The following is a 72,089-nucleotide window of genomic DNA, read 5'->3' as shown; positions in this document are numbered from 1 at the left end:
CGGCCAAGGAGACATGTGGCGGGACTACCTGCAAATGCCCAGGCTGCGGGCTCCTGCCTCTCCTCCGGCTCCCCCATACGTTAAGATTTCCTGACCAAGAGTTGGCGGCGGGGCTCGCCTTATATGGGTTGCCGTTGGTTGGGCGTAGCCGTAACCCTGCCCTACTTTGGAAGGTTCCAGAATGGGGGGGGGGGCGAATGTTCTGTTTGACTTTCATTTTCTACAGTTTATCGTTATTATTCCTTGTTTGTTGTGTTAAATTAAAAGTTCAAGTTTATTAATGGTCTACGGATTTTGTTTTACCATTTCTTTCTTTCCAGGTTGCTTTTATGCTAAGTTTCTGCTAACAGAGGTCGAGTAACACGGAAACACGTGTAGAGGGATGACGCAGATTTGTACATTACATACACACAAACTCAGACGGGGGACAGTACAAGTACGACATACAAAGACCCAAGACAAATATAAAAACAGTTATTGGTCATAATTATCTCTTTCCGTCTGTGAATTTTAAACGAGGCTGGGTTCCCGTCTTGACATTGCCCGACCTAGGAGAACTTGAGCATGCCGCTGAGATTTTCCTGGCGAAATCTGTGCCATCGGGCATAATCAAACGTGGTGGTTCTGTCTGGTCTGTCTATGTAAGTCGGGTTCTTCTCTGTCTCGCGCCTTTTCTCGTACTGTCGGTCTGTCGTTCTTGTCGGCCCTTTGCCTTTACTCACGCTCAGTAGAGTCGGGCATTGGGCTTTCCAGTGTCCGACATACCTACAAAAAGCGCATTGGTCTGACCCTAAGTCTGGTCGTCCTTTGCATAGTGTCGGGGGATAAGTTGTGGGTAGCGGTGTCCTGGGGTTGTCCTGTCGGTATATTTCCCTACTTGGTTTATCCTCGTCTTTTCTCTGTCGTTTCGTAGCCTCTCTGCGCCACATACCGAGACTGTCGAGCATAATTGGCGTCGTCTTATTATTTCGAAGGGCTATTTCTAACGTTTCTATTTTATCAAGGTCAAAGGATCCTGCCAGTGGCCACTGTTTGTCTTGGCTATCTTCGGTATACCTGTGCCATAATTTATTATAAGCTATGGTGACTAACCCATAGTTTATGAACATGTCCTTATTAGGGGTGCCTTCTAGTGGAGCTATATGGTCCACCTCTAACACCCGGTCCGGGCTAAACAGGCTATTTATCAGTGGGGAGAAGACAGACATGACGGCTCGTAACGAGGGACTAAAAAGTCAGCACTGCCTATCTTATCACTAGGTGCAAAGACTAGACAGAATATTTCTATTCTACGTTGTTTGCAGGTAGTGAATACCTCATGGATCAAAAAAAAATATAAAACCAAACGACCAATAAATAACAATGGGGAGAATGAGTAGGTCCGCAAAGATCTGCGTTACCTACCCTTTTCACTATCTGCAAAAAGGGTGGTCTCTTCCCTGCTTGCAGACAGGGAATCTCCAGGAAACAATAGTTTTGTGAACAACAGTTCAGTTTCAAGCAATTATTGAGTGGGGGAGAAAAAGAACAAGCACGGCTGCTACCCTACCTATCCTCCACTGCTTGCAAAGGGAGAGAGAGCCTGTTGTTTCTCCGTTTGCAGACAGTGAATCTCCAAATAAAAATAAACAGAGCAATACTAGTATTTTGAACAATCAAGCAATCAAAACAAATTTTTTTCGCAACTTGTCGTGGCAACACGACCTTACCCGGACCATGTGGACAGTTTCTTGTCTTCCGAATCCAGCGCCCGATCGTCCTCTTTTTCTCGTATTTCTCACGGCACTCCTGATGGTTCCCAGTCAGGACCGTAGATCACTCGAGCGAGGTCTGTTCGGAACTAGTGAAGTTCGGATGATCGGCTGCCAGACGAGGGTCTATTGGGCAAGAGCTCTCCCGATCGTTGCAGTCGTTCACTCTGTCGTCGGGACCTCTCCCACTGGATCCACGAGTCGCTGATGGGCCCCACGCTTGGGACGCCAATTGTAAAAAGTTCAATCGGGTCGGGGACAATCGATATTTGCCCGGCGGTATTGCCTCTGTGACCCTCTAGTTATTTAAATCAATGAAGAGGCAGGCGCTGGAGACTGGAAAGCAGGAAACAAGGTTTTTTTATTCTCTCCGGAGGAGAACACAACGAAACGGACAGAAGGTATCGTTCTGAGGTGCTCTAACTGTATTTCTGAGGCCTGGCCTCTTATACCCACATTTATGACTTTATTGTAGATTACACATACATGTTTAAAGCTTTGATGTACGGAAAAGACATTCTCGGAACTCCCCTTTGGGCCCGTTCCCACACACATTTACAGTTGAAGTCCCCACCCTAGTCACAACAGGTGATGAGCATCGCGCAGCTGGATAATCCGCCGATTCACGGAATGTGGGGAGTTTGATCGGATCTCATGGGGTGGGGGCTTTGATCAACCCGGGGATTCTTTGATGGGGGAAGCTTTCTATTGTACGGGGAGGGGCAAGGATGGTATCGGCAGAGCTGGGTGTCGGCTTGGGAACGGGGAGGACAAAACGGGCACACGGGGAAAAGGGGGTTTGCATCTAAGGGCCGGAGATCATGAAAGGAAAGCAGGGAGGTGTCGCGCTGGGAACAGGATGAGGGCCTGGGGCAGAGCAGCGCCGAAGAGGGGTTTATGACTCAAGGCAGGTGCAAGCAGGGGGTGGTCAGCGTGCAGGCTTAGTGAAGGCAAAGGGCTATGTCAGGGGCCAGCGGCATGCAAAAGGGTTTGTTCTGATCGGGGCATCTTAAAATGGCGGGCGCGCACGACAAAAGTGTGGCATCAGGGGAAGAGGCAAGATGGCGCAGATAATGTTCACCAAAACGCACTAATTTTTACAGCAAAGTCTTTAGACACAGGATTAGTTAGTGCCATCCATGCCAAGAAATAAAATAACCAAAGTGTTGTACCATTCCAGGCACTGTATCACAGCTTTGAATTGAATAAAAGTAACCCTTGACACAAGTCAATCAATCAATCATGTGACTTGTGCACCGCGACTACTCACCCGTAAGGGTCTCAAGGCGCTGGTAGGGGGGACTGCTGATCCGTAGAAGGCACTGTGGTTCAGTCAAAGACCCACGTCTTGAGGTCCTTTCTGAATTGAGGCAGTGATGATGATTACCTGAGGTGGAAATGCAGGGTGTTCCAGGTCTTTGCTGCAAGGTAGTAGAAGGATCGTCCTCCGGCCGTGGTCCAGTGCCAGTTGGGCAGAGCGGAGGAGTCTGGTGGGTGAGTTTAATGCGAGGCGATGGTTGAGGTTCGCAGGTCCCATGTCGTGCAGGGCTTTGTAGGAGGAGCTTGAAGCAGATTCTTTCGTTGACTGGGAGCCAGTGGAGGTCTCAGGTAGCCAGTGATGTGGCTGTGGCGGGGGATATTGAGGGCGAGTCTGGCGGAGCCATTCTGAATGTTCTGCAGAGGAGTTTCTGATTGATGCCGGCGTAGAGTGTGTTGCCGTAGTTGAGTCTGCTGCTGATGAGTGTGTGAGTGACGATCTTTCTGGACTCGGTGGGGATCCGCTTGAAGATCTTTCGGAGCAAATGTAGCATGTGGAAGCAGGATGATGAGACTACGTTGATCTGGAGTCCAGAATGATGCAGAGGTTTCATGCGTGGTCTGTGGGTGTGGGGGGATCCAAGGTTTGTGGGTGTGGGGGGACCCAAGGTCTGTAGGCATGGGGGATCCAAGGTCTGTGGGCCCCCAGGAGTTGTCCCAGGCAGAGTGTTTTTGTTGGTGAGGGAGAGGATCAGCTGGGTGTCATTGGCATAGGCGAAGATGTTGAACCTGTTTCCTGATGGAGGCTGTGAGTGGGTCCGTGTAGATGTTGAAGAGAGTGGGGCTCATGGAGAGTGGGGCTCAGGGAGGAACTCTATGGTCTCTGTGGGTTTAGAGTGCAACTGTGGTAGTCTGATTCTCTGTGTTTGGCCAATGAGGAAGGAGCAGATCCATTCCAGGGCTTTGTCGCTGATGTCAGGTTTGTGGAGTCTTGTGGATAGGGTGTGGTGGGAGATGGTGTTGAAGGAAGCACAGAGGTCCAGGAAGATGAGGGCTGCAGTTTCACCTCGGTCGAGGAGGGTTCAGGCGTCATCTGTGGCTGCAAGTAGGGCGGCCTCGTGCTGTGGTTGCTTCAGAAGCAGTTTTGGGAGAGGTCCAGGATGTGGTTCGCTTCAATGAATTCAGAAAGTTGGACGTTGATTGCCTTCTCGATGACATTGGCTGAGAAACGGAGCAGAGAGATGGGTCTGAAGTTCTTGAGGTTCTTCGGGTCGGCAGAGGGTTTCCTCAACAAGGGGTTGATCTCTTCGTGTTTCCAGTCTTTCAGGAAGGTGGTGTAGTTGATGGAGCAGTTGATGGTGCAGCAGAGTTTGGAGCAATGGAGGTGGTGGCTCTGTTGAAGATGTGGTCCGGGCAGGGGCCCGAGGGGGCTCCAGAAAGAATGCTCTTCATGGTCTTGAGGGTGTTGTCAGCAATGAGGGGAGTCCAACTGAGCCGGGTCTGCTGGGGTCCGGTGTCATTGGGTGCGGTGGTTGCGGGTGGGGGGAGAGGGTCTTGGGTATTAAAGCTGTCATATATCTCCTTAATCTTGTAGTTGAAGAAGGTGCTGCGGTTGTTGCAGAGGTCTTGGGAGGGTGGGGTGTCTCCTGTCTCTGTGCTGGGTTTGGCAAAAAGTTCTTTGCTATTGAGTACGTTGGTATTGATCCTTTCTTGTAGGGACGGTTTCTTTGTTCTAAAGAGGTGGTGGTGTGCGATGACAGCGTTTTTTGAAGGCTGAGTGGTCCTCTGGGGTCTTGCTGCTCCTCCATCTCTTCTCGAGCGATCTACAGTGGCGTCTGGACTCATGAAGGACGGGAGAAAACCAGCTGGCTTTTCTGGAATGTCGCTTGCCTTGTTTTTTTTTTTTAGGGAAGCCAGTGTGTTGGCGCAGTTAGAGATCCATCAATGGTGGTTGCATGCTGAGGTATTAGTGTCTGCAGATGTCGGAGGTGGGGTTTTGCTGAGGGAGGTGGTGAGCTGTTCTTCAGTGACCTTGTTCCAACTTCTGCAAGGGTAGCGTTGGCCGCAGTGGTGTATGGTGGGTTTGGACGCAGGGGTGGTCGATCCAAAGGAGCTCGGAAGTGTGGCTGAAGGTGATGTTGCCGCTTGTGGAGAAGATGGGGTTGAGTGTGTGTCCTGCTCAGTGGGTTGGGGGAAGAGACCCATTGTTTGAGTCCGACGGTGGGGAAGTTCTCCAGCAGGGATGATGTGTTCTTGTTATTGATGTTGCCCAGGTGAAAGTTGAAGTCGCCGAGGAGGATGTATTCTGTGGAGGCCAGAGCGTGTGGTGCAATGAAGTCGATGATGGAGTCGCCGAACCGTGGACGGGCCCGGGGGGGTCTGTAGATGAGGGAGCTACCAGGGGGTGGTATTCGGGTTGGTCTGGACCTGGAAGTGGAGGTGCTCCATTTTGTTTGAGTGGTCGTCCGAGTGGGTATTGAGGCGGAGGGTACTTTTGTGTACAATAGGGATGCCTCCACTCAGTTTGTTAATGCATTCCATGTGAATGATCTTATAGCCATCCAGGATGGTGATGTCCGGGGCAGAGGTGGAGTTCATCCAGGTTTCCATGTGGAAGGTGATGCCGGGGTTGATGGATTAGAGTATGTCCCAGATCTCCACTGCATTTTGGTGGAGGGAGCGTGTGCTGAGCAGAATACAGCTGAGGCATGGGGTCCGGTATTTGTCGGTTGTGCGGTGGGTGGGGCTGTTGGGCGGTGGTAGGTGAAGGTACAGCTGCAGTTTCAGCAGGAAAAAGGGCCCAAGGTGTCATTTGGTGATGGCCGGCGGCACACACATATGTATAGATGTTATATATATATGTGTTGTACAGCAAAGGCCCAGGAGCTCTATATATATATATATATATATACACACACACACATATCACACCATCTTGATGGATACCAGGAAGCACCTGATCAAGGGCATGTCGGTTTTGCCGCTTTCCAGCAACCGCGGCTTAAACATAAACTCCAACTCCAGTCTCCATCAGACATGGACACAGGGGCACAAACACATTTTTCAAAATCTCCATTTATTTCATCTAGTTGTTATGCGTTTCGGCATTTCCTGCTTTGCTCACACAGTCACAAAGGCAGGAAATGCCAAAACGCGTAACAACTAGATGAAATATATAGAGATTTAGAAAAATTGGTTTGTGCCCCTGTGTCGGTGTCGGTGTCGGTATGTGTGTGTGTGTGTAAACTCCAACTCCAGTCTCCATCAGACACAGACACCGACACCGACACAGGGGCACAAACCAATTTTTCTAAATCTCTATATATTTCATCTAGTTGTTACGCGTTTTGGCATTTCCTGCCTTTGTGACTGTGTGAGCAAAGCAGGAAATGCCGAAACGCATAACAACTAGATGAAATAAATGGAGATTTTGAAAAATGTGTTTGTGCCCCTGTGTCCATGTCTGATGGAGACTGGAGTTGGAGTTTATGTTTAAGCCGCGGTTGCTGGAAAGCGGCAAAACCGACATGCCCTTGATCAGGTGCTTCCTGGTATCCATCAAGATGGTGTGATATGTGTGTGTGTGTATATATATATATATATATATAGAGCTCCTGGGCCTTTGCTGTACAACACATATATATATAACATCTATACATATGTGTGTGCCGCCGGCCATCACCAAATGACACCTTGGGCCCTTTTTCCTGCTGAAACTGCAGCTGTACCTTCACCTACCACCGCTCAACAGCCCCACCCACCGCACAACCGACAAATACCGGACCCCATGCCTCAGCTGTATTCTGCTCAGCACACGCTCCCTCCACCAAAATGCAGTGGAGATCTGGGACATACTCTAATCCATCAACCCCGGCATCACCTTCCACATGGAAACCTGGATGAACTCCACCTCTGCCCCGGACATCACCATCCTGGATGGCTATAAGATCATTCACATGGAATGCATTAACAAACTGAGTGGAGGCATCCCTATTGTACACAAAAGTACCCTCCGCCTCAATACCCACTCGGACGACCACTCAAACAAAATGGAGCACCTCCACTTCCAGGTCCAGACCAACCCGAATACCACCCCCTGGTAGCTCCCTCATCTACAGACCCCCCCGGGCCCGTCCACGGTTCGGCGACTCCATCATCGACTTCATTGCACCACACGCTCTGGCCTCCACAGAATACATCCTCCTCGGCGACTTCAACTTTCACCTGGGCAACATCAATAACAAGAACACATCATCCCTGCTGGAGAACTTCCCCACCGTCGGACTCAAACAATGGGTCTCTTCCCCCAACCCACTGAGCAGGACACACACTCAACCCCATCTTCTCCACAAGCGGCAACATCACCTTCAGCCACACTTCCGAGCTCCTTTGGATCGACCACCCCTGCGTCCAAACCCACCATACACCACTGCGGCCAACGCTACCCTTGCAGAAGTTGGAACAAGGTCACTGAAGAACAGCTCACCACCTCCCTCAGCAAAACCCCACCTCCGACATCTGCAGACACTAATACCTCAGCATGCAACCACCATTGATGGATCTCTAACTGCGCCAACACACTGGCTTCCCTAAAAAAAAAAAACAAGGCAAGCGACATTCCAGAAAAGCCAGCTGGTTTTCTCCCGTCCTTCATGAGTCCAGACGCCACTGTAGATCGCTCGAGAAGAGATGGAGGAGCAGCAAGACCCCAGAGGACCACTCAGCCTTCAAAAAACGCTGTCATCGCACACCACCACCTCTTTAGAACAAAGAAACCGTCCCTACAAGAAAGGATCAATACCAACGTACTCAATAGCAAAGAACTTTTTGCCAAACCCAGCACAGAGACAGGAGACACCCCACCCTCCCAAGACCTCTGCAACAACCGCAGCACCTTCTTCAACTACAAGATTAAGGAGATATATGACAGCTTTAATACCCAAGACCCTCTCCCCCCACCCGCAACCACCGCACCCAATGACACCGGACCCCAGCAGACCCGGCTCAGTTGGACTCCCCTCATTGCTGACAACACCCTCAAGACCATGAAGAGCATTCTTTCTGGAGCCCCCTCGGGCCCCTGCCCGGACCACATCTTCAACAGAGCCACCACCTCCATTGCTCCAAACTCTGCTGCACCATCAACTGCTCCATCAACTACACCACCTTCCTGAAAGACTGGAAACACGAAGAGATCAACCCCTTGTTGAGGAAACCCTCTGCCGACCCGAAGAACCTCAAGAACTTCAGACCCATCTCTCTGCTCCGTTTCTCAGCCAATGTCATCGAGAAGGCAATCAACGTCCAACTTTCTGAATTCATTGAAGCGAACCACATCCTGGACCTCTCCCAAAACTGCTTCTGAAGCAACCACAGCACGAGGCCGCCCTACTTGCAGCCACAGATGACGCCTGAACCCTCCTCGACCGAGGTGAAACTGCAGCCCTCATCTTCCTGGACCTCTGTGCTTCCTTCAACACCATCTCCCACCACACCCTATCCACAAGACTCCACAAACCTGACATCAGCGACAAAGCCCTGGAATGGATCTGCTCCTTCCTCATTGGCCAAACACAGAGAATCAGACTACCACAGTTGCACTCTAAACCCACAGAGACCATAGAGTTCCTCCCTGAGCCCCACTCTCCATGAGCCCCACTCTCTTCAACATCTACACGGACCCACTCACAGCCTCCATCAGGAAACAGGTTCAACATCTTCGCCTATGCCAATGACACCCAGCTGATCCTCTCCCTCACCAACAAAAACACTCTGCCTGGGACAACTCCTGGGGGCCCACAGACCTTGGATCCCCCATGCCTACAGACCTTGGGTCCCCCCACACCCACAAACCTTGGATCCCCCCACACCCACAGACCACGCATGAAACCTCTGCATCATTCTGGACTCCAGATCAACGTAGTCTCATCATCCTGCTTCCACATGCTACATTTGCTCCGAAAGATCTTCAAGCGGATCCCCACCGAGTCCAGAAAGATCGTCACTCACACACTCATCAGCAGCAGACTCAACTACGGCAACACACTCTACGCCGGCATCAATCAGAAACTCCTCTGCAGAACATTCAGAATGGCTCCGCCAGACTCGCCCTCAATATCCCCCGCCACAGCCACATCACTGGCTACCTGAGACCTCCACTGGCTCCCAGTCAACGAAAGAATCTGCTTCAAGCTCCTCCTACAAAGCCCTGCACGACATGGGACCTGCGAACCTCAACCATCGCCTCGCATTAAACTCACCCACCAGACTCCTCCGCTCTGCCCAACTGGCACTGGACCACGGCCGGAGGACGATCCTTCTACTACCTTGCAGCAAAGACCTGGAACACCCTGCATTTCCACCTCAGGTAATCATCATCACTGCCTCAATTCAGAAAGGACCTCAAGACGTGGGTCTTTGACTGAACCACAGTGCCTTCTACGGATCAGCAGTCCCCCCTACCAGCGCCTTGAGACCCTTACGGGTGAGTAGTCGCGGTGCACAAGTCACATGATTGATTGATTGACTTGTGTCAAGGGTTACTTTTATTCAATTCAAAGCTGTGATACAGTGCCTGGAATGGTACAACACTTTGGTTATTTTATTTCTTGGCATGGATGGCACTAACTAATCCTGTGTCTAAAGACTTTGCTGTAAAAATGACAAAAGACGTAGGGCCTGATTACAAATTTGGCTGTCCAGTGGACTGCCAAACCCATGTGGCAGTGCGGCTATCGGCAGTCCTACTGCCATATTATGAGTTTGATGGTCGCACCGCCATAGGACCGCTGTTACCACAGGGTTACAAGATCCCTGTCAGTCTTGCAGCGTCTGAGGCCCGCAATATGCTGGTGGTGCCGCTGCGGCACTGCCAAGCATATTACGAGATTCCTGACCGCTACAGATTTCATGGCAGTAAGCCCACTATGAAAAGTGTGGTGGTGAGGAAACTAAGGGGGCCCTACATGGCCCTCTGTTGCCTCTGGGTCAGGAGACACATGCAGGGGGGCACTAGATTTGCACCCCTGTCTGTATGCACTCAGTGTTCCAGCACAGCATGGGCTTCACAGTCCATGCCATGCTGGAAAGTGCTGTGGTGGTTGCATGCTGCCTCCTTTCTAAGGCTCACATATGACGCTTTTATAGGCACCCAGATGGGCCGGCTAGCTACCGCAGGACTGCCTGACATGTATTTCAATCAGAATATGGTGGGCAGCTAGACTGCGGGTTTGGTGGTCTGGGAGTATGGCGCTGGCGTGGCAGCCCACTCCAAGACCGCCAAACTTGTAATGAGGCCCTTAGTCACTTTATAGCTTGGAGTGGATGGAACTGTACAAATCCTATACTTAAAAACTTTGCTAGAAAAATTGACATTTGAGGTGAGCAGGTTTGGGGGTGTTGTAGAGTGCTCCATAGAAAGGAACTGCACTCCATGTAAACTTGGGAACTACCCTGAGTTCCCTAGTTCCTCTTTTGTATAATTTAGACATCCTGAAAAGATAAAGATATATACATATGTGTGCACGCCAATGTATATGGATTTATATGTGTGTGTGTTTTCTTTTTATTTTGTACATGAGAACCCATTTTTATTCCTTCCCTCCCTTTACATCTACCCCTTTCCTAAACCTGAAATCACCATTACCTCCCTTTATCTCTACCCATCTCTAAAACCAACAATTATTCTTACCTTCCTTTACCTCTAACCACCTTTACACCCTAAAATCATCCTTACCTCCCTTTATCTCTACGCACACATAAAAAATCATGTTATTTACAAAAATACTTACCTATGTGATAAGTACGGCGTGACAAATGTAGAAATACTTACCTGCATTGCAAATAGATGCATGTAAAGGATGCATGATAAAGACTGGTTCCTTGTTTTATATTCTGTTAAATGTCTGTTATTAATTGTAGTTGATTCAATGTAGTCCTCATCATATCATTTCAGGCTATGTAATATTCATTTCAATATGTAATATTAATTTTAAAGCAAATCACATAAGTTAATTGCAAGCCATATTCATTTGGACAGGGGTCATATTCATTTAAACATGGCTTGTGTTCATTTCGATATGTGGTTATTAATTTCAAAGCATGTTACCTTTATCTCAAATAGTTTCATATTCAGTTAAAAAATGCCATATTCATTTTAATAAATGTCTTATTCCTTTTGATGTGGACATATTCATTTTAACAGGTGCCATATTTATTTCAAAGTGGTTCATATTCATCTTAACATGTGTCATATTCCTTTCAATTAATGTCATATTCATTTCAATGGATGTCAGATTCACCTTAACACTTGTCATAATCTTTTTAACATGGCCCACATCCATTTCAACATATGTCATATTCATTTCAATACATGAAATATCCTTTTTGATGTATATCATATTCATTTCAAAGCATAACAGATTCAGTTTGACAAGTTTAATTTTATTTTCGCTGTTGGTCATATTCATTTTAAGACATTTAAAATCAATTTCAGTGGGGATCATAGTCATTTCAATGCATGTACTATTCATCTTAGCATATATCATATTGCTTTCAATGGATGTCTCATTCATAATAACAAATCTTATATTAATTTTAACATGAAGTATATCCATTTCAACACGTATCATAATCATGTCAATGTGTATCAAATCACTTTTAAAGCAAGCTGTATTCATTTTGATTTTACTCTTATTCATTTAAAATCATGGCAAATTCATTTCAATAGACCTCATATTTATTTCAACTTATTTCATATTCATTTTAACATGTATCATATTCATTTAAATATATGTAGCATATTAATTTCAATGCATGTCATATTAATTTTGACAAAGGTCATGAGAATTTCAGCTTTGTTCATACTCATTTTAAGGCATGTTCAATTCAGTTCAATGGGGCTTATATTCATTTCAACACAAGCCATATTCATTTGAAATCATCTCCTATTCATTTCTGTATATCTCATATTCATTGCAATGTAGGTAATATCCATTTCAACTTAATTTATATTCATTGCAACATGTGTAACATCCATTTCAGTGTATATTATAATTTCAATATGCATTATATTCTTTTCAGAATATAATATATTCATTTCAGTAACTTATATTCATTTCAATCTGTCATTTTCATTTCATTGTATGTCATATTCCTCTTGGCATATGTTAGTCATTTCAAGGAATGTTCCATTCTTGTTGATGCATATTGTATTTGTTTCACTGATTGCTGTATTGTTTATAGTGAGGGCCATATTCATTAAAGTATCATTGATGTATATTTCAATATGTCTCTTATTCAATTCAGAGTGTGTGTTATCCATATTAATCGCTAAGTAGTATATTCACTCTGCCAGGTTTCATATTTGTTTGGGTTCAAGTCAGATTCACTCTGCCAGGTGTCATATTTACCTTGACACATATTATATTTATTCTGGTGTGTGTCATAATCATTTTGCATCACGATATGCATTTCAGATGGTGTCGTATATGGGGATCTGTAATTTTGACGTGAACGGCTTCCCATAGTAGTGTGTTTGGTCTGGTGAGTTCCGTTATTTCCTGTGTAGGTCCTGCTCCCGTTCACATATGTAAGATTTGTTGCTAGCTTTCTTTATCTGTGCTAGAAAGAGATTGGAACATTCCTGTGTGAAACAACAAAGTGGCTCTTTCAAAGTTTATCATCTCAAGACACTGCTAAATTGTTACTAATTCACTCCCACGCAGTGTTACTTCCATATTAACACATGAGGAATTTGGGCTTAGGTACTGGGAGATGCCATAAGGCTAGCACTCATTATGTTGTGGCTTTCAGTTCGGTCCAGGCCTGAAGCAGTGTTGACACAAACAGTTATTACCGTTTGTATGAACCTTGCAGGGGCACATACATTCTAATGGCTGACGTATATCAAAAATGTGCTACGAGCTATTAACCCCTTGGCTGCTGCCGTCGGCCAACGGTCGTCGCGTGCACTACCTTGGTAGTGCTGCGAACGTCCGTTGGCCGACGGTGCCCCACCCCTTTTTCAAACATTCAGCACTGGAGCTGAACGTTCGACGCAGCCAAGGTGTTAATAGAATTAAATTGTTTGAAATCTACTCCACATTACCCATTCTGCCAAATCACTGTTGAAAAATGAATTCTTAAAATCGATAGTGGCAGTGAGACAGGAGGGTATACTGAGGAAGAGGTTGGTGATATCATTTCTCCCACTATGTACAACACCTGGCATTGAGCCATATTTACTGAAGATGTCACTCCATCAAAGATTTTATTTATTAACATTCAGACTTGGTGTGGCTCATTTTCTGGTTATCTATCCCTCTAATGTACATACAGAAAAAGGCCTGTTATCATGCCCATGCAATTCAATAGCCCTCCAATCTCAATTAGCTGTACAATTAGCTGTACAATTAGCTGTCTCAACCCGGATACTCAAACCTCTTCTGAGGTATTTAAACATTAGGATATTCCGCTGTGTCTCCTGTTGTATGCCGGTGATAGACTTTGGTTTATTGTGCACTCACATGCTGTCCCTGTATGTCTTGGTTTTTTCAAATGCAAATAAATTTGATTATCATGAAAAATAAACATTAGGAAATGTAAAGAGGCTATTTGCAGTAACTCCAAAAAGATGAAGTATGCATAAATATGTATAGATTTATTGTATCTGTTGTGAAACAGGATGTAACCGTTAAATAGAAAAAACGTATTGACCGGCTCCTCTCTTTTTGCAATCCTTTTTTGATACGGCCTAGATGAATTGTATTTAAAAATGATATGCACTAAGTCACTTTATTCATTGATTGCACGGTAATTAGTTTCCATGACTGATTCTATTTTAAACACAATTTCAACTGTTTGTATTTTATGATGTGCTTTTATGGGTTGTCTTAAACCGAATAAGGTCGTTATGAAGATTGTTACTAATCTACAGGTAGATTTTAGAGTTATTCTACATTTCTTAGCCTATTTTGACTACTGCTTGGATGGATCTTTTGTTCCTCTCTTCATATTGATGTGCTATTGTATTAACAGTTAGTAATTTGTATACTGTGACATCTATTTATTTTGTCTTATCAATGATGTATAGAGGTTTAATTTATTTTTGGGACACCTTGTTGTGTGTCGATTTAGATAACCGTACATAGGTTTACTGAATCATGTCCTTATATATGCACAATTCGCATTGCCCTTATTTAGGAATAGAATCACAGCCCTTATTTAGGCATTGGTCATGCAATCCAAATACAGGCATGGTCACCTACATCCGTCCATCCCACATCACAGCGAGTTCTTAGAAACCAGACCCTTAACCCATTGGGACATTCCCTGGTTGGATTATTGATTTCTCCAAGAACTCATTTATTATGCATGAACCGCTATACCCTAAGGGTTCATTTATGACGTCTTCTTCTGCCCGACTTTTACGTCAATGCTAGCATTCCTACCTACCTTCCAGGTATAAATATACCTTCACTTGCCTTGGCAAGTTACGGCTACCTACCGGCTGCATGATTGCATACTTGCACGGCTCGGCTGTGGCTCGCCACAGCAAGTTCGGAAGGAATTTGAGTCCCCCGCCTGACGCACTGACCAGACACTGTCATCCTCCTTGCAGAGAATCCAGCTCCAGAGTTTTCTGACTCCCTTCACTGGGTGTTAGAGATCGAGACCCGGAAAGAGATTCCAACCTCTTTCCTTCTAAGGTGTGGAGCAGACTAGAACCTAGAGGGACTCTTGGCATACCATGCTATAGAAAACAGCACCTACTTCTTACCTCGTACTACACTTAGGTTAGGTACACTGGGGTAGAAAGAACTATTTAGAAGCACCATATGAGTATTCACATTTTAGCCTGTGTTGTTTATGTATGCATATGCATTTAGGTCATAGGTAAAAGACAATGCTATTCCAGTATTATTTCTTCCTACTTCTCATGCTGTACAGTTGAAATCTTGCATACTGTCTAACGATCGTAACAGCTCATATCTCTTGCACGAGAAATAAGACTGTTCAATAAATCTTTTTATGGAAACGCCCGTCTATTCTTTCTGTGTAACTCTGCAGAAACGAAGCATGCACGATTGACTAGGTGAAACTGATATCTATTGTTTCCACGATTCTGAGACTGTTCGGATTCTAAAGGGAAACAAAGTTGTCATGTTTAGGCGGTTGTCAGAAACTAATCCCTTCTTGTTTATTTGAGAAGTTTCTAGTGACCTCTGAGCTAGCTGGCACGTAAAGTAATTAATTTTAATGTACTCAATAGGAGCATACTGACCTCAGTCCTATGCTAAAACTATAGTGTATATTATTCCAATGTGCAGATCCTAAAAGGGAAATAGGAACTACACTACAACCGGCCTTCTTTACAGCCACTATTATTGCTTTTGTTTCCTGCTCTGTATGTTTTCTTTCACTTATTCGTGCTACCTAAAAATACTAAATAAGTTATTTTACCACTCATGATTATTGTTTTCCCATTCAAATAGAAAGTACTGACCTGAAAACGTTAACAGTGTGTGCATGTTTGGTTGGCCATTCTGAATCTATACTTTAAAAATAAATATGCTCAAGGTGTTGCAGGTAAAATCGTGTCTTTAGTATATAATTATAAAGGTGGCATATTTTTATATTGAATTTAAATTACAAAATTGTTTACTTTGAAAGAATCCAGGAAACGATGCTACAATTTAATATCAGATCATCTATCGTACATGTATCCTGGCCTATAGGGGCAATGGTATTTCATTGTCCATACAATAGCATTGCTAGTCTGGTATGTCATACTCCAGACTTTTTGAAGGAGTGGGGTAGTCATACAGTTCTGATCTGTTTAAAAGATTTGCAGAAAAACATGAAGGGCTCGATTCACTGAACTAACTTTAGACAAAATCCTAAACTTACCACCATGTTAGTATTCACAAAAGACACCTACTTATTTTGGTATACACAGAGGGCACTAACTCATTTTGTAATTCACAGAAGGTATTTACTCATTGAATACCAAAATGAGTAACTTACTCATTTTGAGTAACGTACTCATTTTGAGTAACGTACTCATTTTGGTATTCACAGAAGGCACTTACTCATCAATGAATAAGTGCCTTCTGTGAATACCAAAATAAATAAGAGCCTTCTGTGAATACAAAAATGAGTAAGTGTCATCTGTGAATACCAAAATGATAGTAAGTTTAGGATTTTGTCTTAAGTTCTGTGAATCGGGCCCCAAGTGACAAATTTAATTCCGTATGCAAGTCTGACTTACATGTGCAAATTTACGAATGCAAAGTATTACCCTAAGGTAATCTTGGAGTCGGAAATCCTTTAACTCATGCATAAAATTACCCCTACAATTGTGGAATATGGAGCATGTGTAAATCCGACTCCAGGAGAGGAAAGAGGCAGGCACATGCATCAAAAGAAAAACCTTCGCAAACGGGCAGATTCTCAAGATCTGCCCCTTTGCGACCGGTATTTTTGCAATAGGGATGCATCATCCCAAATGCAAAAATCGCAATTTAAGTAATCTCTAAATTGCGATTACTTAAATAGCGATTGCCTTTAAGGAATCTCAAATTGAGATTCCTTAAAAGCAATGCATTAAAGTAAAAAAATCTGCGATTTCGCTAATAGGAGGCGCAAATTACCATGAAGTTGAAATTCATGGTAATTTGCAAAAACATTGAAAAATGCACTTTTGTGCATTTTTCAAAGTTTCATGTTGCGCAAAAACATACCCTTAGGCCATGTATGTGCGCAACATTTGTGCAAAGATCAATTTCAGGGGTGCAACAGGGTGTCCTTTTGACACCCTTGCACCCTGAAATTGCATACGCAGTTTGCGAGGACCTATTGGCACTCGCAAATTGCGCATGCAATTTCCCATTTAGGAATGAATGGGAATCCATTCCTTATTTGCGACTCGCAATTTGCGATTCGCAAATAAGGAATGTGTAGGAATCACTATTTTTACAGCGATTCCTACATGCATAGGCTTTTGCGAGTCCTTAATTGCGATTCCTTAATTATCGCAATTAAGGACTCGCAAAATCCTACCTTTATGCATGTGCCTGCCGGTGTTTTAGGGTATGCTTCCTCTGGAAGGTTTGGGAAAAACTACGAACTCAAGAGGTTGTGGGTATTTTTGAACTCCTCAATAACCCTTTTAGATCCTAGAAATCATCAGAATTTTACTTCATTTAATTGCCGTAATAAATCAGCTTCAGGTTGGGAAGGGAGCACCCTCCAAAATGCATAAGTGAAGAGTTTTCTCCATAGGAAAATTATTTTCCCCATGGAGAAAAAAAGACTGGCATATCACTAATCTTAATTGTACAATGAGTTCGAAATTGCATTGCAGAAATGCTTCAGCCTAATTGAAAAAAGTATTTCACAAAACATTTCTAGGATTACTACTGCAAAGCTGTTATTGGTACAGGTTCCCAAGTGTAACCTTCTAAAGACTTAGACTGGGTAGTGTTATCTTGTATACTTGTACCCATTCATTGATTCATTAATCCATTTCCAGGAATGTCCCCCAGTAACAAAATGCTCAACCGACACAAACTGATCTCAAGTGGGAAGGGGATATGTAATCAATATACTGTTCTTCCCCCATTATGGACTTTTGGATCTTTGCTGCAATGCCATCATTCCTTTTGTGCCTTACTATGTTATTTATAATTCTGCATGAGTACTGTGTTCCTGAACATTCAACACTTACTCCTCTATTCAGTAATTGCAGCCTCATTCTTCTTCTCACAGATTTAAAAAAGATTATCAAGCTGATAACATCATTGCATACCCTTTGCTAGATGGTGTCTTATTGGAAAATGTTCCTTAACAAATATTTGGCCTTACAGAGATGATTCAAATTCCTTATGTTTTAATAATCTCATTGAATTACATTGTCACTGCAGGTCCTTTTGCAATTTCATGAGATATGAATGCTATTAAAGAACCGTTCACTGATTTTGTGTACTTCATTGGACAATGAAGATCCATATCTCGATGAAGAAAATCACCAGGAGTTCTTTTGTTTCCATCATTATAAACATCACTACATTCATTGATTCAATGGCCTAAGGAAAGTATCAAACTTTGCACAGTGGGAGTACTGCAGCTCCCCATAATTTTTAGAAAAGGTTTTCTTATTGTAACAGTAATAACAGATCGGACAAACCTATATTTTTTTATTATTTTCAAGAACCAGAAAAGCTGAAAAAGATTTTTGATAACTTGTCATAGATTTACCAATTTCCCACATTAATGATTTGATTTTAGAATAAGGTTATGCATATTGGAAGGAAAAAAAGTATTTAGGGTACAAAATGTTCGCATATTTTTTATATTGATACTCTGTTGGGAGAACCCATGATTTATTGAGAAATTATATTTATAAATAAGACTGAAGCCAAACAACTTGTTGGAACTTTGTGTGTTTAAAGTTGTAAGCATTAATCTAGCACACTTTATATATTTCAAATGTAAATAAAACGTCGCTGAGAATGATTTGAATGAACATGGTTCTGAATGTAACTTAAAATGTTGTATTATTTGGTTCAAATGGTTATAGTCAACAACTACTGAGTTGTGTATGTACATATTTCCATCTAAATCAAATAGTGCTCTGTAAAGCACTCTGATACCCGATTTGAGTCATTTTCGTGCTATATAAAACTCCGTAAAAAAAAAGAAATTAAAAGAAAGGTCCATTACCAATTGCACTAGACTCCAGGCATAACACACCTTCCTCTGTGGCTATAACTGGTTATAGCTTGGGGAAGTTGTCAAGGATGTTGGTCACAATCCTGTTTGTGTGCTGTAAATAGATAAATGAAGATTTAAATGAAGATTTAAGGGACTTTATTTTAGGACCATATGCCTTAAAGAATAAAAGGTTTATAGCTGCCATGATTTATCTGCTAAAAAGAAGAAGTGTAATCTGAAAGAGGAGCTGCAGAGATAAATAGGGAAGCTGATAGACAAATATTCCAAACGTTGTTGGCAATGGCTTTTAGACTCTTTCTAAATGCACCTACACAATCTCCAATATTGCCTCTTAAGCTTTACATCTCTAAGAGGGAGGTTTCAATTATTTGTAACAAGAGCAAGCTCAAATGCTTCTGCTTGCGCAATTGAGCTGGGCATTACAAAACTCAAGTTGCATAAACTACCTTGGTCACTCATATACTATCATGAACACAGGGACTTACTTACGCACATTGCTATGTTAGCATACGCTTATTAGAAGTTTAAACGCCATTTTACCTTTTTGTCGCTTTTGCACACAACACTATATGTTACTGTTGTTGTAAGTTAGGCTGCTTGAATCGCTTCACATGAGAATGGCTTGTTTTCAACGTTCCTAGACTTACAGCTCGACCTCAGTCTGCACAGTGAGTGCTGAAGCCTCCATGGTTATCATAGCAATGTTAGGTGTTGTTCGGGTTGATCGGCTCATGCGCTAGACATAACATACACGCAGCTGCAGCTAGCTAAAATCCTGGTGCCTTTAATATTGCACTCTATACATGATTTTACACACTCTGAAGAAAGCCCGTTTACAGAGAGACAGAGAGCTATTGTAGATCCTGATGTGATTCACTTCTGCTTATCTTGGAGGTATGGGGTCCCCTATTCAAGCCTAAGAGACCTTCTATATTTTATAAAACATAGTTCCTAGCTAGGGAGGGTGGCATACAAGATGCTATATAAACTGTTTCCATCATTATAATATGATTTCTCCTTTTGTGTTTTATGGAATTGTAACAATGTTAATAGTATTATTTTTAATCATATGTCTGCTTATGCTTGCAAAAATACTGCATCTTAGAGCACGTCGTTAAAATAAACATTTTAAACTTTACTGTGTCTCTTTTTACCCATGTTGTGGACTGGTATGAGAATATAACAAAAGAGTGTTCTTGATTCCCACCATTCCTGAGAGTAACTTAAGTTGCATGTTCTGGGTTGTCTAATCATTGGTTCCTTTGCTATAGGACGAAGAGCTAATGTGACACTGATGCTAGCCGGTTAGGGGCTCTAGGTATACTGAGGTGAGTTTTTTGGTCCACCACAATTCACTGATGTCCTGGGTCTCTGTGCACAGTACTGTGTCTTAGCAGAATCCCTGCAACAATACAATTCTGCCATTGTTCTTCTTTACAATCTTACCTCTAGGCAGATAATGATCTCTAAAGAAGAATCATTATTCAATATTCTCTCAATTGAAAAAATAGGGAGCCCTTCTTTTTCTGTTGCTGAAGATTCACATCTTATATGGCTCCTGCATGGGGTAATTTCCTTGTCTATCACTGCCTTTCATTTCTATGACTGTCAGAAACATACATCTCTTTGATGGTATGAAAGCATGCATAAAACATTTCTACTGCACACAAGGTATTTTCCTACTGAGTATGATTGCTAGACAAAGACAATCCTGCTTTCATTATTTTTTAACACTCCATGACACTTCTTTTTTTGTGATTTTATCACCATTCATGGCGCTTGCAATCTTTGAATCCTAACCTTGCTTGTAAACTGCTTGCAACACCTACTTCTTTTATTCCTTCTCATCACATTATTTTAAGATTTTGATCATGTGTAATTTGAACACATTAATGTTATGGGTTGTCTTAGGGCTTTGTGTATCTTTTAACCGTTAAAAAAATAGTAAATGTTTGTGGTATTACATTTATCCTCCCTTGATTAAGATTTTTAAAGTGTTTTATGGCCAAAAGTAGGCTTGCTAAATAGGCACATTGATAACTTAAATAGGCTTATTCCAGTTCTAACTCAGAAAGAGGCACTTTTAACATCTGCGTCTGAGATGTTTGCTCTCCAAACAGCCCATTCCACAGCCGAGAGCCAGGAACTTTTGAAAACTCAGTTTTCAACACATTTCGCTGAACTACTGCACACTGTGTTCCAAGCGGGTTTCCGCCCAGTCCACTCTACAGAGTCAGTGGTCCTGTCTGTCCTAGACAAGCTCAAGAGTAAGGCGGACTCCAACCTGCCTCAAGCCTTAGTGCTCCTTGATTTGTCCGCTGCGTTTGACACGGTCGACCATTCCATCCTTCTCGACCGTGTCGGCGCGGCGGGCGTTCGGGGCACCGCTCTCTCTTGGCTCGCCTCCTTTTTAAACAGGTGGACACAGGCTGTCCATCTCTCTGGCCATATTGCACCTACCCGCCTGGTTCCCTGTGGGGTCCCCCAAGGTTCTTCCTTGTCCCCTCTTCTTTGTAATCTTTATATTTGCCCCCTTATTTTTTCTCTCCTTGACATGGGGGTCTCCGTATATAACTATGCGGATGACCTCCAGCTTGTCTTCGACCTCTCCTCCCCCCTGCACTCTCTACCTAAATTTCATTCCACTCTTGCTTTCATCTCGGAGTGGATGAACCGCAACCAACTTAAGCTCAATCTGGACAAGACGGAGTTGGTCCTGACCGGTCATTCCACCTCCCCTTGGTCGTCAGCCTTCTGGCCCTCCACCTTTGGCCCTCCGCCCATACCAGCGGCTTCTGCAAAGACCTTGGGCATTAAAGTTAGTGGGGACCTCACCATGCATGCCCAGATTGGCTCTGTTGTCTCCTCATGTTTCCTTTCCCTCCGTATTATTCGGAAAGTGTCCCGCTTCTTTTCTACCGAAGCCCTTAAACTGATCATGCTTGCAATGATTCTGTCCCGTCTTGATTACGGGAACAGTCTCTACGCGGGCATTCCGACTTACGAACTCCGCCGATTGCAAGCCATTCAGAACCAGGCTGCCCGAATTGTTCACCGCTTGCCCAAATCTTCTCACATTACGCCTGTCCTGAAATCTCTTCATTGGCTTCCCATCTGCCAAAGATCTCTTTTTAAAATGGGATGCTTGGCCTTTCTGGTCCGCACTCGTATTGCCCCAGTGTTCATCAATTCACTCATCAGCCCCTACACTCCTATTCGTGCCCTCCGTTCTTCCAACCAATTTCTTCTTAATGTCCCCCGATTTCGCAAATCCAAAATAGGAGGTACCAGGTTTTCGGTACTAGCCCCCCACCTCTGGAATAGCCTCACCCTCTCAATTAGATCTATCCCAACTTTTCTTCAATTTTGTAAAGCCCTTAAGACACATTTATTTTCCATAGCGTACTCCGGCTGATCTCCTCCTGGCAGCTGCTATCCTTCTCTTTAGCTTCTATCCTCAGCGCCAGGAAGCTGCTTGGTCGCAGTGCGCTTTATTAAGAATTTTCTTCATTTCATTTCATTTCATTTCATGTCTTGACTACAACTGGCATCACCCATGTTTTAAAAACCATGGATTTGGCTTGCTGACTATTTTTGGATTCCTCCCTTCCTTTTTTAGTTCTCTGTTTTTCAACTTGTTTGGTGGAATATCAACTACTTTTCTCACAGTGGGGGCCACAATTTGCATTTTCTTTCCTGCAGAAGAAAAAAAAATCAACATGAACTGAAGCACATGCTACCAAACTAAATAGCAATGCTGCAGAGATAATGCATTCTGTCTCTCGGAGAACTGTTTGCTAAGATAAATACACACTGGAGCAAGACCACTGACTCATTGTCAGTGAAATTGCTCTCCCACCCTCGCAGCTCCACCATTAAGTGAGGTGCCCCTGCCCCTGCACTCTTGAGTGTTAGTGATCGAGGTCCTCCTCCACCCGCAGGTTTCCCTGCGCCTCATCCCTGTGGTCCAGTGGACCTCTGTCTCCTTTCTCTCACTCTGCTCTTTCACTCGTTTTTCTACCCTTTCTATCTTTCACCTTTCTGCACCTCTGCTCTTTTGTGCCTTATTTCTGCCCATTTTCCCTTTTTCTCCCTCTGCTCCTTCACTCGTTTTCACTCGTTTTTCTACCCTTTCTATCATTCACCTTTCTGCACCTCTGCTCTTTTGTGCCTTATTTCTGCCCATTTTCCCTTTCTCTCCCTCTGCTCCTTCACTCGTTTTCCTACCCTTTCCATCTTTCACCTTTCTGCTCTTTTCTGCATCTCTGCTCTTTTGTGCCTTATTTCTGCTTATTTTGCCTTTTTTCTTTATCCCTTCTTTCCTCCCTTTACCTTTACCCGCCGCTGCTGGCCCCCGCAGCCTCTCCCCCCCAGCGCGACCGGCCCAATCCAGCTCCTCTCCCCGCTCCCGCCTCCCAGCTGTCCAGCCCTCCCCGACCCCTACTTAATGGCGGCCACTGCTGCGGGCGCGCCGCTGGTGCACCCAAGGCGCGTCAAAGGCAAGCACGTCTGCGCCCGTCCACGACCCGTCCGCGACCAGCACCAGGAACCCTGGACCTCCGCCCTGCCAACGCTACGACCCAGCAGCACTCCACGCACTCAACCCAGGCTGCAACAACAACTGCAAGCTAGCATCACCAGCCGACACCCATGGACCCTTCAGCTGTCACCGCTGCCGGCACACCTGCAGCACCGCCAAGAACACGGATCCAGCACAACCCGCCCACAAGAACACAACCGAACCGAAGATCCTTCAATGCATCCTCCTCAACGTCCGATCCCTCCACAAACACGCCACAGAAATCTGGGACCTCCTCGACAGCACCACCCGGACGTAGCATTCTTCACCGAAACCTGGACCAACGCCACCTCGGGACCGGACATTGCCATCGCCATCCCCCAAGGATACAAGATCTCCAGGAAGGACCGCCCCACCCACCCAGGAGGAGGAATCGCCATCGTCCACAAATCCAGCCTCCGCCTGAGCACACTCCCTGACGAGTCCACAGAACTGATGGAACACCTTCACTTCAAGATACTGGCCAGCCCCACCGTCGCCCTCCGAGGAACCCTCATCTACCGACCCCCTGGACCCCGCGGACCTTTCGCCAACTCCATCACGGACATTATCTTCCCGCAGGCCATCCCATCCACCAACTACACCCTACTGGGAGACCTCAACTTCCACCTCGACAATCAACTGGACCCCAACACCACATGCCTCCTGGACAACCTCCACAACATTGGACTCTGCCAGATCGTGACCGAGCCCACGCACTCAGCAGGACACACCCTTGACCCCCTCTTCACTACAGGAAACTCCATCACCTTCAGCCACACCACCGAACTCCCATGGACGGACCATCGTTTCGTCCACTTCACCGTCAGAACACCCACCATCCACAGACACCAGCACCTGCTTCCACAAAGAAACTGGACCAAAATCCCCGACGACCAGCTCACCTCCTCACTCAACAACTCCACCCCAACCATCGCGCAAAAACGACGACCCCAACACCGCAGCCCGAACCCTGCATAGATGGATCTCGGACAGCACCAACACCATATCCCCCCTCAAGAAAAACAACAATACCCGTGCCAAGAAAGCCAGATGGTTTACCACCGAACTTCGAGAGTCCAGGCGCACATGCCGCTGCCTCGAAAAGGCCTGGAGAAACACCAAATCCACCGAAGCCCACAACAACTTCAGAGCCGCCACCAACGCCCACCATCAACTCATCAGAGAAACGAGGAAAAAAGCGATTGAAGACAGAATCTCCACCCACGCACACAACAGCAAGGAACTCTTCAGCATCATCAAGGAGTTCGTCCAACCCACCAGCGAGTCTACCGACATCCCTCCCTTACAAGACCTCTTCGACAAACTCAGCACCTTTTTCCACCACAAAATCAAGAGCATCTGCGACAACTTCGGCGAAGACAACCAACACACTGAACCCTCACCAACCACCCCGACACCCGGAAACCAGCGATTGATGACTGGACAGCCCTCACCACCGAAGACACACTGAAGACAATGAAGTCAATCCACTCAGGGGCCCCCACGGACCCCTGCCCCCACCACATCTTCAACAGAGCCGACACCATCGCACCCATGCTCCGCCACACTATCAACCGCTCCCTGGCGACCGCCTCGTTTCCCGATGACTGGAAACACGCCGAGGTCAACCCCCTCCTAAAGAAACCCTCAGCGGACCCCACCGACCTCAAAAACTACAGACATATCTCCCTGCTCCCTTTCCCAGCGAAAGTCATTGAGAAAGCCATCAACAGCCAACTCGCCACATTCATTGAAGAACACAACATCCTCGACTCCTCCCAATCCGGCTTCAGAAAAAACCACAGTACGGAAACCGCCCTCCTCGCCGCAACAGACGACATCCGCACCCTACTGGACAAAGGAGAAACAGTAGCCCTCATCCTCCTAGACCTATCAGCGGCGTTCGACACAGTCTCCCACCGCACCCTAATGCGCAGACTCTACAACGCAGGAATCCAGGACATGGCCCTCGACTGGATCTGCTCCTTCCTCTCCGGCAGGACGCAACGGGTCAGACTCCCCTCTTTCCTCTCAGACCAGACCCAACACCTACCACATGCGGAGTCCCCCAGGGCTCCTCCCTCAGCCCGCCGCTCTTCAACGTCTACATGGCTCCACTTGCCCCCATCGTCAGAACCTACGGACTCAACATCGTGTCATACGCAGACGACACCCAGCTCATCCTCTCCCTATCCAACGAGCCCAACACCGCCAGACGCAACTTTAGAGAAGGCATGGAAGCCATCGCCAAATGGATCAAAAACAGCTGCCTACAACTAAACACCAACAAAACAGAAGTACTCATCATGGGCCCAAACCCCGACGCCTGGAGCGACACCTGGTGGCCCACCGCCCTCGGAAACCCGCCAACCCCCACAGACCACGCACGCAACCTGGGAATCATCCTGGACTCCAAGCTCAAAATGGACCGCCAGATCAACTCTGTCTCATCTTCCTGCTTCCACACCCTCCGCCTCCTTCGTAAGACCTTCAAATGGATCCCCCTCGAACACCGAAAGACAGTCACTCACGCCCTGGTCACCAGCAGACTCGACTACGACAACGCACTCTACGCCGGAATAAACAAAAACCTCATCCGCAAGCTACAGAACATCCAGAACGCCGCCGCAAGACTGGTCCTCAACCTGCCAAAACACTGCCACATCTCCCAGCACCTGCGCACACTCCACTGGCTCCCCGTCGAGGCGAGAATCACCTTTAAGATGCTCACCCACGCACACAAGGCCCTCCACGGCACCGGACCAGGATACCTGAACAGCCGGCTCAAATTCCACGCACCCCAAAGGACCGTACGATCAGCCCAGCTCTCCTATGCCGTGGTCCCCCGCACCAGAAAGACCAGATCGGGAGGCCGCTCCTTCTCCTTCCTCGCGGCCAAAGCAAGGAACGCCCTTCCGCTCCACCTCAGACAGACAACATCGCTCCCCATCTTCGCAAGAAACCTCAAAACCTGGCTCTTCGACAGACCCCCTCCTTGATGGAATGGAACCTGCACCCCCCCGCACCCCCCCACCCCTAGCGCCTTGAGACCCTTACGGGTGAGTAGTTGCGCTTTAACAAACTCCTGATTGATTGACTGGACATCATGTTTTCATGTACTTCAAACTTCTCAAATTAGACCTGCATTTCAGTGGTTATACTGTTTACAAGCTGTTATCTTGAACAGTCCTATGGAACAAGCTGTACTTCCTGTAGATTGCTGTAATTGAACTGATAGAGAGCATCACGCTCATTGTCAAAGCTGCTGTGTTTGAGTCTTCACCTGTGCTCAGACATGTGCCAACATGCGTGGGAACAACTATCTAAAAAGTTTCAGACTCATTCAGTGTTGATTCATGAAGCACTTCTTCAGCTACTACTGTTTGGCTTCTGATGCAGTATTCATCTGGGATTTCAACATCTTCAATTTTCAATTGCATCCTCGCTTCATCTTTAGCAGCAGTTGGTAAGTACCAGTATCACTGCACTTAGCTCTAATATTTACAATTTTTCTGTTTCAAGTGAGACTTGAAAAACACCCTCATCTCCATCTGTGAATTCACTCTTTGGTGTTGCACATTTCAAAGTTTCAATAATGGTATGAACTCAGTAAATTGAGAGAAAGACAATGAGAAGCTGTTGTTCCTTGTCTATATATCCACATTAAGACCGCTTTTTGCTTTTAATCCCCTGTGGATTAAGTTTTGATTTTTGTAGCAAGCTGCATAGTCAAATTAGGCACAAGTTGTTTTGCCTGGATTTTTCCTTTCTCATGCATATAGACATATATAATAAGATATGTGTTAGAATTATTGCACTGTCAATTAAGTCATACTTTAGTCTTTGTGTTTTTATGCTTATAAAGCCCCTATTGCCTTTCAATATTTGATATATTCATTTATTTGAGTGCACATGTACATTTCTCATTTCTAAATACATACCTCATTGTTTTTAGTTTGCACATGTATAACCTATGACGTGATTCATTATAGTTTAATCAGTCAATTATTCAATATATGTGGTCATATGGTTTATAATTTAGTGAAGCTGTGACGAGATTAATATGGAAATTCCTGGATTTTACATCATTCATTGTGAGGCCTGCCCTTTTTAAAATAACCTGAAAAGCATATGTAAGCTTGGCACAGATAAGCATTAGTAAGAGTAGAGAATACGGGGAACGGAAAGAGAAGACATAGAGATTGAGATTACAGACTTGGCAAAACTGAGGGTGGACTAGCGGCTGCATGTAGGTAAACACACTGGCTCATTCTTTGGTGGTGCATGGAGCAAAATCTAAGTGAGTACAAAAAAAGTTGTATAAGTCAGTATGTGAATATTACTGAAAGAGGTCAATGGTGAAGAAAGCTTCGCCTCCCCAAATCCGCAAGCCCACTCGAGCAGATGGTGCAACCATGAGAAAAACTTAACCTGGATGTTCCCATAAATGCACAGGAATTGGATATCATCGAATAGCAGGAGGCAGGAGTGCTCTAACAACAAATATCAAATACAAATAGGTAAAGAAAGTCAAAGAAAGGGTTTCTGGTAAGGACTATGTGAGGGAAGTAGATATTTTCAAGACACCAAAGTTGAGGCATGCAGTATTGGGTGCATTATGTACAAAAGCAGCGGGTCAATGCAACTGAGAATCGGTGCAGGCAAAAATATTTGCATGCAGTGCAAATAAATGTGTCCTAAAATCAGTGACCCAGAAGTGCATTTGCTGATCTGGAACTTCCCACCCATATGGGATTAGCTGTCTAGTTTTCATACTCATAATTGCCCAGTCTTCAAGAACTTCCCATTCTCTTCCCCGTCTGAGTTGGAACACTAGACGAAATTACACAAGGGCAAGACACATATAGCTTAAGCCCCTTACCTGAAAGCACTGAACCTGAAATCCTAACAGCACAATAGGAGTGGGGAAGGGAGACCCCCCTTTAAAAAAAATATATATATATAACCCTCACCCACTCTAGTAGTCTAGTAGTGTCATGCTTCATCATCGGGCTCATCCTGACTCCCTAAGGTCAGGGTGGGCTTGACTGTATTCCAGGTGTCGTGTAGTCTCCACTAATCAGTAGGAACTTTGCATTTGTGGACAACATACACTTATGATGGTGCCAGACTGATTCCATGCACCTCCGCAGGGTATGTTGTCTCTTGGACCATCTATCTCACAGTGCCACTGTTAGCCCCCCTAAAGCTAGACAGGAAGTGAACAGTTCTGGCAACTACTGAACATGAGAACCCTGTTCCCTCAGGAACTGTGGTGACAGACCTAGGACATTTTGCTCAGACACTCGTGCTCTCTTTCGCTCAGAGAAATATACAAAGAATACACGAAGGGATGTTTTCAATATTTAATGAACCGAAGTGATTCTTGTATAGAAAACATGTGCTGCAATGATCAACAGACAGAAGCAGACGAAAGTGATAATAAGTGTCAATACAGTGAATAACACGAAGAGTTCCACCATGTTGCTGAGACAAATAATTATCATAACAATCTAGTGTATTCGTACGACACAAACCCTAACCTACCTGTCTAAGGTGAGAATGTATGTTCTGCCAAGAAACCTCCTTCTGGATGATCTAGGGTGTAAGACCCCATTTTGGTCATGCACTTTACACCCCTCACGGAGATGTCATTCAGCTGCTGGACGAGAGCTTAAGCATGCAGGGACCCCTCGAATGTAGCAGAAGTGTCTCCTCTGATTTTACTTGGAAACAAAAGGTTATATATAGAAAAAGGCATCCTTGCCTTGGCTGAGATTGTGATCAGGCTGCCATTGTTTGTATTCCACAGATATCTGTGTCGCCATATGGATGTAATATTAAACACATTGCATAACACACTTGAGGGCCTTGCACACAATGCCAAGGCAATATGATAGTGTTCTCATGAAGTTCTCCATTCCAAGAAACTAACCCAACTGTCATGAATGCAAATGTGTGTCAAAAGTCGATGTGACAAAGTGGAGGCAACTTTAGGAAAAAATTCTGTACATGGAAAATGACACTATTTCCTACCAGGCCTAACTCGGGAACATTAAACAGGGAGCTCTTATGAAGACAATTACATAGGGGGTGTACCTTTAAAGATAACAATTCCTCATCCATCCCCCAAGGTATCCCTTTATTAGTGGGGTGGATGGGAATGATTAAAACTATGTAAGAGGTGAAATGGATGTAATGGTCCAATGACCCTAAATCACAGCATGTTTCAGCCTATACTATTGGCCTGGACGGTCCTGGGCTTTCATCAGGGTGGATTTGTACAGACCCCCCACAAACGTTTTCAACGCATTTTTTGTGCTGCATGCAGCTTTAATCCAAGCATGCACAAGAAGTGCTAATACTTGCCACTCTGGGTATTTCCCAGAACAATGGAGATAATTGTCCCTACTTCGCTCCGCACTCCTACTTGTGGCGACAGAAGCAGGGAGCGGAGCCAAGGAGGTCACACAGTGGCCTGGGACAATTGACAGAGGTTTGACTATAGAGCCAGCCACTCTTGCCCCAGTGGGGACAACTATCTTTAGGCGCAATGTAAATGAGCACCGCCCCCTTGATCTGTTCCTGTGCATGCATGAGATGTGTGCAGGTAGGAGTCCTTTGGAGTGGAGGTGCTTGGGTGGTTGCTTGAACGGGATACAACTGTTCAGGTAGGTGGGGCCGAAGCATTGTAGTGCCTTGAATGTGTGTGTTAGGAGTATAAAAAAAGAGCACGTTTGTGTATCTGGAGCTAGTGGAAATCCCTGAAGTGTGGTGTGATGTGATTTCTGTGTAGGAAGTAGGATGAGTCTAGCTGCTGGGTTTTGGATGGTTTGTAGTCTTCTGGTGAGTTCCTTGGTGATCGTGGCATAGAGGATATTCCTGTAGTCCAACTTGCTGGTGATCAGTGTGTCAGTGATGGTTTTTCTGGTGTTGCTTTAGAGCCATATGAAGATCTTCCCAAGCACAATCAGGGTGTGGAAGCAGGATGCAGTGACAGGTTTGGTTTGTGCAGTCATTTCCAGTTTATTGTCGATGATGATTCCGAGGTTCCTGGCATGGGTGCTGGGTGTGGGTCTGAGTTCAGCCAGCCACCAGCTGGAGTTGCAAGATGAGTTGTTCTTGCTGAAGATCCCTTCTTCTGTATTGTTGGTTTTGAGCTTGAGACAGTTGCTTTCATCCAACTTGTTTCTTGTGAAGAGGGTCGTGTCTAGGAGGGAGAGTATGAGTTTGCATGTCATCGGCTTAGGAGAGGACGTTGATATTGTGTGTCTGGATGATATTAGCCAATGGGATCATGTATTTGTTGAAGAGGGTGAGGTTGATCGATGAACCTTGAGGCACTCTGCAAGTGAGTTTGGGGCTTCTGAGGAGTAGGCTGTTAGACTGACCACTTCTGTTTTATTCATTAAGAAGGAGAAGATCCAGCAGAGAGCACTGAGGTTTGGGAGCAGGGTCTTACCACAGCCACCAAGAGTGCAAATTCTTATCCGGACAAAACACTTAATTTCTGGTTTGTCTGTATTGATTCTCAATATATTAGTATCACATTGGAATTTTAAAGAATCATTTATTTCTTGGTGGTCCTATTAGGGTTTGGTCCAAGAGGTCTATCTCATCAGCAAAAAGAAGAGAGCCCATGTGATAATTCCCAACTTCATGCTACAATTAATGTGATTTAGCCAATGTGGCTGACAGATCAGATAAAATTAGACGAGGCAATGCAGGGGCATCAAACAACCCTGTTTTAGGGCATTTCTATTTGGGATTTATTTGGGGGGGAGAAGATTTGGTTCTTGGATAAGCCGGGGACTGGGGCGATAAGCTGGTCTTCAAAGGGAGAAGCCCAGATGTCACAGGACCCAGGCCAGCCCCCACTCCCTTGTTCCCCAGCCAGATGGGAGCCCCTCTAATTAGATTAGGAGAGGGACTGGAAGAGGAGTGTAGAGAAATGTTACAATATTAACTATGCCCCTGCACTTAGACATTTATGGGATGACAGATGGTAATTGTAAGAGGAAATTTACGGATGACAGTTATTATATTTTTATACAAATCCAAACATGTAAAACATCTTCAAGAAAGAGTTCATATTCTTGAGTGTGGGTAATATCAGTAGAAACACAGTTCGTTCATAGTGTGGATACTTCAGTTTATTTGTTCCAATTCGTAAGCCAACACGTGTTTCATCGCAGGGAACAAGCTGCGAATCTTCAGGGCTGGATAAAAACATAAGGATACTTTTTTTGGGGACATATTCATTCTATAGCACATTGAGTTAGTGACTTGGTGATGTCAACCCAATGTGAGCAAAGCATGCCATGTTATATGTGACTTCGTATAGTCTTCAATTGTTTATCATAGTAGTGACTATGGGTGAGACATGTGTCTGATGGTTGTAGAAACAGAAGCCGAATTTGTGGGTGAAATGGTGATGTGCAAGATTCTATCGTATCATCCACGCGTGATCCCAAGTGACTTGTAATAAGTGCCTAATTTTATACAAATTTAAAAATTGAAATAAATATGAACAAGTCATCGCAAAGGTCGAAATTCATCCATCTTGAACAGGTTTTAAATCTATTATTTGCAGAGATCTATCGTGTGGAGACCTTATAACCCTTACGTATGTGCAAGTTGTTGGGTACGTGTTATACCTGAATAAGAAAAAGCTTTGAAGACTACAAAGAATCCGTATAGATCTCTAGTCTTTTGTCGTTAGGAATTTGGGTTGTTGAAGGTATTACGGGTTTATTCTATGTCTGTAAGTTGTACAGAAAAAACAGAACGGAAACAAGGGAGATAGGATAAAAATCGTATTTTGAATAATCGGGAAAAACAGAATAGGATAACTAAGGAAAGTCCTCTCACCCTCGTAGAAAATATTTACGGGATGATCAGTCACAAGAAAACGCCCCGTCCGGGCGTTGCTCGAAAAATCCGGTCACAATCCAAATCGTTAAAAGGGTACCTGGGAAATATCAGTTGTATATACCCCAGTGAATGCACAGTCTAGTTGTTACATTGTTAGAAATGTATACAAGTAATGCTTGAGAAAGGCTTTCACAATGCAGTATTCTCACGAGTGCCTACCTTGTTATGCACCGTGAGTTGAGTATACCGGGAGGAGAAAACGTTGCGAAGGAGATGGGTGCGCCGTCTTGTCAACGTCGACAAAGTTCTGTTGAGAACATAAGTGATTAGGAATGTCTTTGTTTGGTATTTTATGGTCTATGGTAAAGTACAAAAGAATTTGTATAAAAGGGAGAATTTCCTTACTTTGTCAGTGTTAGTCTCCCTCTTTCAAGGTTCCCGGTCGCCGTGTTCCAGGTACGGACACGTGACCGGAAGTGAAACTGCCTTAAGTAGTGCTCACTCGTAGGGGAGAATGGACAACTAGAACTAGCTCTGAGACGCAAGGAAGCAACCTGGATTATGCGTCTACGTAGTATTGAGCTAGGTCTCAATTATGATCCTGAACTTCAATTCTTTCTAGGAGATTAATACTTAGTGATTTATGAATTAATCTTTGCTATTCCTGCAAAAATCTGTATGTTCTATTTGATGCTATAACAGTATGTTTTGTTTCTGTAACATTGTCCCACGGCATCTCCAAATAGCTTTGTTTTCGCTTGTATTTATAACCAGAAAAAGTGTATATCATAATCACTTACTCGGTGCTCACGATAAGAATAATGATCTCGGAAAGGTTTTTTGTTTTTATTTTCTAAGTTGATCAATTCCCATTTTTAGCTGACCAGAGGACTCAGCAACTCACTGGCTGTCCAAACTTGATCCAGTACTTGCGCTATTCACAATTCAGAAACGCTACGTGATGCATACCTTTGACGCCATGCGCTTTGACATAATTGACAGTACTTGATACATACACGTATCCTCATATGTCAGATTCCAATGCCCATTACTCGTTAATAATGATATCTGATCACATGGCACCACATTGGAATCGTTAGAACAGTGAACAATAACTGTTCCACCCCCTCACCTCCCGCCCCCTTGTTCACTCTACACAGAAAGTCTCTATATATAATTTTTATTTCCCCATTTTGTTTTATATTTCTTCACTGACAGTTCACTTCAATAACAACCTTTTCCTTCATCATCGTGAACTATATTTAAGGCCGTTTTGATTTTTGCATTGCGAAGTAGTAACTCTTCTTCTCCACGCCAACCGTTATTGACGATAACACAGTTGCCATTCTAGTTGTCCATTCTCCCCTACGAGTGAGCACTACTTAAGGCAGTTTCACTTCCGGTCACGTGTCCGTACCTGGAACACGGCGACCGGGAACCTTGAAAGAGGGAGACTAACACTGACAAAGTAAGGAAATTCTCCCTTTTATACAAATTCTTTTGTACTTTACCATAGACCATAAAATACCAAACAAAGACATTCCTAATCACTTATGTTCTCAACAGAACTTTGTCGACGTTGACAAGACGGCGCACCCGCCTCCTTCGCAACGTTTTCTCCTCCCGGTATACTCAACTCACGGTGCATAACAAGGTAGGCACTCGTGAGAATACTGCATTGTGAAAGCCTTTCTCAAGCATTACTTGTATACATTTCTAACAATGTAACAACTAGACTGTGCATTCACTGGGGTATATACAATTGATATTTCCTAGGTACCCTTTTAACGATTTGGATTGTGACCGGATTTTTCGAGCAACGCCCGGACGGGGCGTTTTCTTGTGACTGATCATCCCGTAAATATTTTCTACGAGGGTGAGAGGACTTTCCTTAGTTATCCTATTCTGTTTTTCCCGATTATTCAAAATACGATTTTTATCCTATCTCCCTTGTTTCCTTTCTGTTTTTTCTGTACAACTTACAGACATAGAATAAAGCCGTAATACCTTCAACAACCCAAATTCCTAACGACAAAAGACTAGAGATCTATACGGATTCTTTGTAGTCTTCAAAGCTTTTTCTTATTCAGGTATAACACGTACCCAACAACTTGCACATACATAAGGGTTATAAGGTCTCCACACGATAGATCTATGCAAATAATAGATTTAAAACCTGTTCAAGATGGATGAATTTCGACCTTTGCAATGACTTGTTCATAATTATTTAAATTTTTTAATTTGTATAAAATTAGGCACTTATTACAAGTCACTTGGGATCACGCGTGGATGATACGATAGAATCTTGCACATCACCATTTCACCCACAAATTCGGCTTCTGTTTCTACAACCATCAGACACATGTCTCATCCATAGTCACTACTATGATAAACAATTGAAGACTATACGAAGTCACATATAACATGGCATGCTTTGCTCACATTGGGTTGACATCACCAAGTCACTAACTCAATGTGCTATAGAATGAATATGTCCCCAAAAAATGTATCCTTATGTTTTTATCCAGCCCTGAAGATTCGCAGCTTGTTCCCTGCGATGAAACACGTGTTGGCTTACGAATTGGAACAAATAAACTGAAGTATCCACACTATGAACGAACTGTGTTTCTACTGATATTACCCACACTCAAGAATATGAACTCTTTCTCGAAGATGTTTTACATGTTTGGATTAGTATAAAAATATAATAACTGTCAACCGTAAATTTCCTCTTACAATTACCATCTGTCATCCCATAAATGTCTAAGTGCAGGGGCATAGTTATTATTGTTTAATTTGAGTTGATCATCCTCACGGTCAACGTTTTGAGCGGTTTAGAGGTAACACCGCCCGCCTCATTGCCTAGACTCCTTAAAAATTCAGAAAGCACTTTTCGGATACTCAGGAAGTGCGCCCACCTATTTCTGGAAACTAAAAGACCTCTTAGTTGTTTTCATTGTAGAGAATTGTTAGCCTCTCCTGTGGGTTGGGTGAGCCAGACCTGAATTCTAAGGAGAGATTTTCTTCACTTTTACTTTTGCCGAGATGTCCATTCTGGGAGAAAAATATGCCACACTTCCCATGGCAGAGGGTGGCAACTTGAATCCCATTGATCGGGGTGTTCACCTTCCTTGCCAGCCCTGAATGGGGAATAAATATAGGTTAGCTGCAAGAGCACCTCAGATCCCTACCTGAAAACATCCGTAGAAGGACTGCTCTGCTGGACCCTTAGACTGCACAAGAGAGGACTGAACTCAGAAGGACTGCACCTTCTCTCCTCTAAAGGCTCCACAACAGAAAGCCTGTCTTGATCAAAACCAGGTACAAAAGTGCTGGAAGATGTCACTTGCAACATCCTCTACAAGGACAACTAAAGCTGACCTGCTTCACTTAGATTGACCAGGTGCATTGTGGGAGTTGGAGTCCCAGACCCAGACCCGAAGAGGCAAACCAGAGCTTCTGAACCCTTGGCTGGTACTGGGAACCCTTTTTGACCCTCAATGAACCTTTCAGAAGAAGATCTGAAAGTTTGAGAATTTTTTGCCAACTTTGGTGAAAAAGCTCTATGAGAAGACTGCATTGACGACAAGAGTGAACCTGGCGACGTCGAACCGTGACTCAGCTTGAACTCACAGGTATGCCCCGCTGAAAGCTCCGGAGGTCCTCACTGTCGATGACAAAGACAAAGACCTCCAGGGCTCACAGAAGCATTGTGCTGCAGTAGGCCAGCATCATTTATTCGAAATCCGGATCCGAGGATCCAATCACTCGACATCGAGAGAAAAGGCTCCAAAAAAGTTAGAAGGTAAAAACTTGACCTGGCTGACCTGAGCTCCATTGCGGTCAGCCTGAAACATTGACTTTGTCTGAATCCAGCATGACAAGGTAGCTCCTGGTTGGTGCTTTACATTGTTTTGCATTAGAAAACACATTTTTTATCTAAAATCTAAAAATTCATATCTCTAGATCCCTACATTGGATTTTGTAGTTTTTGTGTCATTTTAAAGATAAACATCTATTCTTACAGATTGTTATTGGATTTTTATTATGTTGTGTCTTTTACTTATTTACTGTTTTGGTGATACTAAAAGCTTTACACACCTGTCTCCTAAGTTAAGCATGATTGCTCGTCATCCAAACTACCAAGGATTCATTTATGGAGACTGGACTGGGCCTTATTTGTGATTGTGGTGTTATTAATAGCTATAGTACCTGCCTGCACCTACTAATAAACTGCTTTCCAACATGACATTTACACATTTAAAGCTATTTAGGGGGTTTTATTTACATCTCTTTGCTTGTCATGTCTACAATTTTTATATGCCCAGTTATATTATGCCCAAATGTGCACATATATTGGATGTCAACTACATCTATCAAAGTCCTTATTTGCGGCTACTATTTTGTCTTCTGTGTAAAATGTAATTACTTTGAGGTCATTTTTGGAATAGCTCAGTGAAATGTACAGATATTTTATTTAATATTTTGCACCCTCATCATTACGCTACTCAGTATATAGGGGTCGATTACGATGGCGGTGAATCCGCATCCTCCGGGCCGGTGGAAGCCACCGCCGGCCTGGAGGATGCGGATTCACCGCCACGGCACAGAAAACACCCACCGCCAGATTATGATGGCGGTGGGATCAGCGGCGGACAGCAGGTCTGTCCGCCGCTGATCCGTGCGGTGTGGACCGCAATATGGTGGCGGTGTCTGCAAGACACCGCCAGCCACATTACGATGGGTGCGGAAACATGCTTTTCCGCTGCGGCTTTTCCGCCGTGGAAAAGCATGTGGTCCTTTGCTTCTGGGGGCCCCTTGCAGACCCCCAGGGTGTTTGGGGGTGGGGGGTGCACATTTGGTACCCCCCTGCAGTTGCATGCACAATGCGGCAGGCACCGCGCAGTGCCTGCCGCTTTGTGCATGCAAATGCACAGCATGCACTTTTAACTTTGCGGCAGGTGCTGCTTAAAGCAGCACCCGCCGCAATGTTAAATATACGGGATGTGACCGCCAGGGTGGCGGTCACATCCTAATTGCAATGGAGGGAACGCCACTGCCCCTGAGGACAGTCCCGCCACCTCGGGGGGGCGGACGGATGCAGGTCCGTCCGCCATCATAATCGACCCCTTAGTTTGGGTGATTTGTGGCTTTATGAACAGCTGTTTCAGAGTACTTGTAGGAATTTTAGGACGATATTTAGGGCACATTTGTACGGTATGTGGGACATGCTTTAGAGCTCGTTAGGAGTAACACTACCAATTATTTTGGGTGTTATGTATTTTACTACTTTTTTGAGGTAATATTTGAAGCTATTTTGGGATCAATCTTGGCATAGGCGTTGGTAGAACTTTGCTTGCAGAAGACATTTTCTATGTATAAAAAACGTTTGTAATATAATCTTCTTTCAAAGAATGTTTTTGCATTAATATCTTGTCTGATGAAAGAGATATTCTCCAGCTAACATACTTTGAGTAGAAGTGTTTACATTATTTTTGTTTTTTTAGACCTTTGTGAAATAAACGAAAATAGAGGACATTTATTCAAATTTGCAGGCCCTTACTTTTTTGCCGCTGTGGTTTTGAGTCCCAGACACTAGTAAATGTAAATGTATGTATACTTGTAAAGCGCACTATCACCTTTCAGGCATCCTGGCACTGTATACCGCTGTGGAACCCTTCCTGGCTTTCCCTGTGAGAGGCCCTCTACTGGGCACCCCCAAGGTGAAGCCAGGGATCCCAGCGCTTTCAAGGCCGTTGTGGAGATTAAGCAAGCTATTGCCCAGTGTTGCAGAGTGGGACCCATGATTAGAGTAGGCACCGAGGTGAGAATTATCGAGTCCGTGGACATTGAGCCCAAGACCCTGCCGCGTTGAGAATTGAACCCTGGTCCCGGGCCAGACCTCTGCCTCAGGGTTTGCCGCTCTAATCGGTGAGCCACACTTCTCCAGTGTCCCAATTGTTTTACATCCTTATACCTACTTGGTGAATCAGGAAGGGACAAATAAATGCATCTCTATCATGGGACACATTGTACTCATTCCAAGTCTGAGGCAGCACTTGTTTGCTGCACGTTCTATTAACAAAGAATCAGAACTGGTGCAAAATATTTTTACACAATTTATACTCATTAGAGAATGTTATAAGCTTACACACTTTGTGGCTGATTATGAGTTGCACAGTGCGGAGTGCTCAGAATTATGGGAGTTGGAATTGATGGTTCTAGTCAGGTATCACTTCCACGCACCATGCACTTATGAGTTCAAGGCCCGGAAATGGTAATACCCATGTGACCAGTGGTCAACAGGCTCTTTTCTGTGTAGTTATCCCTGATTCTGGGGATGTTTCAGCTCCCAATTACCACCTAATTTGTGTAAGTCGTAAATGTGAGTGAGCAGAGACAAGGGGCCTCATTTATGAAAAGTGACGCTTCGCTGCGTGAAAACAGCGATGCGTCACTTTTCACTGCGTCCTCCTTGCGACACCAATGATGCGTCATATTAACAGTATGATGCATCATGATGCAAGGAGTTACAGATGCATCAGTATTTCTGACGTATCTGTATTGCACAAAAGTGACACAACTCCAGCAATCCATCCTTTCACATGGGGCAAGGGAAATTTACGCATTTGTATCCTAGAAGTTGCACAGTGAAATCCTATAGATTTCACTGCGTCACTTCCATGACCCTTTCTTGCGTCAGAACGCCCCCCCTGCATACATTATACCTGGCGTAGGTATAATGTAGCGCAGGGGTTTACAAAGTGACGCATCTAGGTAGATGCGTCAATTTGTAAATATGGTGCAACAAGGCACATTTTTTTACGCATAAAAGTGACGCATGGCCTCATAAATGAGGCCCAATGTGCCTGTATGTTCAATAGTGCACTCTTGATGAATGAAAGGATTGGTGTAGGTTTTACTAGGTGTGGAAATGAGCTGTTTCGGCCTGACATGGCCATCTTCTGGAGGTGGAGTTGTTCTGCCCAGCTTTCTCACAAATCCCTAACAACCGCAAGGTCAGCAGTTAATGAAAACCAAATCTGGTTGGATTCTGAAAGCACCACTATTGAGCAATCCTATGCAACAACCACAGCACCCTGAGAAGTCCGGGAAGCGACGTGCAGCACTTTATGGACGTTGTACACAAGTAAACAAATAAATCCATCCTTACCTTTTTGGACTGCTGCCATAACTACCTCCAAATAAACCTATACACATCTTCAGAAGGTGTCACTGACTTCATTCTACGGCCTCCTTCGGTTAATCATATTGCATTTGTACATTGCAGACTTTTGATGAAGATCTCGCTTTCATTAATTTCGACTGTTGCAAACATCAGTCCAATAATACCGTGTGACCTTACACTGGTCACACAGTGTACAAAACTTTAGTTGTACAACTGTAAGCCAGTGGTCCAGTGCAGAACGCCATTACTTCTATGCAGGAAATAACACACGTCCAGTGGTTGAAAACCACTTTCAAATGCCATCGCCCCGACAGAAACAAAATTAAATTATAGGCAGAAACTTCAAACATGCTAAGTCAGTCATAGTTTTCACTTTCGTGTTTCTATAAAATTTGGGGGCATATTATCAAGGACCGGTGTTAAAATTATCGCAGTTTTATCGGCAGGAAACTGCCGATAAAACGGCGATAATGGGCTTGATCATACACTCTTATTAATTCCCATAGAAGCCCATGTTGTGGTGTTAACATGGGCTTCTATGGGAATTAACAAGAGCGTATTATCAAGCCCATTATCGCCGTTTTAGCGGCAGTTTCCTGCCAATAAAACGGCGATCATTTTAACACCGGTTCTTGATAATATGCCCCATAATGTTTTTCTTGGCTGGCCTGTTTTCTCATGTGCACGTCGGCCGGATGTATGATGATACATCGCTAACCGCCACAACGGCAGCAATGACCACGCAGTTTTTACATCGGCAAAGACATCACATCGCACGCATTCTCTGCGCATGCTGTCCCCACGCTATTTTAGTGTCTCTGCTGCTTTTGGCTAATACAACGCAGTTCACGAAATCGCATGTTATTAAATTGTTTTTCCCATGTGTTTATTAAGTATCATTATTTAAGTCAATACTAGTGATGGGTGCACGCATCTGCCATCTTCCATGTTCGTGCCCCCCCATGTCATGTTGCATCTGTGAGTCTATCAGCTTCAATAATATGTTTTTATTTTGAGCAAGTGATAATTATCTATAGTAAAAAATGTCTTTCCATAATGTAACCACCTCGATAATAAATACATGTACATTCCTTGCAAGTGATGATTATCTATAGTTTAAAATTTATTTTCATAATGTAACCATATGTCATTGCATATGATGTCTGCCCCGTGGCAATGGTATAGGTATGTCATTGCAGGTATGCAACGTTTACAACGACATTTTTACAACGCACTACCATTACAACGCAGGTATTACCACGCATACCATTACAACGCATTGCGCTGGGGGGCGCTTTCGGGTAAGTAATAAGTTTAATTTTCTATCCAACACCTTCCCTAGTGTCCACGGGGACTGGAGTTGGAATAGAAAATTATACTTACCACTACTCAGCACCTCTAAGCGCTATGCGTTGTAACGGTATTCGTTGTAAATACCGCGTTGTAAAGGTATGCATGGTAAAAGTATGCGTTGTACCGTCATACATCCGTCATTGCATAATGTCTGTCCTTTGGATATGGATTGTTAATAAATAACTTTATATAATTTAGCTCATAATGTCTGCCCCGTTTGCATACGCATATGATGTCTTGTCTGCCCCGTTTGCATATGCATAAGATGTCTGCCCCGTGGCTATGGTATGACGTCATCATGTCATAATCCGTTAAGTGCCCCATGCTGTCATCTTCCGTGTTCGTGCGTTTTTATTTTGAGCAAGTGCATGTCATCTGTAGTTAAAAATGTATTTCCCTAATGATGTCTGCCCCGTGGCGCATATGATGTCTTGTCTTTTGTGTAGTTAAATATTTATTTCCCTAATGTATGTTGTCTGCCCCGTGGTGCATATGATGTCTTGTTTTTTGCTATGGTATGACGTCATGATGTCATAATCCGTGACGTGCCCCGTGCTGTTAAACATTTATTTTCCTAATGTATGATTTTGAGCAAGTGCATGTCTTGTCTTTTGCTATGGTATGGCATCATGATGTCATAATCCGTCACATGCCCCGTGCTGTTAAACATTTATTTTCCTAATGTATGATGTCTGCCCCGTGGCGCATATGATGTCTTGTCTTTTGCTATGGTATGACGTTATCATGTCATAATCCGTCACGTGCCCGTGCTGTCATCTTCCGCGTTCATGCTGTCATAATCCGTGACCTTCCATCTCCCATCTCCCATGTCATCGCAGCAAGCATTGTCATGGCTAGCGATGTTATTGTCAATGCGCATTAGTAGCATGCGGTCTAAAAGCATGCGATGTAAAGCCTCCTGCGATGTGAAAGTCGCGTTGCGATGGCAGCACGTGAAAACACCGTTGTTGTAATGGGTGTTTACCATGTCGTCCCATATGCCTGTTACTCTTGTATGTAATAGACAACAGATTGAATAAATGGGGTTCAAAGTTTACAAGTTGACATATGAATGAATGGGTTTCAAAGTTTACAAGTTAAGAAAGATGACTGTGGTTCACAGTTTACAAGCTAACATAAATTCATGTGGTTGAAAGTTGACAAGTTTATATGGGTGAATGTGTTTCAAAGCTTACACGTTAACAAATGAATGAATGTTGTTTTCAGTTTACAAGTTGATAAGGATGACCGTGGTTCAAAGTTTACAAGCTAACATGAATGAATGTGGTTGTAAGTTTACAAGAATAAATGTGGTACAAAGTGTACACATTAACATATGAATGAAGGGGTCTCAAAGCTTACATGTAAACGAATGAATGAATGTTGTTTAAAGTTTACAAGTTAATAAGGATGACTATGGTTCAAAGTTTATAAGCTAACATGAATGAATGTGGTTGAAAGTTTACAAGCTACTAAGGATGAATGTGGTACAACGTGTACACATTAACATATGAATGAATGGGGTTCAAAGCTTACACGTTAACAAATGAACGATTGTTGTTTAAAGTTTATAAGTAAATAAGGATAACTGTGGTTCAATGTTTACAAGCTAACATGAATGAATGTGGTTGAAAGTTTACCTGTAAACAAGAATGGATGTGGTACAAAGTGTACACATTAACATATGAATAAATGTGGTTTAAAGTGTACAAGTTAACATGGATGACTGGTTAAAAGTTTACAATTTAACATGAATTCATGTAGTTTACAAAGTAACAAGAATGAATATGGTTAAATGTTTACAATTTAAAATGAATGAATGTGGTTACAAGTTTCAAGGTAACATTTGAATGAATGTATTTCAAAGTTAGCATATAACTAGGGATTAAGGCCTGAATAGCAATGTTTGTGGTTAAGATGTCGTGGGCTTGCTGTCACCCAAGTGTCAACAAAGTTGTTTTATACAAGTGGTCGAGGGTTCTAAAGGTTTCAGATGCAAACACTGATTGTAAAATATCCATTCATTTGTTAATTCCTGTGCAATAATGATGGGTGAGATGGTACAAAGAGACATTTGGGTACATTGTAGTAACGTTAGTGTTTATATAATGCAAAGTGCATTCTTCAAGCCAACATTTCTCTTGTCTGGTGGACATTGTCCATCTCCAGATATCTACAAATATTCTAATGTAGAGCAATGTCAGTCATAGATGCAACTACTTGTTCATAAAATTGTTTATATTACTTTCACACTTGTAGAACAGAACTGGAGTTCAGACCACATGAGTCTGGGCTCTTCGTGTCCTTGAGGTTGTATTCTTTTTTTTCTAGGATCATTGGGGATAAAGTAAGTGATACCCACTCATACAACCGGTCCTTGTCCTATATATGTTTTGGGCTCCTAAGCTCCCTGAAAAGATTCTTACCTCTCCTGTCCGTCGAATGCAAGAAAACAGTAATCCAGGCTCTGATCGCTTCCAGACTTGATTATGGTAAGGCACTTTACTTGGGTCTCCCTGAATAGCTCCTTAGTAGGCTTCATGTGGTGCAGAATGCGGCAGCTAGAACAATTCTCATCCTTGCCCCAAAAACCGGTATTACCCCACATTTGAAGGCGCTCCATTGGCTCCCCATCAAAAAGAGGATTCTTTTTTAAACACTGGTCCTGGCTCATAAATCCCTTCATGAGAAAGGAGTGTACCTTAGGAGGAGCATTGTGCTTCTGCCCCTGCCAGGAAATTACGGTCAACTCATGGCTCTCTAGCCAGAAATCCTAAAATACACTGGGCCAGAACTGGAGGCATATCCTTCTTTTACCTTGTAGCGATGGCCAGGAACAATCTCTCCTTGGAACTTTGTCCCATTTTTGGGATATCGGTCTTCAAGTAAATTTACAAACTTGGCACTTTCAACAAGATTGATAGGAAAATCACCGATGTTCAGCAGGCAACTTTGCAACTCATCACCAAGGCACTCTTTGGAGTATGCGTGCACTTTACAAATGCCTTTCATTTAATTTCATTGCATTTCATTTCAATACCAGTAAGTCTTCAGTTCCATGAATGATGTCTGTACGCTGTAGACTATGGGTCTGTGCACAGACGTGGTTGTGACCATTTCTCGCAGGCAGACGTTTCAATAGAAATTTGTCGGTTCAACTACCCTGCCAAACAAAACATGACTGTCCTATTTTGATCTGCTTTTATAATTCATGCACAAGTACAAGTGAAGTTGCTATCTGTTTGTCAAGGTGTTGCAATATTGTAATATTGAAACCTTTTTTACAGTGTGGAGTGAGTGATAGGAAGAGTGCACTCTGTAAACATTTAGAGTATCCTACACCCTGAGCTCTCATCCTTTCCAAAGGCTTCTGTTGATGCAACCAATGCACCAATGATTCACGTTGATGCAAAAGTGATGCAGGAAGTGCCTCTTGAAACCACTTAGGGAAAATACTTAGGATTACTTTTACTGACCAGAACTCTCCTTTGAAATTAATACTTAAACCATGCCTTTATCCTTTCTTAATTTGGTGATTAAATCTATGGCGTTATTAACATTTTGAGTTAAAGGTTCCTTGTATCTCCAGATTGTAGTATCCCTAATGAGTTGCTCTTTAGGATGCGGTGGCTGAGGCGTTTTTTTGCAATGGCGCAGTATTGCGATGTCACTCGAAACCAAATGATTTCCACCAGAGGCCATCCATACTTTGTGAATTGAGATTCGGGTCACTTTCCTTGCAATGACCAGCATTTTCTGGTTTAAATAATTTTCTGCCTTAGGCTCCCGGTGAACGCACTGCAACATATTGACCCCCGGGGTCCTATGCCAATACGGCATGCTTACGGTTGAGTCGAGGACTGTGCTGGGGAACACATGGTTTTCAAACAGGAAAGTGGCTATTCTGGAGTATTGTTCTTGGAGGTTTTCCATCATACTATGCCAATCCTTGTGTTTAAAGGGCAGAATTATTTCATCAATGTCATTGAACAATAGGAACTTGGTCCTGTACATGTTTCTGTAAAGGCAATCATTCAGGGCTGCGACCTGTCCATAATAGCCAATGTTGGTGGCATCTGAAGATGAGTGTTTCCACCTCTGAGACACGTGGAAGTAGAGATCGATTGGCCAGCGTATCACCTCCAGGGTACCTTCTTCAGTATAATACTGCAGGACTTCCTCAATGGCTTCAGAGCAGCAGTTGTGGTACAAAGTGTAGATCATGACTTTTTGAGCCCCAAGCAACTTATACAATTCTATAGTTTGAATGAACTGCAGGACGTTGCTATAGCTACCATACAACGTAGAGATGCATATCCTAAAGTCTTCATCCAATGGCCTTTGTCTAAGATTTTTTATTTGAAACACAGGCAGCTGATCTATCCTCCCTTCCGAGGACCAATGAACGGACAAGTACTCGGGGTTGCAGTCCTCTGGCATCGAACAAACAACATCAGCAGTTCCGTAGGGAAATCCAAACCTGTCAGAATGGAAGTCTATCTCAGCACTGGTGATAAAGGTATATCTTGGGTGTGTCGTACAGTGAAACCAACAATAGAGCTCCTTCACATCGTGATAGTGGACAATAGCGATGACACGAACAATGTTCCTCTCTCTATTGTCATAGTATGCGTTGAGCACAAATGTCCTGTTGTCATTTAATGGTGTGATACTGTCATCAACAATTTCTGTAATGTTGCATGTTTGAAAAGAAATTTTAATTTTTGGAAAATGGCGAACAAGAAAAAGTATGTAGAATGTAAAAATGCAAACAGTAGTCCGGAACAACCATTTTATACAACGTGCCATTGTGTCCTTTCAGGTACCATAAGCAAATCTGTGAACAAGAAGAAAATAAATTACAAAGAGATTAGTACATGGAAAAATATGGTATGCAATCGCATTGCGACAAAAAAACATTTTATGAATATATAAAAAACAATTTAGATATGTGTTAAATTCTGCAGTCATAGCTAATTCAATTAAAAAGTTGCTGATAATCTATAAAGAGTAGTTTGGGGAAAAAGAGAAAATGTTATCCTTATCTTAAATTGGGCCCAAAATTATGATGGAAAATCGTTTTGGGAGCCTATAAACAATTTATAACGGAAATTATGCAGACACAACAAGGGGATACTGCATGGTGTCAGGATGGCTCTTGCTTCCATGCTATATTTTTCAGCAGAAGTGCAATACTAGTGATGGGTGCACGCATCTGCCATCTTCCATGTTCGTGCCCCCCATGTCATGTTGCATCTGTGAGTCTATCAGCTTCAATAATATGTTTTTATTTTGAGCAAGTGATAATTATCTATAGTAAAAAATGTCTTTCCATAATGTAACCACCTCGATAATAAATACATGTACATTCCTTGCAAGTGATGATTATCTATAGTTTAAAATTTATTTTCATAATGTAACCATATGTCATTGCATATGATGTCTGCCCCATGGCAATGGTATAGGTATGTCATTGCAGGTATGCAACGTTTACAACAAAAATTTTACAACGCACTACCATTACAACGCAGGTATTACCACGCATACCATTACAACGCATTGCGCTGGGGGGCGCTTTCGGGTAAGTAATAAGTTTAATTTTCTATCCAACACCTTCCCTAGTGTCCACGGGGACTGGAGTTGGAATAGAAAATTATACTTACCACTATTCAGCACCTCTAAGCGCTATGCGTTGTAACGGTATTCGTTGTAAATACCGCGTTGTAAAGGTATGCATGGTAAAAGTATGCGTTATAACGTCATACATCCGTCATTGCATAATGTCTGTCCTTTGGATATGGATTGTTAATAAATAACTTTATATAATTTAGCTCATAATGTCTGCCCCGTTTGCATACGCATATGATGTCTTGTCTGCCCCGTTTGCATATGCATAAGATGTCTGCCCCGTGGCTATGGTATGACGTCATCATGTCATAATCCGTTAAGTGCCCCATGCTGTCATCTTCCGTGTTCGTGCGTTTTTATTTTGAGCAAGTGCATGTCATCTGTAGTTAAAAATGTATTTCCCTAATGATGTCTGCCCCGTGGCGCATATGATGTCTTGTCTTTTGTGTAGTTAAATATTTATTTCCCTAATGTATGTTGTCTGCCCCGTGGCGCATATGATGTCTTGTTTTTTGCTATGGTATGATGTCATGATGTCATAATCCGTGACGTGCCCCGTGCTGTTAAACATTTATTTTCCTAATGTATGATTTTGAGCAAGTGCATGTCTTGTCTTTTGCTATGGTATGGCATCATGATGTCATAATCCGTCACATGCCCCGTGCTATTAAACATTTATTTTCCTAATGTATGATGTCTGCCCCGTGGCGCATATGATGTCTTGTCTTTTGCTATGGTATGACGTTATCATGTCATAATCCGTCACGTGCCCGTGCTGTCATCTTCCGCGTTCATGCTGTCATAATCCGTGACCTTCCATCTCCCATCTCCCATGTCATCGCAGCAAGCATTGTCATGGCTAGCGATGTTATTGTCAATGCGCATTAGTAGCATGCGGTCTAAAAGCATGCGATGTAAAGCCTCCTGCGATGTGAAAGTCGCGTTGCGATGGCAGCACGTGAAAACACCGTTGTTGTAATGGGTGTTTACCATGTCGTCCCATATGCCTGTTACTCTTGTATGTAATAGACAACAGATTGAATAAATGGGGTTCAAAGTTTACAAGTTGACATATGAATGAATGGGTTTCAAAGTTTACAAGTTAAGAAAGATGACTGTGGTTCACAGTTTACAAGCTAACATAAATTCATGTGGTTGAAAGTTGACAAGTTTATATGGGTGAATGTGTTTCAAAGCTTACACGTTAACAAATGAATGAATGTTGTTTTCAGTTTACAAGTTGATAAGGATGACCGTGGTTCAAAGTTTACAAGCTAACATGAATGAATGTGGTTGTAAGTTTACAAGAATAAATGTGGTACAAAGTGTACACATTAACATATGAATGAAGGGGTCTCAAAGCTTACATGTAAACGAATGAATGAATGTTGTTTAAAGTTTACAAGTTAATAAGGATGACTATGGTTCAAAGTTTATAAGCTAACATGAATGAATGTGGTTGAAAGTTTACAAGCTACTAAGGATGAATGTGGTACAACGTGTACACATTAACATATGAATGAATGGGGTTCAAAGCTTACACGTTAACAAATGAACGATTGTTGTTTAAAGTTTATAAGTAAATAAGGATAACTGTGGTTCAATGTTTACAAGCTAACATGAATGAATGTGGTTGAAAGTTTACCTGTAAACAAGAATGGATGTGGTACAAAGTGTACACATTAACATATGAATAAATGTGGTTTAAAGTGTACAAGTTAACATGGATGACTGGTTAAAAGTTTACAATTTAACATGAATTCATGTAGTTTACAAAGTAACAAGAATGAATATGGTTAAATGTTTACAATTTAAAATGAATGAATGTGGTTACAAGTTTCAAGGTAACATTTGAATGAATGTATTTCAAAGTTAGCATATAACTAGGGATTAAGGCCTGAATAGCAATGTTTGTGGTTAAGATGTCGTGGGCTTGCTGTCACCCAAGTGTCAACAAAGGTGTTTTATACAAGTGGTCGAGGATTCTAAAGGTTTCAGATGCAAACACTGATTGTAAAATATCCATTCATTTGTTAATTCCTGTGCAATAATGATGGGTGAGATGGTACAAAGAGACATTTGGGTACATTGTAGTAACGTTAGTGTTTATATAATGCAAAGTGCATTCTTCAAGCCAACATTTCTCTTGTCTGGTGGACATTGTCCATCTCCAGATATCTACAAATATTCTAATGTAGAGCAATGTCAGTCATAGATGCAACTACTTGTTCATAAAATTGTTTATATTACTTTCACACTTGTAGAACAGAACTGGAGTTCAGACCACATGAGTCTGGGCTCTTCGTGTCCTTGAGGTTGTATTCTTTTTTTTCTAGGATCATTGGGGATAAAGTAAGTGATACCCACTCATACAACCGGTCCTTGTCCTATATATGTTTTGGGCTCCTAAGCTCCCTGAAAAGATTCTTACCTCTCCTGTCCGTCGAATGCAAGAAAACAGTAATCCAGGCTCTGATCGCTTCCAGACTTGATTATGGTAAGGCACTTTACTTGGGTCTCCCTGAATAGCTCCTTAGTAGGCTTCATGTGGTGCAGAATGCGGCAGCTAGAACAATTCTCATCCTTGCCCCAAAAACCTGTATTACCCCACATTTGAAGGCGCTCCATTGGCTCCCCATCAAAAAGAGGATTCTTTTTTAAACACTGGTCCTGGCTCATAAATCCCTTCATGAGAAAGGAGTGTACCTTAGGAGGAGCATTGTGCTTCTGCCCCTGCCAGGAAATTACGGTCAACTCATGGCTCTCTAGCCAGAAATCCTAAAATACGCTGGGCCAGAACTGGAGGCATATCCTTCTTTTACCTTGTAGCGATGGCCAGGAACAATCTCTCCTTGGAACTTTGTCCCATTTTTGGGATATCGGTCTTCAAGTAAATTTACAAACTTGGCACTTTCAACAAGATTGATAGGAAAATCATCGATGTTCAGCAGGCAACTTTGCAACTCATCACCAAGGCACTCTTTGGAGTATGCGTGCACTTTACAAATGCCTTTCATTTAATTTCATTGCATTTCATTTCAATACCAGTAAGTCTTCAGTTCCATGAATGATGTCTGTACGCTGTAGACTATGGGTCTGTGCACAGACGTGGTTGTGACCATTTCTCGCAGGCAGACGTTTCAATAGAAATTTGTCGGTTCAACTACCCTGCCAAACAAAACATGACTGTCCTATTTTGATCTGCTTTTATAATTCATGCACAAGTACAAGTGAAGTTGCTATCTGTTTGTCAAGGTGTTGCAATAATGTAATATTGAAACCTTTTTTACAGTGTGGAGTGAGTGATAGGAAGAGTGCACTCTGTAAACATTTAGAGTATCCTACACCCTGAGCTCTCATCCTTTCCAAAGGCTTCTGTTGATGCAACCAATGCACCAATGATTCACGTTGATGCAAAAGTGATGCAGGAAGTGCCTCTTGAAACCACTTAGGGAAAATACTTAGGATTACTTTTACTGACCAGAACTCTCCTTTGAAATTAATACTTAAACCATGCCTTTATCCTTTCTTAATTTGGTGATTAAATCTATGGCGTTATTAACATTTTGAGTTAAAGGTTCCTTGTATCTCCAGATTGTAGTATCCCTAATGAGTTGCTCTTTAGGATGCGGTGGCTGAGGCGTTTTTTTGCAATGGCGCAGTATTGCGATGTCACTCGAAACCAAATGATTTCCACCAGAGGCCATCCATACTTTGTGAATTGAGATTCGGGTCACTTTCCTTGCAATGACCAGCATTTTCTGGTTTAAATAATTTTCTGCCTTAGGCTCCCGGTGAACGCACTGCAACATATTGACCCCCGGGGTCCTATGCCAATACGGCATGCTTACGGTTGAGTCGAGGACTGTGCTGGGGAACACCTGGTTTTCAAACAGGAAAGTGGCTATTCTGGAGTATTGTTCTTGGAGGTTTTCCATCATACTATGCCAATCCTTGTGTTTAAACGGCAGAATTATTTCATCAATGTCATTGAACAATAGGAACTTGGTCCTGTACATGTTTCTGTAAAGGCAATCATTCAGGGCTGCGACCTGTCCATAATAGCCAATGTTGGTGGCATCTGAAGATGAGTGTTTCCACCTCTGAGACACGTGGAAGTAGAGATCGATTGGCCAGCGTATCACCTCCAGGGTACCTTCTTCAGTATAATACTGCAGGACTTCCTCAATGGCTTCAGAGCAGCAGTTGTGGTACAAAGTGTAGATCATGACTTTTTGAGCCCCAAGCAACTTATACAATTCTATAGTTTGAATGAACTGCAGGACGTTGCTATAGCTACCATACAACGTAGAGATGCATATCCTAAAGTCTTCATCCAATGGCCTTTGTCTAAGATTTTTTATTTGAAACACAGGCAGCTGATCTATCCTCCCTTCCGAGGACCAATGAACGGACAAGTACTCGGGGTTGCAGTCCTCTGGCATCGAACAAACAACATCAGCAGTTCCGTAGGGAAATCCAAACCTGTCAGAATGGAAGTCTATCTCAGCACTGGTGATAAAGGTATATCTTGGGTGTGTCGTACAGTGAAACCAACAATAGAGCTCCTTCACATCGTGATAGTGGACAATAGCGATGACACGAACAATGTTCCTCTCTCTATTGTCATAGTATGCGTTGAGCACAAATGTCCTGTTGTCATTTAATGGTGTGATACTGTCATCAACAATTTCTGTAATGTTGCATGTTTGAAAAGAAATTTTAATTTTTGGAAAATGGCGAACAAGAAAAAGTATGTAGAATGTAAAAATGCAAACAGTAGTCCGGAACAACCATTTTATACAACGTGCCATTGTGTCCTTTCAGGTACCATAAGCAAATCTGTGAACAAGAAGAAAATAAATTACAAAGAGATTAGTACATGGAAAAATATGGTATGCAATCGCATTGCGACAAAAAAACATTTTATGAATATATAAAAAACAATTTAGATATGTGTTAAATTCTGCAGTCATAGCTAATTCAATTAAAAAGTTGCTGATAATCTATAAAGAGTAGTTTGGGGAAAAAGAGAAAATGTTATCCTTATCTTAAATTGGGCCCAAAATTATGATGGAAAATCGTTTTGGGAGCCTATAAACAATTTATAACGGAAATTATGCAGACACAACAAGGGGATACTGCATGGTGTCAGGATGGCTCTTGCTTCCATGCTATATTTTTCAGCAGAAGTGCAAAACTAGAAGCTAATCCAGGCTGGGCATATTTCCTTAGTGTAATTAAAAGACCAATTGTTAAGTAAAATGCTTCCTACATTGCATTTAAGGAATCACAATTTGCGATTCCCTAAATGCATTTGCAAAATAGGGAATCGCAAATTTTGAGATTGAGGGTTTTTTTTAATACATTGCACACAGCTAAATTGCGATGGCAAACACTGAAATTCTGTGAATTTCAGCGTTTGTGATCGCAATTTAGCTTGATACATATGCCCCTAAAGGACTTATCTGTGAATCCTAATTAAACTCAAATATTTGCCTATCGCTGATCAAAGGGCACTTTGTAGTTGAACCTTGGGAGGTGATAAAGTAGCCACAGCTATTTGGGAGACTGGAAAGAACAGTCGGCCAGATCCAAAACACAATAAAAATCTGTAGAATTAAAAGCAGCTAAACCTTGTTAAAAACCTTAACAACATTATTCACCTCCTAATAAGCTTGGTGACCGAGTCAGTTGAGATGGGGATTGGGTTGATTAAAATGGCATATATTTTCTATTGATTACACATTAGGTGCATTATATATTGTATGGTACTTGCAATAAGGCAAATGGGATATCCATTATGTTTGTGACAGAGCACCTGTCCCCTGACTCTAAATCAAGCTCAAAATATTGTTAAAGATGTAATAATGTACTTCAAGTTTCTCTCAAATCTATTCTTTGGCTGAGATTGGCAAAATTAAAAAAGCACATTCTCATTGAAATACAAAAAATATCAAAGAGTTTTTGATCATCTGGGGATTAAAGATCTTTGGGAGGGTGAGGTGTCTTAACCTGTGCTTAAAGAGATTAGTAAAGAAAAGATTAGAGAACTTCATTTCAGTGCAGCCATTTCTGTACAGTCAGAAAGTCCCAATTTACTCAGTTAACATATACTGCCTTATATCCTCAGCCGTACTTGACCAACCCCTTGAAACAACAAATTTGCCCTAAGATGTAGCGCATTGTTTGCTACTACTTTCTATTATTGACATATGATAGGGCTAGTTAAATCGAGATAAATTCAAGTGTCGCTGTTGAAAATTAAGTGTCGCCAAGGCCAACTTGATCTGCATTTTCCCTGATTTACAGAACAAATGTAAAAGATTCTTGAGTCCCATGTTTTGAAACTGCAGATAAGAATAGCGCATCAAGCAATTTACTATTGTGTAACTATAACAAATGGGCAATCAATTTGCAGATGAACAAAATTTACAGATACGTGTTTGTCAAAACTAGTCTATGAGGATAGAAAGGCATTTTCTACTAAGTAAAATGTTCTTGTCTTACAATCAAAGGATTCTGTGTTAAACTATGAATGAATTGGGATGTATATTGGATTACTCTTTGCTGTTATTGAAACCGAACAAGGGTATAAAGAAAATAGGTTAGATTGTTGGTCTTCTTTAACTTGTATTTTAGTATTTGTTTAAAGGGCATCTCAGACCCAAAAAGCTGGAACAATGCTGAATTATAACACTAATCTGCTGTGTACTGTATTGTTTAACACAACCTTGGTTTTATTGTGATGATTTTACTAAATCTGCAATAAATTTATAGAAATGTGCATATATATATCTATATATATATTACCTACTGGCGATAGCCAGTAGGTATATATAGTTAGGATTGATTTCCATAGGGAAATCGCAACATTCTATTGGGAATAACTTTGGCGCCGGTTGAGGAATCTGCCGGAATTTTTCAGCAACCTTGCCTCGCGGCGCTCCGGTCCTTCCCTGAAAGTTTGGGGGGTGATTCGTCAAGCGGGGGCCGAGATAGAAGGGGGTCCCAAAACGTGTTTTCCCCATGTTAATTTCCATAGGGCGGTCGGTCGCACTTTTAGCTCGAACGGCTGAATGGATTTTCACCAAAATTGGCAAAATTGTAGGGACTGGTAGCCCGATGTGCCTTTGCTATGTCTCAAGATATGTGCTCCAGTTGATTTTGAGTAATTTAGGTTCAAAATTTGATATATATCTATAGCAGCTTACCCGTGAGCTTACCCGTACGCTTACGGTACGCGTACGTGCGCGTACCGTAAGCGTACCTCTAGTGCGCGAGCTGCATTCTGATTGGCTGCCAATGTCTGTCAACACTCCAAAACAGAAACTGTTGGCAGCCATCTTGTGCCTCGGTAGACTGAGGCACAGGAAAGCAGAAAACAAACGTGTAGAACTCAAAAAGGGGGCAGGGTAGAAGCATCCTGACCCCCTAGGCCTGGTCAGGGGGTCCCACAAGGACCCCCAAGGCCCAAAAAAAAAAAAAAATTCTGAAAATCGCGGGGTACGCTTACGGTAAGCGTACCTCATTTTTTTACAAGAAAAAAAAAGATTTGGGGGCCTTGTAGAAACACTCTGACCCCCCTAGGGCTGTTCAGGTGGTCCCATACGGATATTAACATATATAAATGTTATCCGCTAATAGAATTAGCATTTAAAAAACCTTGCGAGTTCACTGAAAAAAACAAAGGTTTCAGGCCTTATATAGTTAGGAATTAGCATTTAAAAAACCTTTGAAATTCACTGAAAAAACCATAGGTTTCACACTAGTTATAGTTAGGAATTAGCATTTAAAAAACCTATGAAATTCTCTGAAAAAACCATAGGTTTCACACCAGTTATAGTTAGGAATTAGCATTTAAAAAACCTATTAAATACACTGAGAAAACCATAGGTTTGACACCAGTTATAGTTAGCTGAACATTTTACTCATACACACACACACCCCACACACATACCCCCACATACACACACCCCACACCCACCCCTCCCACACACACCCCCCACACATACCTCACACACCCACACCTCCAACCACACCCAAACACCCCACACACCCACACACACACCATACACCCCCACACCCCACCTACACCCACACACCCCCACCCACACACACCTCACTCCCCCCCACACACACACACACCTCACAGACACACCCCACACATCCCCCCCCCACACCTCACCCCCCCCCACACACACACCTCTGACACCCCCCCCCACACACACACACACACCCACACCCACACACACATTCCTCACCCCCACACACACCCACACACACCCCCACACACACACACACCCACACACACACCCACACATCCTACACACACACACACCACTCACATACGCCCCCACACACACATCCCACACCCACCCCCCCCACACACACACCACTCACACACACACTCATTATTATTTTTTTCTTTTTTTGAGGGGGTGCGCGCCCCGGTACACGTATCAGTACACGTACCGGTACGCGTACCCTGGAGAAAAAAAGAAAGACAGAGTTTTTTAAAAATGTAGCATTTTTATATAAATTGGAGGTAGTTCTGAAAAGGACTGTTTTTTTATTCTTATTGTTGTTTTATATTTTTTTTATTGTTTTTTGTACCCCGCGACTTTAAAAAAAAAATATATATTTTTTTTTTGCCTTTGGGGTCCTTGTGGGACCCCCTGAGCAGGCCTAGGGGGTCAGGGTGTTTCTACTCTGGCCCCTTTGCGAGTTTCACACCTTTGTTTCACTGCTTTCTTGTGCCTTGGTTCGAACAAGGCACAAGATGGCTGCCAGGGACACCCAGTATGCAAAGGGAATTAGTTCCCCCTCTTCAAACATGCACGGGGGCTGCGTTGCAGAGAGGTGTAAAAAAGGGTGTGTCCTCATTACACCTCTATGCAATGCAGCCATCTGGCGCATACTGGAGGCTCCTGGTGGGCTAGTTGGCCCCCAGGGACCCCCATTATGCAAGGGGAATTAGTTCCCCCTCTGCAAACGCGCCAGGCGGCTGCGTTGCAGAGAGGTGTAACAAGGTGCATAGCCTCATTACACCTCTGCAATGCAGCCCCCTGGCGCATACTGGAGGTTCCAGGTGGGCTAGTTGGCCCCCAGGGGCCCCCAGTATGCAGTATGAGTTCCCCCTCTTCAAACATGCAAGGGGGCTGCGTTGCAGAGAGGTGTAAAAAGGGCCGTGGCTTAATTACACCTCTCTGCAATGCAGTCCCCTGGTGCATACTGGAGATTCCTGGTGGGCTTTCAGGTCTTATATAGTTAGGAATTAGCATTAAAAAAAACTTTGAAATTCACTGAAAAAAACATTGGTTTCAGGCCTTATATAGTTAGGAATTAGCATTTAAAAAACCTTTGAAATTCACTGAAAAAACCATAGGTTTCAGGAGTTATATAGTTAGGAATTAGCTTTTACAAAACCTTTGAAATTCACTCAAAAAACTATAAGTTTTAGTGGTGTTATAGTTAGCTGGACATTTTACTCATACAAAACCATTGAAATTGCTCCTATATAGTTAGTTGTACTAAGTATATATCGCGCACCCGCAATCCACTGCTGATGATGTCACATATTAGATCATTCATGACATGGTCAGTGACATCACTGATGACATCTCAAATGACATGAATGAATGATCTAATATGTGACATCATCAGCAGTGGATTGCTGGTGCACGATATATACTTAGTACAACTAACTACATAGGAGCAATTTCAATGGTTTTGTATGAGTAAAATGTCCAGCTAACTATAACACCACTAAAACCTATAGTTTTTTGAGTGAATTTCAAAGGTTTTTTAAAAGCTAATTCCTAACTATATAACTCCTGAAACCTATGTTTTTTTCAGTGAATATATATATATATATACACACACACACATACAAACAAATATATATATATTAACTTTGGCGTTTGAGGACAGAATTGGCTGAAATTTTCAGGAAAATGGAACATTTTGTTTCTGAGCAGCCCCTGAAAATTTGGGGGGGTTTCGTCAAGGGGGGGCCGAGAAAAAAGGGGGGTCCCAAAACGTGTTTTTCCCATGCAATTTTCCATTGGGCGGTTGGCCTCACTTTTAGCCTGAACGGCTGAATGGATTTACACCAAACTTGGCAAAATTGTAGGGACTGGTAGCCCGATGTGCCTTTGCTATGTCTCAAGATATAGGCTCCAGTGGTTTTTACGAAAATTAACTTTGAAAAATATATATTGGGCTACATTGGGCTATATATATGTTGGAGCCCAATGCAATGTAGCCCAATGTAGCCCAATGTAGCCCAATGTAGCCCAAAGATGGCCACCAGAGACAAAAAAAACAAATGTAGCCCAAATATCAGCCAGATGTAGCCCAACTATAGCCCAATGACAGAATGTCCCAGAGTGTTCTAAAGAACAACTAGAGTGCTAACAGTCCTACTTATTACAAAGGTATGGCACACCTGAAGCCATCTTGATTGGAATAAAGTGGTAACTCTTAAAACATTTAATTTAAAAAGGAACAAAATGAGGGGGTTCATTTTGCCATAGAAAGTAGGATTAGCGAATATATGACGAAATCCTGACGAAATCCCGCATACCATCAGTCCGCAAAAAAAATCCCGCATGTACTATTAGGCCGCAAATTAAAATAACGAAAACTTTTAGAACGAATATGCCTTTAGCATACACTAAACAACTAAACTACCCTAAACCCTAAAACACTACCCCCAGCATGACCCTACACTACACAAACAGTACAACACTACCCTAAACCCTAAAACACTACCCCCAGCATGACCCTACACTACGCAAACACTACAACACTACCCTAAACCCTAAAACACTACCCCCAGCATGACCCTACACTACGCAAACACTACAACACAACCCTAAACCCTAAAACACTACCCCCAGCATGACCCTACACTACGCAAACACTACAACACTACCCTAAACCCTAAAACACTACCCCCAGCATGACCCTACACTACGCAAACACTACAACACTACCCAAAACCCTAAAACACTACACCCCAGCATGACCCTACACTACGCAAACACTACAACACTACCCTAAACCCTAAAACACTACCCCCAGCATGACCCTACACTACGCAAACACTACAACACTACCCAAAACCCTAAAACACTACACCCCAGCATGACCCTACACTACGCAAACACTACAACACTACCCTAAACCCTAAAACACTACCCCCAGCATGACCCTACACTACGCAAACACTACAACACTACCCAAAACCCTAAAACACTACCCCCCAGCATGACCCTACACTACGCAAACACTACAACACTACCCAAAACCCTAAAACACTACACCCCAGCATGACCCTACACTACGCAAACACTACAACACTACCCAAAACCCTAAAACACTACCCCCAGCATGACCCTACACTACGCAAACACTACAACACTACCCAAAACCCTAAAACACTACCCCCAGCATGACCCTACACTACGCAAACACTACAACACTACCCTAAACCCTAAAATACTACACCCCAGCATGACCCTACACTACGCAAACACTACAACACTACCCTAAACCCTAAAACACTACCCCCAGCATGACCCTACACTACGCAAACACTACAACACTACCCTAAACCCTAAAACACTACCCCCAGCATGACCCTACACTACGCAAACACTACAACACTACCATAAACCCTAAAACACTACCCCCAGCATGACCCTACACTACGCAAACACTACAACACTACCCTAAACCCTAAAACACTACCCCCAGCATGACCCTACACTACGCAAACACTACAACACTACCCAAAACCCTAAAACACTACCCCCAGCATGACCCTACACTACGCAAACACTACAACACTACCCAAAACCCTAAAACACTACCCCCCAGCATGACCCTACACTACGCAAACACTACAACACTACCCAAAACCCTAAAACACTACACCCCAGCATGACCCTACACTACGCAAACACTACAACACTACCCAAAACCCGAAAACACTACCCCCAGCATGACCCTACACTACGCAAACACTACAACACTACCCAAAACCCTAAAACACTACCCCCAGCATGACCCTACACTACGCAAACACTACAACACTATCCTAAACCCTAAAACACTACACCCAGCATGACCCTACACTACGCAAACACTACAACACTACCCTAAACCCTAAAACACTAGCCCCAGCATGACCCTACACTACGCAAACACTACAACACAACCCTAAACCCTAAAACACTACCCCCAGCATGACCCTACACTACGCAAACACTACAACACTACCCTAAACCCTAAAACACTACCCCCAGCATGACCCTACACTACGCAAACACTACAACACAACCCTAAACCCTAAAACACTACCCCCAGCATGACCCTACACTAAACAACCACCACAACTCTACACTACACTAACACAACACTACACTACACAACACTACACTACACTACACAATCACTAACCCACGAAAAAATTAACACAAACCCACTTACCTCTCTCGTCATCGTGGTTTTCACAACGCAAATGCATTTACCATACATGCCTTTAAAACGTAATTCTTTGTAAAGGCATGCGCGATAAATGCACATGCGTTTTGAAAAAATGCGGGATAATGGTATGCGAGGTCAATGACCTTGCGGGATAATGGTATGCGGACTGAAAGTCTGCGGGATAAAAAATGCGGGAAAATGGCTGCAAACCATGATTAGCAGCAGACTTCCCTGGTGAGCACTAGCTTTACTACAGTGATCTAATGAGCAACTAGAGTGCTAACATTCAGAATTTATGGCAAATGTGTGACACATCTGAATGCCTTCTTGATAGAACCAAAGTAAACAAGCATTGAAAATGCAATAGATCTCGCCCTCGTTTAAGTTAAAGCCATTCTGTTTGTAATGAGGTGGCTTTTTAGCTTTGCTTTTATTAGTGTTTTTAAAACTTTCATGTAAATAACATGCATATGTATGCATATATGTATATGTATGCATGCATTTATATTTATATAGATATGCAGATTATATATGTTTATATATGTATATTACCTACTGGCAATAGCCAGTGGGTATATATAGTTAGGATTTTTTCTCTATGGGATTTCTGAAAATTCTATGTCTAATAACTTTGGCGTTTGTGGACGGAATTGGCTGAAATTTTCAGGAAAATGGCACATTTTGTTTCTGAGCAGCCCCTGAAAACTTGGGGGGGTTTCGTCAAGGGTGGGCCGAGAAAAAAGGGGGGTCCCAAAACGCGTTTTTCTCATTCATTTTTCCATAGGGCGGTTGGACTCACTTTTAGCTCGAACGGCTGAATAGATTTACATGAAACTTGGCAAAATTGAAGATATGGTTTGCCCGACGTGCCTTTGCTATGTCTCAATATATGTGCTCCAGTGGATTTTGAGAAATTAACGTTTAAAAAAATATATATATCTGTGACAGCGCTCCGGTTAGCGCCCCGGTTCGCGTACCTGACGCGTAACGGAACTTCACGAAGCGAAGCTGATTGGCTCTCCGGTGTCTGTCAACATTCTAAACAGTCCGGAGCGGCCGCCATCTTGTCTCTCGGTACGATCGAGAGACAAGATGTGGTGAGAAACGAAGGGGGAAATGAAGGAAAGGGGGCAAGGTAGACCACTCCTGACCCCCTAGGATTAATGAGGGGGATATTAAAGTGCCCCGCGGGGCAAAAAATAAAAAATAAATGTTTTTTGCGATTTTACCCCGTAGAGGCGCGTCCCGGGTAGCTCACCGGGCAGCTCACCGGGCAGCTCACCGGGCAGCTAACCGGGCAGCTAACCGGCAGCGTAGCTGTCAACATTGTAAACAGTCCGGAGCGGCCGCCATCTTGTCTCTCGGTAGGTTCGAGAGACAAGATGTGGTGAAAAAAGAAGGGGGAAATGAAGGAAAGGGGGCAAGGTAAACCCCTCCTGACCCCCTAGGATTGATGAGGGGGATATTAAAGTCCCCCGCGATTTTTCGCGGTAGAGGCGCTTCCCGGTACGCGAACCGGGCAGCTAACCGGCAGCGTAACGGGAGTCCGCCATCTTGTGTTTTTGGAGCGTCCGGTTCGCGTACCGGGTAGCGTCCCGGTAAGCGTAACAAGGGGAAAACCAAGAGAAACAGTAAAAAAAAAATTAAGGGAATAGATTTCCAGCAAACTTGGCAAAATTGTAGGGACTGTTTGTTTGATGTGCCTTTGCAAGGCCTCAAGATATGTGCACGTGTGGATTTTGTCTAATTAAGGTTAAAAAAAATATATATATCTGTAAGCGTGCTCCGGCACGCTTACGTTACGGGTTTTGTTTGCGCTGCAGAGCCGATACGTCACGGTTATGCGACGCGTCATGAGGCGTCTCACATGGCTACGTGATACGTCACGTAATAAAGAATATATTTTACAGCTATAGATATTAGCTTTTAAAAAACCAATGAAATTCACTGAAAAAACCATAGGTTATAGACCATATATAGTTAGGAATTTGCATTTACAAAACCTTGAAAATTCACTGAAAAAACCATAGGTTAGAGACCATATATAGTTAGCTGGACATTTTATTGACATAAAACCAATGAAATTCCATATATAGTTAGTTGCACTAACTATATATCGCGCACCCGCAATCCACTGCTGATGATGTCACATATTACATCATTCATGACATGGTCAGTGACATCACTGATGACATCTCAAATGACATCACTGATGACATCACTGATGACATCACTGATGACATCTCAAATGACATCACTGATGACATCATGACACACCAATACCAGTTACTACGTACGCACTCACTGATTCCTACGTCTACACACACATTCACTCATTCACCCATACAATCACTCATACATACAGTCACTCATTATTACAACACTATCATATGCACTCATACACCTATGCAGACACTCACACACTGCCACTCATCCATGGAGTTACTCACACACCTAGTCAGTCCTGTAAAGAATCAATCACACTTCCATTTCCTCATCTATACAGTTAAACACAGAACACCATACTTCAGTGACATCACTGATGACATCTCAAATGACATCTCAAATGACATCACTGATGACATCATGACACACCAATACCAGTTACTACATACGCACTCACTGATTCCTACGTCTACACACACATTCACTCATTCACCCATACAATCACTCATACATACAGTCACTCATTATTACAACACTGTCATATGCACTCATACACCTAGTCAGTCCTGTGAAGAATCAATCACACTTCGATTTCCTCATCTATACAGTTAAACACAGAACACCATACTTTTCACACATATACTAACACATACTTACTCTCTTATACAATCACTGATACAAGCACACATTGATATGCACAGAGTCACACACCTCCCAGCCAGCCACACACACACTCAGTCTTCCATACATCCACTCATTCTTCAATATGTAAAACATATTTAAACTTTACAAAAACACACAGACACTAGATGATGTCATCAGTGATGTCATTTGAGATGTCATCAGTGATGTCATCAGTGATGTCATTTGAGATGTCATCAGTGATGTCATCAGTGATGTCACTGACCATGTCATGAATGATGTAATATGTGACATCATCAGCAGTGGATTGCGGGTGCGCGATATATAGTTAGTGCAACTAACTATATATGGAATTTCATTGGTTTTATGTCAATAAAATGTCCAGCTAACTATATATGGTCTCTAACCTATGGTTTTTCAGTGAATATATATATATATATATACCCCCACACACACACACACATATATATATATGTATCTACTTCACAAAGCGCACATTTCATTTAGGAGAGAATGATTCAGGGAGCATGGCAGCACAGTTGACATTTTTCAGATGCAAATTTACCTATGCATTTCCAACAGGCACTGAAACCTGATATTGAAATCGGTGGAAGTGGAAAATTCTCCAATTTCTGGAGAAAAGGCTGAATCCACTGGAGACATGTCACCTGCATAATATTCCTATACTGGTGGAAGTTCCTACTTTGTATTTTTCAGATTTAGCATTTCTTCCAATAAATGAGAACGTTTTCCTTTACTGCCTGAATTTTACATTTGCATGCATTTGCATGTTCCTACAAATTGCAGCTGACAAGAAATGCTTAAGCATAAACCTGATCTCTCTGTAGTAGAGTGTGCAAGGTAGGGTTTCATTGATACCTGCACTTGTTACAAAGCCCCTAAACATAAAACCACAGATCATGGACCAATTACTATAACAGTTAATAAGTAGAAGATAAGTTTGGTAGCAAGACAAATAAAGATTACTAACAAGAGATCAATGAATTTGGGTTCTGATTTAAAGTTTGGCTGACTGTTTACTCCATCTCAAAGTGACAGATATCCTATCCGCTTTATTGCAAGTGCCATCAGATATAGTAATTGTAATGAGGTAGACGGGCTATCCTTCACATTTGTGACAGAGTAACATGTCTGCCAGGCTCTGAATCAGGCCCTTTGTTGCAAAATATCTTGGATGTATAGAATCCTATACACTGAGGGGCATATTATTAAGAAAGGGCGATACATTATCGCCGCTTTTACCAGCAGGAAACTGCCGCTAAAGCGACAATAATGGGCTTGATAATATGCCCTTGTGAATTCCCATAGAAGCCCAGGTTCTGGTGTTAACCTGGGCTTCTATGGGAATTCACAAGGGCCTATTATCAAGCTCATTATCGCCGCTTTAGCGGCAGCTTCCTGCCAATAAAAGTGGCAATAATGTATCGTCCTTGCTTGATAATATGGCACTAAAGGGTATATTACCAACGATTAGCGATAATTGTCGCTAACGATGCTTAGCAACTAATTTTTTAACGCTAAGCATCGCCGGAAATTATCGCAGAGATAACTTGCTATTAGCAAGGTTTATCTCAGAAGTGATAAAAATCCTCGCGCTAACTGCCAAATGAGAGATTATCGCTGGAAAACCAACGATAATCTCTCGAAGTTTGCCATTAGCTTGATGATAGGGGCTCACAAACTTAGCCATGATATCCACCTTCCTTAGGATATCATGGCTAAGTCAGGAAAATACCAGGTGTAAAAAAAGCAGTGCTAACCGCGGTTAGCGCGGCTTTTTTTTATCACTAACAGGGTTAGCGAAATCCTTGATAATAGGAGAAATGTAGCTTAACAACATTTCTCCTATTATTTTTCTCTGGAACGCCCCCTTTGCATCTCATTAGAGATGCAAGGGGAAGCGTAGAGAAAAAGGGTGCTAACATGCGAATTTGAGTGTTAGCACCCTGTTGCTGATAGGGAGATAATTTTATCTCCGCTTTCTTGGCTTTTAAAGCCAAAAAAGCGGAGATAAAGCCCTTGATAATATGCCCCTAAATTTCTTGCTGGACAATTTTGGAACTTTTATACTGATAGGCTTGCGGGTAGGATTTCTATAAATGTACAAGTGCCCTCAAATTCACAAAGAAATCCAGGAGTACTCCTTCCATCCTATAACAGCCACAGATTGCCAAGACTACTCAAGTGGGTAAACATTTCTGTACACAGAAACGTAACAAGCCTACATTTTTTCATGGGCATGTGCAGGCCCTTGCAAACAGGTCTTCATTCCTCCACTGAGAAAACATGTTTTCATGTGGAGATACCACTCCCCTGCATGCTTACCACTTCTAGGGCTTTTCCTTACTGATTCCCATCCTGGATTTGGTCTCACTCCACTGCTTGAAAGGATAGTTTCTTGAGTTGGAGTGTGCCTGTGAAAGGTTTCTGAATGTGATAATTATGTAAGATAGCAGCTTAGGGGTTAGAACCTCACTCTCAGAACTCCTTTCAACTCTAAAAAAAATGGGAAACCTATCCCTGAAGGCCCGCTCCAGACATCATGGGCCTCCATACTACCCCTTCTTACCTCTTCTGCTGTGGCATCACCAGATTTGATGTTGAGTCATACAGTTTGGCTGAAACATCCCAACTGTGCAGCTTACCAAAATCAATACACCCCACAAAGTGGTCAGTTCTCAAAAGATGTTATCTACCGACATGCGCCACTCCCACAGTGCACAAAGGAGAGATCTGATGAGCCGGTTGACCCCTGGAGCACCCACTAGTCTTCAGAGTCCAGTCAATGCACCTATCATCACAATCTGAGGTCTGTCAGAGACGGCTGCCAGACCAGCACAAACCTGTTCACTGTTTGGGTGGACTGAGACTCCTGCCCGTTGCCCACACTCAGAAAGTATCAAGTCAAGTCAAAAGGGTGAGTTTATTTAGATCGTAATCTTTAAACCAATACATCACACTTAATTAAGTTAAAATGTTTCCCAACGGTAGCAACTCATAAAGAATTATAAAAAAACATCTCCTTCCTTGTTTAGTTAATAAATATAGACGATCTTTCTCAAAAAAAGACATCTCAAACTAGGTACACGTATAAAAATTACTCCAAATAGTATGTTTATCCTATTAAAATGAATAAAAACATTTGTCTCTAGACAAGATTCTGATTAAAACTCTAAAATCTATTACTGGCTTATTATGAAATTCTGAACAGTCTTTATAAATTTCCCAAGTGCAATGGCAATGTCAATACTTGGGAGTTCTGTAAGTAGCTCAAGTTCTTGACTTCTAGTTCTTATATCATATTTTATAAAGATTGGGCGCAGCCAAAGTTTTCGTTGCTCTAAAATATTTATACAGCCCAATAGGACATGCACGGTATCTCCTTTTGTGCCCAGCCTGCATTTACAATGTCCATTAAGATCTTACATTTTGTTTTTTACTTCTTTATTTGATGTCCATGGGTTAATCCCAATGCGTAACCTTAAGATCTCCTGTCTAAGCCAATGGTTTGGCAGGAGATCTAAGTAGGGGAACCAGTTTTCCTTTTCCCATGCCTTCATCATAAATGCCACAGATCTTTTCTTACCGAGATATTCCCTATCCATATTTCTGGTGGCCGCTTGTCCATTCATTTTTAGATCATTTTTTGAGCACTCTATTGTTAGGGAATCACGGCATATATCCACCTTTATATTTTCGCAGGCCTCAATCATTTTCTTCCTACACGTTTTTGCCCATTTTAAATTACTGTATTGTATTTCTTTCCGACACCAATGTGCTACTTTTTGGTCCTTTTCGAGGCGTTTCCAAAATCTAATTACTGCACTTTGTGTTTGAATTCCCCAAGCTGTTGTCCCTATCTCTGTTCTTATGGCTTGCACCATTGCTGATGGGGGGAGGGATAAGAGATTTTTCAAGCATTTTCCTTCCTCCAGGTCCCAGACTCCCTTACCGCTCAAATAAAGGATTTCTGCTCCATAGAGTACTTGTGGTGGGATCATTGCTTTAAAAGCTTTTAATATTGGTCGATGGGATTTATCCCCATAGTCCCGGTTAAACATTTTTAGACCAGCAATTGAGGTTTGGGCCTTCGCTTTTTGGGCTTCAAGGTGTGTTTGCCAATTTAATCTTTTGTCAAACCACACACCTAGGTATCGGTATTCATTTACGGTTTCTAATTTAAGATCCCCTAAAAACCAATTAAACTTGATCACTTTTTTCCCAAAACACAGGATTTTCGTCTTGTCTAGATTTACCTTTAAAAATAACCTTGTACAATATTCATTAAAAGAGTTCAATATCCTTTGAAGGCCAATTTCTGTTTGATCTACAATTACAAGATCATCTGCGTATAACAGACACGGCACCTTTATGCCATTCATTCTTGGGCTGGCACTACCCTACATTTCAAGACATTCTGGTAATTCTGATAGGAATATGGAGAATAGCTGGGGGGCCAGAGCGCAGCCTTGTCGTAATCCATTTTCAATAGGAATTTTTGGCGTCAGTCCCCCCTCAGTATCCTTAATCACTTGAGCCCAGTTGTCCCGGTGCAATTCTTTTAATATCGTCAACAGGTCTTGTGGGATATTTTTCTTTATTAATATTTCCCAGAGGCAGTCCCTGTCCACAGAGTCGAATGCGGCTCGGAAATCCACGAAGCAGCAGCAGAGTTTACCATTCTGCTCCGTCGACTTCTTTGCCATTGCCCATAATGAGAAGCAGTGGTCAATCGTTGAGTGTCCCTCTCTGAATCCTCCCTGTTCAATGGGTATTATCGAGTTCTCCTCAACCCAGTCATTTAGTCTATTTAGGACTAGTTTTGAGAAGACCTGTTCCCCTATGTCTAGGAGGTTTATCAGTTTGTAATTTTGTGGGTCACCAGGGCTACCCTTTTTGTGTATAGGTCTAATTATTGCGCCCTTCCAGTTTAGTGGTAGTTTTCCCTCTGTTAATATTAACTGGAAGAGGTGGGAAAAAAACTTTGCCCACCATTTTGTTTGTGACTTAAGAATTATCGCTGGGAGGTTATCCGGTCCTGCAGCTCTGGTTAGTTTCAGCTTCTTAATTATTCCTTCAACCATGTCTTCTGTGAAGTTTAGTTTAAATTCATCTGAAATTTCCTGCCAACCTGGAGATACTCTAGCTCCTAAAGTTAGTCTGGCTTCATATAGTTCTCTTATGTATTTATCCCAGGCTGCCTCACTTACTACGCAAATCATATCTCCAGCTGGTGGGGACGATGCTGATTTTATCAATTTCCAAAATTGTCTCAAGTCCTTATCTTCAATTGATTCTAACAGCTTGCCCCAGCATTTCTCTTTGTACTCCCTTTTCGCATCGAGGACCATTTTTTTTAACTGTACTTTTAGAGATATAATATGTTTTTTCCTATCATGGTTGAATTTTTTCTTTTGTTTTCTAGCTTCTGCCCTTATTTCCCTTTTTTTATTTTGGCAGTCCATTGAGAACCATTTCGGTCGGGTAACACGGTTTATTGGCCCTTTTCTTTTATTCTTTTTTAGTTCTACCCGAATCACCTTTTCCCTTGGTTTCATCCTTCCCTTTCTTAACCTCACAGCGAGCTGGTTATGGTCACTACCCTCGCTGTGAAGTACTTTAAAATTCTGCACTAAGGGGAAGTTCCAAGCTGGCATAAAGACATAGTCTATTGGGGAGTTTTGTGATCCTTTTTTAAAGGTCTTCTTTGCTGGGCAATCTGTTTTAGGTTTAAAGTATTTTATTCAGCATCTCACACAAAGACCAGCAAACATCAACACAGGGCGTTCTATTAGGGTGGGGAGAACCCCAATTCTGGCTGAACCGGTTACATGCAGTGAATGTTATCAGCCCCTTGCAGCTACATCTGAAGCGCCAGTCCACAGTATGAGATAATGTTCCATTTCAAACTCCCCCCCCGGACCCCAACAACCCAACTCCCGGATCCCAACCTCCCCCCCCCCCCCCCCCCACCCACATCGTCCAGTGCACCAACCTCAATTCAGTCCAATCACAAGACCCCCACTCGCCGGGGAAGTACTCCTCCCACTAAGTTACAGAGCCTGTGCCTCAGGACTCGTGAGCCGCAGGAGGCGGAGGTATTTGGGGCAGGTAATTTCCGTGAATTCCATCAACAGCAGGGAGTGAAATGGCTGCCAAAGCTCAGAGAATTGTGATATATCCCCTGCCACCATCAGCGACAGTTTCTCCATGCCTAACACATGCCACAACCTATGGAACCAGCCCGAAACCGAAGGTACCGTGGCCGTGCGCCAATGGATCAAGATATTTTGTACCGCTGAGCCTAGTGCAATGGCAATCTGCCTACCCCTGCGGGATCTAAGCGGGTACATTAGGCTGTTAGGGAGCCCTAGTAGTGTGTAGGCAGGGAAGCGCGGCAGTTCAATGCCAAAATGCGTATCAATGTTGTCCAGTACCTCCTTCCAATATGCAGCCAGGAGAGGGCAGTCCCATAGAATGTGTGTAAGTGTACCTCGGTGTCCACACCCTCTCCAACACACTGCCTCCTTGCTGCGGTCGAATTCGTGTACTCGCTCCGGCGTGTAATACCAGTAGGTGGAGACTTTAGTTAGAGTGTCAGTAAGGCCCATATGGTACGCTGAATGCCGTGCTCTGTAAGAGATGTTCTCCCATTCCTTAGGGCTCAGTGTCCTCCCCAATTCCCTTTCCCACCTCTCCCTACCCGGGTTATAGAAGTGTGTGGACGGAGGTTGCAATAATTTATACAGGTCTGTAATCAGTTTAGAGTCTGAAGTGCGTGTAAGCAGCCATTGTTCATAAGGTAGAAAGCGCCTGTCAGCAGTCTCCCGCACCTGAGGCTGGAGGGCCCAGTGGCGTGCCTGCATATAGCGGTGTCTCTCAGTCTCAGGGAGGGAAAACTCCTGTCGGAACTCCGTGAAGGGGATCACCCCGCCCTGATCGTACATATGGCACAGGGCCCTACAACCTGCCCCTCGCCAGTGCGCAAACGCGCCCTGTTCCATGCCCGGGGTAAAGTCAGGGTTATCCACCAACGGCGTAAGCGGCGACGGGAAGGAGGTGAGACCGCACGTAGTGGCGGTAGCATCCCAAACCCGCAAAGGCACTCGTGTAACAAAGGAGGCGTACAGATTTTTAGGACGATGAATCCGGCGCAAGAACGGGATCTCTTGCAAGGGTCGCCCCGCCACCGCCTGGTCCTGAAAGAGCCAGTTCTTGTCGGACTCCCACCTACTCCATTCTACAAGACAACGTAACTGCACCGCTCGGAAATATCTACGAAAGTCCGGGATCCCCAACCCTCCCATCTCAGGGGCCAAGAAGGAGAGGGGTCTACGCATTCTGGGCTTTTTCCCCTGCCAAACAAAACGTGAAACGTCCGCTTGCAGCTGCTGAATCCACCCGACCGGAGGCTGGAGTGGCAGAGCCCGAAACAAATACAGCACCTGCGGGAGAATAGTCATTTTAACCGCAGCAATCCTGCCCAACCAGGAAAGGATACCACGGCTCCAGCGGTGCAGCTCCTCCTTAATTTTAACACCCAGGGCCGAATAATTGGCCGTAACCATGGCCGGTAAGGTGGGCGCTATCTGGATACCAAGATAGGGCACCGCCGCCGATGACCAGATCATTGGGAATCGGCTCTGCAAATCCGCCCTGGTGGACGGCTCTAAAGAAACATCCAGGGCCACCGATTTCCCCAGATTCAGCTTAAACCCCGCAACCGCGCCAAAGGAGGCCAGCTCCTCGACGCAGGCCGGGAGGGCAGTCCGCGGCTCATCAAGCGATAGGATGACATCATCAGCGTAGAGGCTAATGGCGTGTGTAAAGCCACCCATCCTGATACCGGTCACGGCCTGGTTATCACGTATACGCTGGGCGAACGGCTCCATATAAAGAGCAAAGAGCAGGGGCGAGAGTGGACACCCCTGCCTGGTGCCCCTCTCGATGTTAAAGGCCCGGGAGGCGAACCCATTCACCCGAACCACTGCAGTCGGGTGCCTGTAGCAGTTGAAGACCATAGTGCGGAACCTGTCCCCTATGCCTGCCTTCACTAACACCTGTTCCAGGTAGGGCCAGTGCACTCGGTCGAACGCTTTCTCAGCGTCTACCGTTAACATCATCCGTTCCCCCGGGATCCGGGAGGCCTTTTCGAGCAGATGAACAATCCGCTTCGTGTTGTCAACCGTCTGTCTCCCCGGGACGAAACCTGCTTGGTCAGGGTCAATAAGACCTGACAAGTGCGGGGCCAAACGAGCCGCCAGTATCCCAGTATATAATTTCAGGTCGACGTTGAGAAGGGATATCGGCCTATACGAGCCACAGTGCACCGGATCCTTCCCGGGCTTGGGGATCACCGAGATGGATGCCCGCAAAAGATCAGGTGGAATAGCTCCCTCCTCGGCAAATGAGTTGAAAAGTCGGGTCAGGATAGGGGCCAGCGACGAGCAAAACGTCTTGTAGAAAAGCGCGGTATACCCGTCCGGGCCCGGCGCCTTGCCATGCTTAAGCCGAGCGATGGCCGAGATCACTTCCTCAATTCTAATGGCCCTGTCCAGGTGTTCAGCCTGCAGGGGATCTAGGGAGGGCAATGCTACCGTATCTAAGTAAGCGGCCACAGCCGGTTCATCCGGAGGGTCTCCAGTGTAGAGGTCCTCGTAGAACCCACGGAAAACGGCCGCGATGTGGGCGTCCTCCGTCTCCGTGGTCCCCGTATTGCTAGTGATCGCCTTTACCAGCTGACTCTGACGCGCCGCGCGGAGTCTGTTGGCCAGGAGCTTACCACAGCGGTCACCTCCCGTGTAAAAGGTATGGCGCAGCCGGAGTGCGGCGTATTCCGCTCGGTCCAAATCCAGAGCCGCCAGGGCCTTCCTAACCCCCTTAAGCTGTCGCCATATTCTAGGGGCCCCTGTCCTGCGATGGATCTGTTCAAGCTCGCGAGCCTTATCAGTGAGTTCCTCCCTCTTAGCCTGTCTCTCCTTGTTATCGGCGGAGGAGATCGCTAAGAATTCCCCCCGGAGGACCGCTTTCAAGGCTGCCCACTGTGTAGCCCGGGCGGTGTCTTGATTGTCATTGTGCACCAGGAATTCCCGGAGAGCTCCCTCTATGCGTTCCACTACCACCTTCCTGTGCAGTAAAGTATCTCGCAGGCGCCACGTGCGAGGGGGGAGGGCCACGGGCGGCAAACGCATCGTGGCGTCGACCGGAGCGTGATCCGAAAGGGACAGCACTCCTATGTCCGAGCCTGAGACCAGTGCCTGAACCGGGGCAGTGACCAGCAAGTGGTCCAGCCGTGCATACGTCTTATGCGCATGGGAGTAATACGAGTAATCCCGATCCGCTGGGTGCATGTTGCGCCAGATGTCTAAAAGCCCCACCTCCGCCAACCACTCCTTGCCGTCGGCCGAGAGCTCCCCGACCTGCGGGTAGCGCTGTGCCGACCTGTCCATAGCCGAATCAAAGACCAAATTAAGGTCCCCTCCCAGAATAACATGTCTATCCTGTGAGGCCGTGATATCCTCGACCGCCGTTCGCAGGAAGCGTTCCTGTCGTTCATTGGGGCTATACAGGGATCCAATCGTAAACGCAAGACCCCCTATTCTGAATCTATAGGCTAACAGTCTACCCTTTATTTCTGTAAGCTTGTGGAGGACCTCCCCCTTAAAACGACTGGACACCAAAATAGCCACCCCCGCAGACTTAGAGGAACTAGATGAGAAGAACTGTGACGGGAACTTACGGGAGCGTAGTCTATGTATGTCGTGCTGCAGCAGGTGTGTCTCCTGCAGGAGGCAAATGTCAGCGTGCGTATTCTCTAGGAGGGAGAGCACCGCCCGCCGTTTGACAGGGTTGTTCAGCCCCCTGACGTTCAGGGTAACCACTTTAAAAGAAGAAGGAGGCATAGAAGAGGAGAGGCAGCAAGCAATAGGGACCCCTCCCGCGGGGATGGAGCGCAAGAGCCCACAATATGAACACAAGCAACAAAGCAGAAAGAAAATCACAAATGCAGAAGCAGCCTCGCGACGCAGGCAAACCAAAGTGTAGGGCCACCTGCAAAACCCCCAACAGGCGCACTGTGCACTGGACGACCCCCCTTCCCCATCCCAACTCCCGGATCCCCCCCCCTACCCCCGGAACAACCCCCGAACTGTCCCCCCACATTCCTCCCCTCCCCAGTTCCCCCCCCCTACCCTTCAACTCACACCCCAACTTCCCCAGAACTTCTCCAAATAGTCCCAGACAGGCCCAAGCGGACCAATCCGTGGAATGTTACCTTAGTGGACGTCCAGCCACACGTGCCCAATCCGGCGCCCCCTCCCCCCACCCCAAGCCAGCGATTGGAACGGTGCTATGGCGAACTCCCCCCGGAGCACATTCAAGCGGTCAATGCCACCTCCTCCACGCTTCCAAGCTCCTC

At 43.8% G+C, this 72,089-nt stretch overlaps 1 protein-coding gene and 1 pseudogene across 1 annotated transcript; both read right to left on the bottom strand.

The window, feature by feature from the left end:
* Positions 1-44,188: 44,188 nt before the first annotated feature.
* On the bottom strand, positions 44,189-45,529 carry LOC144752876 (glycosyltransferase family 92 protein F49C12.5-like; annotated as a pseudogene).
* A 4,292-nt stretch (positions 45,530-49,821) lies between these two features.
* LOC144752875 (uncharacterized) lies at positions 49,822-51,162 on the bottom strand. Its single transcript, XM_078640705.1, is given in 1 exon segment — positions 49,822-51,162. A coding segment is annotated over 1 exon segment (1,341 nt).
* Positions 51,163-72,089: the final 20,927 nt, after the last annotated feature.

Source organism: Lissotriton helveticus, chromosome 5_1 (assembly GCF_964261635.1).
Source record: "Lissotriton helveticus chromosome 5_1, aLisHel1.1, whole genome shotgun sequence".
NCBI lineage: Eukaryota > Metazoa > Chordata > Amphibia > Caudata > Salamandridae > Lissotriton > Lissotriton helveticus.
Note: the sequence above shows the minus strand (reverse complement) of the source record. Positions and strands in the feature narration are given on the sequence as shown.